This window comes from Macaca fascicularis, chromosome 6 (assembly GCF_037993035.2).
Source record: "Macaca fascicularis isolate 582-1 chromosome 6, T2T-MFA8v1.1".
In the NCBI taxonomy this organism is placed as follows: domain Eukaryota; kingdom Metazoa; phylum Chordata; class Mammalia; order Primates; family Cercopithecidae; genus Macaca; species Macaca fascicularis.
The window spans coordinates 18,137,934-18,208,226 of NC_088380.1; the positions used below are offsets into that span (position 1 = coordinate 18,137,934).

The 70,293-nt window shown below is 42.3% G+C and overlaps 9 protein-coding genes across 9 annotated transcripts; 1 reads left to right on the forward strand and 8 right to left on the reverse strand.

The window, feature by feature from the left end:
• Window positions 1-12,443: 12,443 nt before the first annotated feature.
• Window positions 12,444-13,209, reverse strand: LOC141407120 (histone H3.X). The gene has a single exon (XM_073995077.1). The coding sequence runs from the start codon at window positions 13,207-13,209 to the stop codon at window positions 12,799-12,801; it is 411 nt and encodes a 136-aa protein (XP_073851178.1). The 3' UTR covers window positions 12,444-12,798.
• A 6,358-nt stretch (window positions 13,210-19,567) lies between these two features.
• On the reverse strand, window positions 19,568-21,269 carry LOC135971239 (TATA-box-binding protein-associated factor 11-like protein 12). Its single transcript, XM_065546120.1, has 2 exons — window positions 20,999-21,269; window positions 19,568-20,771 (listed from the first exon to the last, which is right to left on the reverse strand). The coding sequence occupies exon 2, from the start codon at window positions 20,667-20,669 to the stop codon at window positions 20,106-20,108; it is 564 nt and encodes a 187-aa protein (XP_065402192.1). The 5' UTR covers window positions 20,670-20,771; window positions 20,999-21,269; the 3' UTR covers window positions 19,568-20,105.
• A 1,910-nt stretch (window positions 21,270-23,179) lies between these two features.
• Window positions 23,180-23,846, reverse strand: LOC141407121 (TATA-box-binding protein-associated factor 11-like protein 12). Its single transcript, XM_073995078.1, has one exon. It carries the CDS (start codon window positions 23,741-23,743, stop codon window positions 23,180-23,182), a length of 564 nt encoding a protein of 187 aa, XP_073851179.1. The 5' UTR covers window positions 23,744-23,846.
• A 1,610-nt stretch (window positions 23,847-25,456) lies between these two features.
• LOC141407122 (histone H3.X-like) lies at window positions 25,457-26,284 on the reverse strand. Its single transcript, XM_073995079.1, has one exon. It carries the CDS (start codon window positions 26,282-26,284, stop codon window positions 25,874-25,876), a length of 411 nt encoding a protein of 136 aa, XP_073851180.1. The 3' UTR covers window positions 25,457-25,873.
• A 6,565-nt stretch (window positions 26,285-32,849) lies between these two features.
• LOC135971505 (TATA-box-binding protein-associated factor 11-like protein 12) lies at window positions 32,850-33,170 on the reverse strand. Its single transcript, XM_065547193.2, has one exon. It carries the CDS (start codon window positions 33,168-33,170, stop codon window positions 32,850-32,852), a length of 321 nt encoding a protein of 106 aa, XP_065403265.2.
• A 2,333-nt stretch (window positions 33,171-35,503) lies between these two features.
• On the reverse strand, window positions 35,504-37,119 carry LOC135971092 (TATA-box-binding protein-associated factor 11-like protein 12). Its single transcript, XM_065545964.1, has 2 exons — window positions 36,916-37,119; window positions 35,504-36,597 (listed from the first exon to the last, which is right to left on the reverse strand). The coding sequence occupies exon 2, from the start codon at window positions 36,521-36,523 to the stop codon at window positions 35,924-35,926; it is 600 nt and encodes a 199-aa protein (XP_065402036.1). The 5' UTR covers window positions 36,524-36,597; window positions 36,916-37,119; the 3' UTR covers window positions 35,504-35,923.
• Window positions 37,120-39,510: 2,391 nt separating this feature from the next.
• Window positions 39,511-40,068, reverse strand: LOC135971241 (histone H3.3). Its single transcript, XM_065546122.1, is given in 3 exon segments — window positions 39,511-39,626; window positions 39,629-39,771; window positions 39,773-40,068. Coding segments are annotated over 3 exon segments (555 nt in total).
• A 4,008-nt stretch (window positions 40,069-44,076) lies between these two features.
• LOC135971240 (TATA-box binding protein associated factor 11 like protein 2-like) lies at window positions 44,077-44,543 on the forward strand. Its single transcript, XM_065546121.2, has one exon. It carries the CDS (start codon window positions 44,082-44,084, stop codon window positions 44,526-44,528), a length of 447 nt encoding a protein of 148 aa, XP_065402193.2. The 5' UTR covers window positions 44,077-44,081; the 3' UTR covers window positions 44,529-44,543.
• A 5,446-nt stretch (window positions 44,544-49,989) lies between these two features.
• LOC102119619 (histone H3.Y) lies at window positions 49,990-51,020 on the reverse strand. The gene has a single exon (XM_005556865.3). It carries the CDS (start codon window positions 50,707-50,709, stop codon window positions 50,299-50,301), a length of 411 nt encoding a protein of 136 aa, XP_005556922.3. The 5' UTR covers window positions 50,710-51,020; the 3' UTR covers window positions 49,990-50,298.
• Window positions 51,021-70,293: the final 19,273 nt, after the last annotated feature.

Consider the following 70,293-nt stretch of genomic DNA (forward strand, 5'->3'; position numbering starts at 1 on the left):
AGCACAAAACCCAAAGCTGTCACCTCCTCAAAGCTGATTCAGAGATCCATGTTTTCAGGAGTGGAAGGTTTTTGTGGTATGCTCCTTTCTCTGCAATTTTTATAGTGAACCTTAAAGATGTCTGCCCTAAATGTTCTACATTATTCTAGTTTGTTCACTGGTTCAAAGGCTGTAGCATAAATTTTGCACAAATGGTTAATCTCAATTCTCTTGACCCTTGGAAAGGGCTCAGTACACAGTCAGCTCTGGTTAAATTTCATATTTAATACATGGGTCTACATGCTGTCATTTTCAGCAATACCTTGGTGTAAGAAACTAGGAAACATGAAAAGTCACTTAGTTTCTCTAGTCTCATTGAAAGGTGGTGGGATTAGGTTAATTTTTGGTTCAATTCCTTTGAACTTAGAATTCTGTGAGTATTTTGTAAAGTAGCATGTGAGCACTATGAGGGTAGAAATTAAAAAGAAACTTTTTATTATGGAAAACTTAAACACATGCTAGATAATGTATCCCTATGCACTCATTACCCAGATTCAACATTTAATAATTCAGTTCAAAGTTAACATCATCTAACCCCCCTTGTCGTATTACTAAACATGTAATAAGCAGTTTGTTGACAATTTAATCTCCAGTTTAAAAACAAATACTGTGCATTGAATTTTGCTTTTATCAAGACCTTCTCAACCAAAGCCTGTAATGCAACGTTTAGATGCATAAATGCTACAAAGTTTTGGGGAAATAAAACAACTTCAAAGTTGGCGCCAGACCTATGGTGTAAGGAATAAATGTTTTAATTCCTCTTTCCATTGTGTTTCTTCAATTTTTGAAATTCTATAAGCTGAAAATGAAGAGAGAAAATGGGAGGTGCATTCATTAGCATAGAGATGGTTGTAAGAGGCAAGAATGGATGAGGTTGTCAGGAGAACCAGAGAAAGGAGGAAAGCAAGAGACTGAGAGAGTGACCCTGATAATTGATGACCATTCAGGCAACTAGGAAAAGATGAGCTCAGTAGGAGACTTAGAAGTATGTCGGCCCATGCCTGTAATCCCAGCACTTTGGGAGGCTGAGGTGGGTGGATCACAAGGTCAGGAGTTCGATACCAACATGATGAAACCCCGTCTCTACTAAAAATACAAAAAATTAGCTGGGCATGGTGGTGTGAGCCTGTAATCCCAGCTACTCAGGAGACTGAGGCGGGAGAATCACTTGAACCCAGGACGTGGAGGTTACAGTGAGCCAAGATCGCACTATTGCACTCCATCCAGCCTGGGCAAGACTCTATCTCAAAAAAAAAAAAAAAAAAAAAAAAAAAGAAAAGAAGAAGTATGTCAACACTGGGAAATCAACCTAGAATAGCTTGGGGACCTGATCCAGAAGCCACAGGAAGAGGATTTTTTTTTTTAAAGGAAGTGAGTGGTGAACATTGTCAAATCCTGCATTTGACATGTGAGAGGAGTGTCAGTGGCATGATGAAGGCAGAAGCCAGACTTGAGAAGTCAACAGAAGTTGACCAAGAGGAGACAGGACGGATTAACAGCTCTCAGAAGGAGCCCACTTCTTACGTGGGAGGAGAATAGCCAATAGCTAGTGGGTAGATGAGGAGAGCGAAGTTAATTATTTTCAAGACAGGAAACATTTGACAGTATTTAACTGCTTCTGGGATAAAGGTAGTAGAGAGGAAAGACAGAAATAAATCAATAAGGGACTTTTCAGAGAGGCTACTGTGGGACTTAGACCACAGGCAGAGAATAATTTATAGGTGGGGGAGGAATCATCATTGTGATGAAAGGGAAGGGAGAAATCTGAAAAATCTGATCTGGATACAGATATAGGTACCTTTAAGGGTAGGAACTGATGGGTTTCCATCTGATATATATGTGCTTTTATATATCTGATTTTACATATTCCATCTGATATATATGTACTTTTACACACACACACATATATAGGTGTGTATATATCTATATAGGAGTATAGATATACATACCAATATATAAAAATTATATATAAGTGTAATATATAAAGATATAAATACCATATATATTATACATATATACAATTTTTTGAGGGAGGTGACAATGTGGTCTGCTGAGAAGCAGGAGACTATTGCTATAATTTCAGTGAACACTATATACTTACAGAATAAATGTTAATAAGCAATGTTAAAAAAACAGACGTATTCTGAACAATTTGTTGGTAATCATCTTTTTCTCCCTTTTATTTTCTTTTTAGCTTGCATTTTTTCCCTTTTTTTTTTTTTTTTTTTTGAGACGGAGTCTCGCTCTGTCGCCCAGGCTGGAGTGCAGTGGCGCGATCTCAGCTCACTGCAAGCTCCGCCTCCCGGGTTCACGCCATTCTCCTGCCTCAGCCTCCCGAGTAGCTGGGACTACAGGCGCTGCCACCACGCCCGGCTAGTTTTTTGTATTTTTAGTAGAGACGGGGTTTCACCGTGTTAGCCAGGATGGTCTGGATCTCCTGACCTCGTGATCCGCCCACCTCGGCCTCCCAAAGTGCTGGGATTACAGGCGTGAGCCACCGCGCCCGGCCATTTTTTCCCTTTTTAATAACACTCAGTGATGGTACCTAAACAGAAATTATAAAATAAAACAATCATTTATTTTTATGGAGAAAAAATAATAAAATCAACCAACTAACTGAAGTGTTAAATCTATATTGGCCTTACTATATTCCGGAGAGTGTTAGTGGTAATACAATTCTTACACAACACATACATGCTCACACGCACACACACCCCCCAGAAATCAAATCATTCAAGATAAATGCACACTACAGTCAACCTGAAAGTCTTTAGGAATAAATACGTGTTTCTTACTATGCTCTGAGACTGTCACCCCCTTGGATCTCATGCCCAATTCTAAAAACAAGTGAAGCATATAAATCTCTAAGACCCAGAGTTTGTCAGCTGATTCTCATTATTCAAGGATGGGAGGAGAGCTGTTAGAGGAACAAGGCAGGGGAAAGTTAGCACAGCATTGTTAGAGATCTCAGTACAGTGGTTCAGAGGAGCCAGCTTGCTTCGATAGGGAAGGGTTAGGGGACGGAGGGGCATAGTTGGGTTTGAATTTTCTTGTTCCACTTCTAAGGAAATGCCAGTTCCTATAGAGCATACCTCTCTTTCTTTTCTGTTCCCTTGCCCCTTTTTTTCTTCTTTTATTTTCTTCTGTCTTGATCTTTCCATACCCCGAAGTTAAAGGATGGGGGTGCTCACGGGAGAGCAGAGTCGATTCAGGTCTGGTAGGATGAAGAGTTGGAATGAATCTTCCCAGTCCATGTAGCTTCTGTGTTCCACCATGCAGGGAACTCATCTTTCTTTTCCAGTTCCTTTTTATATTGTTCAGCTAAAAAAGGAAGCATCAAAATAGCTTGTAAGCACCGTGCTGGTTTTTGTAAACTTCAGATTCATTTTAGAGTCCTCAGAGACCTAACTTCTGCTTGTACCTATTTGATACCCAACAAGAAATTTTGCGACAATAAAATGAAACACTTATGCTCTCTGAATATCATAAACATTGTCAATTATGTGTTTAAATTCAGTATCTGTGTAATAATTAAAGAAGTTACAACAGGATAAACCAAGTAGGAAATAAACGCCTGGAACTATACTTGGTAGATTTAGGGCATCTAAAGCATTGACTGGTTTGCTGAAAGACCGTGACAGTTAAGAAATTCCCCTGCCAGGGTAAAATTAAAAAAATAAAAATAAAAAACTTTAAAATACCAGATCTTTCATGTCTAGGATGGAAAAGTTTAAATTTTGTACATATTCACACCATTTCCTCCACGATACACAGCATGTAGAAAAATGTGCAATAGATATTTGTTGAAAATATTTTTTTGAGTATGTATTCAAAAAAGAGGATACGTCTAAAAAGAACCTGTCAAGGATCTGAAAAACAGCCACCTAATTGGTATGTTTCTTTCTTATTTTTAATTTGAAAACCAGAGGCACGTCACTGTTTTGGGGGAATAACAGTTTCACCAGTTTCCTCTGCCAGCACCTTTATAGATGTATCCAGAAAGGCTCTGATTGTCATGAATGCTTTTGCAAACATTCTGCAAAATAACAATGGCAGTTCTGACATAATTTTTTAAAAATTTAATTGGCCATAGAATAGAAATGGCAGAAATGCTTTAAAAACATTACAAGGGATTTCAGAGTAAGAATAATGCTCTGAAATAAGCATAATGGGATGAAGAATGATGAGACTTTTTAGTGGAAAAAATTTTAAGTGCTTTTATCTTTTTAAAAAGCAATTCAAAAATTATCCTGACACTGATGCTTAGAAAGTGTCTGTAATTTTTCTCTGGAGCACTATAAAATATGAGCTGGTTCTCCCCGATCTGTGATAGTTTACATGGAAGGTTATCTAATCTGTGCAGAAGATCATGTACTTTTTTTTTTTTTTTTCTTTGAGACTGAGTCTTGCTCTGTCACGCAGGCTGGAGTGCAGTGGCGTGATCTCCGCTCACTGCAACCTTTGCCTCCTAGGCTCAAGCCATCTTCCCACCTCAGCCTCCCAAGTATCTGGTACCACAGGCACGGACCACCACGCCTGGATAATTTTAGTATTTTTTGTATTAGCTTGGTGCAAAAACAATTGAGGTTTTTGCAGTAAATACAGGTTTTCACTATCTTGCCTAGGTTGGTCTCCAAATCCTGGGCTCAAGTGATCTGCCCTCCTTGGCCTCCCAAAGTGCTGGGATTATAGGTGTGAGCCAGTAAAATATTTTTGAATAACCCAGCATATATCTTGTTATTTATAAACTTTATGTGCTATATTTTGTCTATTAAATATTAGAAATTTAATTCTTGCTTTTTAGATAAAAATAAGCATAAATGGACATTAATTTTTTCTTTATGCCTCAATTATCTTGCATATTTCTTGGGGTATATAGCCTTTTCATCCCCACTTCATTTTAAAAATCATAAATACAGGCCTTTCTCTAGCCTGTAGGTAAAGAACCACATAGTCTTTAAGAGAGAAATGGGGGATATAAAAAGCTTAGATACATTCAGTCTCTCCTTAGAGTATAATGAGAGATAACTGTATACAGTAGTTGATTTTTATTAACAGATTATGTATCTGTGTTTGTTTCATTTCAGGGGTTAATTTTCAAGTATTGGATGGTTCTCCCTCTTTGAGTTACCATTTGTTTCTGCTTATAACCTACTGATCATGCCTTTAGTACTAGTAAATATTGAAAACGGAAAGCCTTGGGTGGCTTGGAAAGGCTTTGATGTAAATACGTGTTGCTGAGATGGGGAAGTGAAGGTGTCGGATTACGCATGACTTTCACAGGTGTTCTTGTACCACATTCATGCCTCCTCAGATGAGTTAAGTGAAACTGGCTATTCAGTATCAAGGTATAATAAGGTCTCAGAACTTTGAGTCACTCTTTTCATTGACTGTCATAGACTCCAGTTTAAGCTCTATTTATTGAAGACTATCACTATGTTAGTTTTATTCCTGAAGCACCAGTAATCCAAGTGATTAGATTATTCTTAATGTTACAGCAAGGAAAAACTTTCAACAATGTTAATATTAAATGAACTTGTATTCAGTATCATTGTCACATGAGTTCCAGGTATTGCTATCATGTTCTGCATTCAATAAAATACCAGAAGACAAGTCAAAGAAGCCCATATCAAATGTGGGCCAATTTTTACTTTGAAGTATTAAAATCTAGTTTCTTTAATACTTAGTATGATGTTAATTAGAGGCTAATTAACAGTCAATGTTAATTAATTAATGAAATTAGTTAATTAAAAATAAATTTATTTTAATTTTCTCAATAAAAAATAAAGAAAACCCATCAAAAGAATGCTTCAAGTATTTGATTCAAGTACAGACTCATATCTTCATATGCAGTGAAGTGCTGCCAAGTTCTCAGATTCTTTTAGGACCTTTGATTTTGTACCAGCAAAATCAGAATTAGGAAAGAAATGTTGAGAAGGCAAATTGCTTAGAATTTGAGTAATTCTAAGTTTAATATTTATATTAATTTATTGAACTGAGAAGTTGAGTAATTCTCAGTTTAATAATTAATGGCATAAATAAAGTATGGGGGTATTGGTCTTCAATCTTTAAAAGGTTTTAAATTTTTATGTTTCTCATTTATGTTTATGTAGACATCTAAGTTTTCATTACAAGTTTAAATAGTTGCAAAAGATGTTTGACATACTGCAAATTTTGTTATTTAAAAATAAAATAACTAGATCATTATTTTAAATATGTTCAACATAATGGCAATAATGTAGTAATTTAATATCTTCTACCAAATATTTAAAAATACATGAAAGCTCTTTAAAAGTCAGGTATTTTAGTGTCTACTTTATCTTCTAAACTAATTTTATGCCTTTTACCCAACATAGTTTTCTCCAAATGTGATACATATTTTTGTGCTTGAAAAATTTTATCTCTTCTGTGCTTCTCTGCAACCTATGTATACATAGATGTATATAATGAAAAAATTGAAATAAATATTTCCATATTCTCCTTACCAGCCCAGTTTACCCTCAGAGTACCTGATAAATGACTCGTTGCCAAATCAGTTGGGGATTTTTCCTCAGACATTTAAATTGTCTAACACGCAGCTTCATAAAATGTCAAATTTGCACAGAAAATACGCTTTTTATTATTGTGAAATGCAAACATTCAGAATATCTGAGGCAGACAGAATTCTGAAATGTCCCACGCATTTCCTGTCCCTCAGAGGCACACCCCGCATCTGCCCCTCCCTGAGTGTGGGTGACACCATGAAATTAACAGGCCCACAAATCCCTGATGAGGTTAGGAATGCCCTGCAGCAATGGACATTAAGTACTGGGTCTAATTCAATCATCTGAGCTATCATAATGACAGAGAACTGTATATAGGAGTTGATTTTTATTAACAGATTATGTATCTCCGTTTGTTTCATTTCAGGGGTTAATCTTCCAGTTTTGGATGGTTTCCCCTCTTTGAGTTGCCATTTGTTTCTGCTTATAACCCCTGAAATGACAGGGCTCTCCAGCCTGAGGGAGATTTGCCTCCTTTCCCCCATGCGGGAGATTCTCCTGTGCGGGCTCTGCAGATCCGGGGAGTCCCACGACCAGACCTGGGAGAAACTTTGGGAGCTGAGAGCATCCTCACAGCAGCAGGCAGACAGACAAGCGGGCCTGGGTCTCACAGCCCTAAGGCATCGAATTCTACCAACCAACCTGAATCAGATCACAGCCAGACCTTTCCCAGGTCAAGGCAATGTCCACACAGCCAGGCCCACCCTAGAGGTTCACTGTGAGCAGGAGGCAGTCACTCGGCCTAGCGGGACTTCTGATCTGTGAGCTGGGGTTTGTTTTAAAGACCCCAAATTTGTGAGAATTTATTAGGCATTGATCTAAAACTAATATACTTTCCATACACAAGTTTCTTCACATTGTGGAAGTCAGAAAAACCAGTGTGTGTGTTTACGTGTGGGAGCAGGAGGCAGGGACACACTTTCTGTGTCCAGCTGTGGCTAAACTATGGCTCAGCAGAAACACCGCAGCCAAAATCTTTGAAAGGTTCTCATTGCAGATCCATAATCAAACCACCCCAGCCGGAACTTCCGCCTCTACAGCGCTGTCAGAGAGCAGACCTGAATCCCACCCATGGAGACGGGCAGGCAAGCAGGTGTGTCTGCTGAGATGTTCGCCCTGCCCCGAGGTCTGAAGGGCAGCAACATGGATGGAATCCCTGAGGACCTAGATGGGAACTTGGAAGAACCCAGGGATCAGGAAGGTAAGCTCAGGAGTCAGGATGTCATGGGCCTCACGGAAGGCGATAATGAAGCCTCAGCCTCAGCTCCTCCTGCAGCCAAAAGACTGAAAACAGACACCAAAGGAAAGAAGGAGAGGAAGCCCACCGTGGATGCAGAGGAGGCTCAGAGGATGAGCACCCTGCTGTCCGCCATGTCTGAGGAGCAGCTGGCCCGCTATGAAGTGTGTCGTGGGTCAGCTTTCCCAAAAGCACGCGTTGCACGTCTGATGCGGTCTATCAGTTGCAGCTCGGAGTCTGAGAACACGGCCATTGCCATGGCTGGAATAGCCAAGGTCTTGGTTGGAGAGGTGGTGGAAGAGGCCCTGGACGTGTGTGAGATGTGGGGAGAAACGCCCCCGCTTCAGCCCAAGCATTTAAGGGAGGCTGTTCGCAGGTTAAAGCCCAAGGGCCTCTTCCCTAACAGCAACTACAAAAAAAATCAGGTTCTTCTAGGCCGAAGGCCAGAGGGACAGGTCTGTTTGTGCAGGAATAAGTACTGCATCCAGTCTTGGTATGATAGGACTATGTTTGCTGGAGTTTCTGCATGTCAGTCTACCCTGGATTTGCCACAATCTTAACGTCTTTTTCAAACTGTGACACTGTTTCATAATCGCCTTGAGTAAATAATTGGGTCGCCTAGGACATATTGAGTCATCTTTATGTGTCTTCCTAGTTGGAAGAAGAAAGGTCTATGGGTCTTGATCATTCTGTGGACAGATAGCTGCTTTCAGAGAGGGAAATTCCTTCCAAGAGTCTTGTATGGTTTCATACTGAAGCCTGGAGTTGCTGTGTTTTAGCTTTTATGCTTATGTCTGGGTTTCAATAAGTGAAGCCTCCAAAAACTTTTCTCTTGTGATATTCTGCCCTGAAGGCTGTGCCTGAGCAGGGGCACTGGAATTGTTGTCCTTGTATGTATTTTAAATTCTGGTATGGATTTTGATGAGTCATCACAAAAACAGTTAAACTGTTAAACTGTTTTCCAGCCTGCAGAAATAAAGATAAAATCACAAAGCATTTTTTTCTCTCATTTGACTGTTCTCATATTCCTACCTACTGTGCTTTATGTCAGCTAGTGATCCTTTACTTTATTATAAAGTAACATAATATAAGAGCATCTTATAAGACTAGAGTGACAGAAACAGAATTGAAAAACCACCTTTCTGCAAACAGCCATTTGTAATGATCATCTAAGCTGTTTAAAAGACACAGAAAGAGCACATTGATAGCTCAGGTATGCTGTGGTGCTTCTATAGGTACCCAAATTTAGTTCAAAACATTGCTTTAGAGTATTCTTTTTTTTGTTTTGTTTTTGAGATGGAGTATCGCTCTGTCGCCCAGGCTGGAGTGCAGTGGCACGATCTCGGCTCACTGCAAGCTCTGCCTCCGGGGTTCACACCATTCTCCTGCCTCAGACTCCTGAGTTCCTGGGACTACAGGTGCCTGCCACTATGCCCGGCTAATTTTTTGTATTTTTTAGTAGAGAAGGGGTTATACTGTGTTAGCCAGGATGGTCTCGATCTCCTGACCTCATGATTCGCCCGCCTTGGCCTCCCAAAGTGCTGGGATTACAGGTGTGAGCCACAGTACCCAGCCTAGAGTATTCTTGATTTTATTCATTCTACCAGTGATCCGTTCAGAAAATCAAACCCGAGTACAGCAACAGAGGAAAAGAAGTTATTAAAATATCAGAAAAAGTAGGTTCATCAGGAGTTACAAAGTTATTCCACACTCCACTTGTTCATCCTTTACTTTACCTTTACTTTTTCATCATAGAATAAAGACCTGAGATTTATTATGGAATCACTGTGAACCTTCCCAGCACAGCTCCCAGATATCCACGGTGCTATTTCAGGATCTGTTTACCTTTGCCATGTGCCCCCTGAATCACAGAGTATAAGCAAAAAGGATCTAAAAGCCCCCACAGTTCAGTTCTCATATCGAGTAGAGAATAACATCTATTCTTTCTTCTTGAAGCCAAAGATACCTCCACAAAATGTTTTATTTCCTCATACACTCTGCTTTTGCTCTTAAAATAGAACTTATTGTACATAGGATCTATCTTTGGCTGAGCATTACATAAATTTCTAAACTTTACCAAGCATGGGGAAATTCTGTTTCATATTCTGACATATTCTGACCTCCATATTCTGACATTGTTTAGCTTTCCTTTTATTTTACCAACTTCCCTGTAGAGGCGTATAACAAGTTAGACCAGTGTGTCTTAGAGAGACACAGGAGGGTACAGGTCCTTGGAAGAACTGATGGAGATAGGAGGGCTCTCTCAGGAATTAAAGTGCTTGAGCAACCAAAAGAAGTAAGATCCAAGAGACTCAATATCTCCCAGTCTTTAGATGGCTGTCAGCTCATCCCTTTCCCATGGCATTGAGGAATCTTGGGAGCTGTGTTCTGGCAGACGTGGCAGGCCGAGCAGTCTCTTAACACCAGAGTAAAGAAAACCTGGCCCAAGCAGCCTGAAGTGGGAATGAGCCACTGCAGAGAGCAGTGACAGTGGTGACTGGACACATGCGCTCAGAACGTTTTTCCGGCCCCCCATAGAACTCCATGCTTCGAGTGGGGTCTGAGTAAAGCTGAACTGCTGAAGACAGAAACAAGTTCCCATCAATATCTCAGAGGTCAGCTCAGGAGCAGGAACACAGTGTGTTTCTCAAAGAGGAAAAATGGATTAGCTGGGAAGTTTCAGTTTCCCTACACATTCAAAATCTTCTCAATATATAATATCATACAGCCACAGCTCTCAAGAAAGGAGTCTGTTGAACGTGGTATCTTTCCAGGAGAAATCTTTGATATCTTTCATGGCTGGTTGTATTACATGTTAATGACAATGACATTTTTCATGGAGCTTCATTACCATCCTTAATGTCTATCTCATAATGTGCCTTTGGAGACTGCCTAGAAAAATGTGGTGTCTGATTGGTGCTGGTAAGGTGGTGATGAAATTTCTAACAAGTAAAGTGACTGTACTTGACTATTTTCAATAATTTAGTATTGTGGGATAAGTTTAGCATCCTCATTGCCTGCCTTTGCCCTACAAAAATACTTACCATATGTCCAAATAAAGCTTAAGCAATCTAGCTCCACTATTCTGAAGCACATATGATCTAGGGTCTAGTCTTTAAAAGTACAAAGTAAAAAGTTTAAAAGTATAACTCACAGAAAGTTGTAACCAAACTAAAAAAGCTGAAATGATAAATTGATGGATTTGTGTTTTCTACGGAAGACAGTACAACGCAGAGTGCTAACATACATATGTAGGTGAGAAGAGGGCAGGGCTCTTATAAAATGAATGTAGTCAAATATTTTATAATAGTTTCTTGAGTAACATGAATATTAGAGAGACGATTCATGAAATTTTAAGTCAGTGCCATGTCTAGGAATATCAAGACATAGTAAGACATTGTAAAGAGTATCTTTTTTTCTGAACGAATCTATAAAAGAGATATATAAGGTGTTTCTTTTTTTCCCCCTAATTACTTAGTTTTTCTTAGTCACATATTCAAGGGAACATACTAATGTTTGGTAAAATGGTGTTTGTCAAATTCTACTTCTCACTTTCACCTACCATGCCATGTTCAACTATTGTATATGTAAGTATCGGAAATTCGAGTATTGTTAATTTTAATATACTTTCACCAAAGTAGTATTTTTAATGAGAAAGTCATAATCTCATCAGTAAGCCCTTTCTAAAAATTCCAACAGAAAATATCAACTAGTAATTGATTACGATAAGAAAAGAAAACCCAGAAATAATCCTAAGGCAGAACAACTTCAGGCTTCAATGTGAAACCATCACAGTCCCTTGGGAGGTGTTTCCCTCTCAAAGCAGCTGTCTGTTCCAAAGGTTCTCAGGGACCATGCACTTTTCTTCTTCCAACGGAGAAGACGTAGAAAAATGATTCAATTCACTCAAGGAGGAACAAATATTTAGTCAAAGTGATTATGAAAAAGGCTGCTTCCATGATCTAGGTGAGACCATGTCAGAGTTTGAGGAAGGTGTTAAAAATCTAGGGTGGGTCCAGGATAGACTGAGATGCGGAAGCTCCAGCATACAGTCTTCTGTCATTGGAAGACGGAGCCAGTACTTCTTCCCTCAGGAACAGGATTACTTTTCTCGTCTTGGGCTGAAAATCACATAATTTTTTGTACTTGATAAAAATGTGGCCCTTAAACTTAAATGTGCAGGCAAGCTTTCTCAGGGGCATCTCTTTTTCAAATCTCACACATGTCCAGAGCCTCTTCTACAACCTGCGTGACCAAGGCCTTGACCATTCCAACCAAGACAATGACCACACTCCGGGATATAGGCCACCAGAGATGGACTGCATCAGACTCCCAATGGGTGCCTCTGACTCCCTTCAACATACAGATTTACTCCACTGGATTCTACTCACACTGCTTCCACAATGTGCAGTAATTTGTAAATACAGAGTTTATTCAAATTGTAGACAATGAAGTTTAACGTATTTTCATAGCAAACTAGTGGAAACATCACAGAAGACAGGGAACATTGAAAACACAGTTGCATACATAAAACCTCCAAGTATACCTGGAATCTACTGTTTCATAAAATGCAATAAACACCTTTTAGCTCTCATTAATAAGAAATTTATTTTGTTTACGGAACCCATATGCAGACATAGTAAAGAAAGAAACAGATTTCTTTATAATTTTACAGAGTTGAACTGAAACTCGCTCACAGACACATTTCCACTTGACACTAGTGCCTTGGGAGCCTCAAGGTAGATGAGACGTTTCCTAACAGAAGCACACACAGACACAACCGCCACCTGATTTCTGCCTACGTTTCCACTGGCAATCCTATGCTTAGCTACCTTTGGACCCCAGGAGGGAAAAGAAACCAAAACAGAACAAAACTTCTCACATCAGAACTACCAGTTACAGGGGGAAGAGAAAAAAGAAAACACAACCAAATAGAAAAGAAGTCCTCTAGAGTGCAACGTTTCCCAGGAGCGTGGGCTCTTAAGCACCCTCTCCGCGGATGCGGCGGGCCAGCTGCATGTCTCTGGGCATAATTGTGACACGTCTGGCATGGATGGCACACAGGTTGGTGTCTTCAAAGAGGTTCACCAGGTAGGCCTCGCTGGCCTCCTGCAGGGCGCCAATGGCCGCGCTCTGGAAGCGCAGGTCCAGGCTGATGACCTGAGCGATCTCGCGCACCAGGCACTGGAAAGGCAGCTTGCGCAGGAGCAGCTGCGTGGACTTCTGGTACTTTCTGATTTCCCGCAGCGCCTGGGTGCCAGGCTTGTAGCGGTGAGGCTTCTTGATCCCTCCTCTAGGCGGCGCCCTTTTGGCGGCTGCTTTGGTGGCCAGGGGCTTCCTGGGGGCCTGCCAGTTGGTGGCTTTCCGGGCGGTCTGCTTGGTGCGAGCCATGTTTCGGGGTCTTAGCCTCTCCGATCTCCTTAGGCTGAGCCTGGCCTGCTGCAGGCGGTGCTGGCGTCTGAAAACGAGGGCAGTGGTGCTGTGGACAGGATTCAGAGAGTCTGTGAGTTGAGGTCCATGCGCACGACTCTCCCACACACTTAGTCCCTGCAAACCCAGCCCCAGACTTACCAGCTCTCAGGTCTGTGGGTCGGAGGCCGGGCTTCTAGTCTTCCTGGAGTGTCGTGGGTTTCCTTGGTCTACACAGCAGCAGCCAGGAATCTCCCTCGCAGGCAGTCTCTTTCTGACTGGAGATCTCTGTGGTCTCGGTAAAGCCCTGCCTCTTATAAGGAGCTCAGATGATTGCATTAGGCCCTCCCTGCTACCTTCCATTGCACTCCCTGCTTCACTAGATCCTCAATCTCACCAGGGCTGTGAAAACCCAATCAAGTCCCCGGATTCTGCACACACCCCCAGGGAGGGAGGAACCTCTGCTGTGTGCATCATGGGAGGGATGGTAGGTGCGAGTTAGATAAAATTCTGGGTTCCAAGGAGATTCTGAAAGTTTACATGGAAGTCATTACAATGAAAAAGACATATGAGTAAAGTTGCATGTTACACGACATTGGTGACTGCTGCAAAACACCAAAAGTGCGATCATGAGGTGTCTCTCAGGTTCCCGGAGGATGAGGTGAAACGGGGAGGGAAAGATAGAAAACCTCTAACAGGGATGCTCTTGGGGGCATTTTTCTCTCCCAAAGTGACATTCATGGGAATCTGCAGGTAGCCTTCAGGCGAAGGTGTGGCTTTTTGATCAACTGGTCCTATGGGCCTGTCACTGAGGCCGCCTGTTTTTTTTCTTACCTTGGTACTGGGGCTGAGCTTTGTTTCCATTTGCCAACTTTGGAAATGCCATGAGGCCCAGTGAAGACCCTGAGTTTACTGAGTTGCTGCTGAACCGAGGCCACAGCTGCTACCTTCATACCTTTGGCTCCATGAGAAAAGGCAAAGCAGAAGAAACAACACACAAACAAAAGGCCCCTATTTCAATACACGGTTAACAGGCTTCTCTGATACTTGTAGTAGAAATTTAATGCCCATGTATGCAATGCATATATCACGCACCAAACAGGAAATTCCAGGATAATCAACACTCACAAAATAAGTTTACATTACTGTTTTAAAAATAGAGCTCATTTCATAGAAAACCTTTAGGTTCATGCCAAAATGGGGCAAAAGGAACAGAGGTTACAGATATCCTCTCCCCCAACATATTCATAGGCCCCCTTATTATCAACTTTCTCTCCTAGACTGGGACTTTAGCTACAATCATTTAGCCTACACTGACACGTCACTCTGACTCCAAGACCATAGCTCTTCTTAGGATTCACTTGGCTGTTGTATATTCCATGGATCCGAGCAAAGGCATAATTACACGTGTCCACCGTTATTGTATTCTATGGACTAGTTTCACTTCCGTACAAATGCACTGTGTCCACTCTCTGCACTTTTCCTTCCCCGTTGGTCCCTTGCAACCACTCAACTACTGATTTATTTATTCATATTTAAAATAGATACATCTCATTGTCTATATTTCCTCTTTTTTTTTTTTTTTTTTTTCAGACGGAGTCTAGTTCTGTTGTCCAGTCTGGAGTGCAATGGCGCGGTCTCGGCTCACTGCAAGCTCCGCCTACCGGGTTCACGCCATTCTCGTGCCTCAGCCTCCTGAGTAGCTGGGACTATAGGCGACAGAGAGCATTTTGGGAGAGCGGGGTTGGCGGATCACTTGAACTCAGGCGTTCCAGACCATCCTGGGCAACATGATGGAACTTCCTCTCTACAATTAAAGTGGAAAAAAAAAAAGCTAAATGTGGTGGTTGGTGCCTGCTCTTTCAGCTACTCCAGAGGCTGAGGTAGGAGGATCTCTTGAGCTCTGGAGGTGGAGATCCCAGTGAGCTGAGATGGAGCTACTGCTCTCCTACCTGGCTGGCAGAGGGAGACCCTGGCTCAAGAAAATAACAATCACCATCATCGTCATCATCATCATCATATTTGGGTCCCTGAGGTCCATGTATGAGCAGGCATTGTTCTAGGGCTTCCTAGTTGGAAGAACAAAGGTACATGGACCTTGAGCCTCCTGTGGACAGGGAACTGTTTTCAGAGAGAAGAAAGAAACCCTTTTAGGAGACTATGGTGGATTCACACCGAATCCTGAAGTGGATATAACTTAGGATTTTTGCTCATATGTGATTTTAAGGAGATACAACAAAGTCCTCCCTTACAATACTCTATCCTGAAGGTCCTGGGCTTTCTAAGAGTACTGGAGTAGTTGCCCTTGTAAACATTTAGCACTTTTCCGTAGCTTTTCCTGGGGAGTCGAGCACCTCTTTTCCAGCTTGTAAAAATAAAAGTGAAATTAAAAAACAGTTTTCTTCTTGAAAATGACTCTTTTTACTTTCCTACCAAGACTGTTTCATGTCAGGGAGTGATATGTGATGATGTTAGAATGGTAACACACTCTAGGAGCCGCATGGAAAACTGAGAGAAGCACAGACCCCAGATACCCCGTCTAATCTGGGCACTCCTTTCCATGCCTTCACCTCCAAGGAATTGGCCCCTAGTGTAAACTAGGTTTATGGCCGAAATAACATGTTTGTTTCTGTTTTGTGCTTCTCTAAAACAGATATACATATGATGGCAATACATTTTCATACAAGATAAAATTCAATTGTTACTTTATTTTCCAAATTATTCTATAAGAACACAAAAATTAAAAATAAAATTCCCTCTCAGAGTAGGATTTGACCATTAAATATTTTGTGTATTTGAACATTATTTGTAATTATAGCGATGTGTAATTGATCCAATACCATGAATATAAGATAAACGGTAACAAATGTATAACCACAATAAAATGGAGTTCCAGTATCAGGGTGGCTCCTAAGGAGATTCAATATCATCACCTTGTCTTCAAATCAGTAAACACTAGAAAAGTGAAGTATCAACATCTCTCTGAGTGGTAATGTCACAAAGCAAACTATAGAGAAAATAAAAAGATTCATGCTTTCCTATCTTCAAACTAAGTAATATATGTATATTAGCACTGTGCTTTGTTCCCTCTTCCATAGGAAACACAAATCCATCAATTTATCATTTAAACCTTTCTAGTTTGGATACATCTTTTTATGTAGTTGTACATTTTTTTTTTTTTTAGACAGAGTGTGACTCTGTCGCCCAGTCTGGAGTGCAGTGGCACAATCTCGGCTCACTGCAAACTCCACCTCCCAGGTTCACGCCATTCTCCTGCCTCAGCCTCCCGAGTAGCTGGGACTACAGGCCCCCGCCACCATGCCCAGCTATTTTTTTTGTATTTTTTTAGTAGAAACGGGGTTTCACCGTGTTAGGTAGAATGGTCTCCATCTCCTGACCTCGTGATCTGCCTGCCTTGGCCTCCCAAAGTGCCGGGATTACAGACGTGAGCCACCACACCTGGCCAGTTGTACTTTGAAGCTTTGTACTTTATACTTCTAAAGACTAGACCCTAGATAATATGTGCTTGTGAATAGTGGAGCTAGCTTGCTTAAACTTTATTTAGGCATACGCTAATTACTTGTGAGGGGCAAAGGCAGGCACTGAGGATGTTAAGCTTATCCCAAAATAGTAAATGATGGAAAATAGTCAAGTATACTCACTTTGTTAGGTATCTTGCCACCACTTTACCAGCATCCAATCAGAGACCACATTTTTCTAGGCAGTCTCCAAATGTACATTATGAGATAGTCTTAAGAATAGTAATGAAGTTCCAGGAAAAACTTTATTGTCATTAACATGTAATATAATCAGCCATGAAAGCTGTCAAAGATTTCTCCTGGAAAGAAACCACTTTCTACAGATTTCTTTCTTGAGAGCTGTGGCCATATGATATTATATATTGAGAAGATTTAGTATGTAATTATTACAAAGTCAGGAAACAACAGATGTTGGCAAGGCTGTGGAGACATAGAAACACATTTACAGGCCGGGCGCGGTGGCTCAAGCCTGTAATCCCAGCACTTTGGGAGGCCGAGATGGGCGGATCATGAGGTCAGGAGATCGGGACCATCCTGGCTAATACGGTGAAACCCCGTCTCTACTAAAAAATACAAAAAACTAGCCGGGCGAAGTTGCGGGCGCCTGTAGTCCCAGCTACTCGGGAGGCTGAGGCAGGAGAATGGCGTGAACCCGAGAGGAGGAGCTTGCAGTGAGCTGAGATCCGGCCACTGCACTCCAGCCTGGGTGACAGAGCGAGACTCCGTCTCAAAAAAAAAAAAAAAAAAAAAAAAAAAAAAGAAACACTTTTACAATGTCTGTGAGAGTATAAATTAGTTCAACCATTATGGAAGACAGTGTGGCAATTCCTCAAGGATCTAGAACCGGAAATACCATTGAACCCTGCAATCTCATTACTGGGTGTATATCCAAGGATTACAAATCATTCTACTATAAAGACACATACACATGTATGTTTATTGCAGCCCAGTTTACAATAGCAAAGACTTGGAACCAACTCAAATGCCCATCAATGATAGACTGGATAAAGGAAATGTGGCATATATACACCATGGAATACTACGCAGCCATAAAAAAGAATGAGTTCGTGTTCTTTATGGTGACATGGATGACACTGGAAACCATCATTCTCAGCAAACTAGCACAGGTACAGAAAACCAAACACCACATGTTCTCACTCATAAGTGGGAGTTGATCAATGAGAACACATGGACACAGAGAGGGGAGTATCATACACCGTGGCCTGTCAGGGGGAGGGAGGCAAGGGAAGGGAGAGCATTAGGACAAATATCCAAAGCATGTGGGGTTTCAAGCCTAGATAATGGGTTGATAGGTGCAGCAAACCACTACGGCACATGTATACCTTTGTAACAAACCTGCACGTTCTACAGATGACTCCCAAAACTTAAAGTGAAAAAAAAAAAAAAAAAAAAAAGCCAGGTGTAATTACACTGAACCTTCTCAGCTAATCCAGTTTTCCTCTCTGCGAAAACAATGCTGTGTTCCTGCTCCTGAGCTGACCTCTGAGACCTTGATGGGAATTTCAGGTCAGCTTTACTCAGACCCCACTCAAAGTATTGAGTTCTATGAGGGGCCAGAAAAATGTTCGAAGCTTGTGTGTGCAATGACTGGTACTGTTCTCTGCAGATGCTTGTCTCCAAATCAGGCTGCTTGGGCCAGGTTCTCTTTTCCTCTAGTGTTCAGAAAGTGCTAGACCTGCCACGTCTGCCAGAATACAGCTTCCAAGATTGCTCAATGCCATGGGAAAGGAATGAGGTGACAGCAATCTAAAGACTGGGAGATATGAAGTCTCTTGGATCTTACTTCTTTTGGTTGCTCAAGCACTTTAATTCCTGAGAGAGCCCTCCCATCTCCATCAGTTCTTCCAAGAACCTGTACCCTCCTTGTGTCTCTCTAAGACACACTGGTCTAACTTGTTATACGCCTTTACACGGAAGTTGGTAAAATAAAAGGAAAGCTAAACAATGTCAGAATATGGAGGTATGAAACAGAATTTCCCATACTTGGTAAAGTTTAGAAATTTGTGTAATACCCAAAGACATATTCTATGTACAATACGTATTAGTTTAAGAGCAAAAGCTGAGTGTCTGAGGAAATAAAACTATATTTTATGGGGGTATCTTTGGCTGCAGGAAGAAAGAGTACATGTTACTCTCCATTCAATATTACAGCTGAACCTGGGGGATTTTACATCCTTTTTGCTTATACTCTGTGATTCAGGGGGCACATGGCAAAGGTAAAAAGACTGAAATAGCACCGTGGATATCTGGGAGCTGTGCTGGGAAGGTTCACAGTGATTCCATAATAAATCTCAGGTCTTTATTGTATAATGAAAAATTACTCTTTTCCATAATAAATGGAAAGCAGAGTATGTACAAGTAGAGGATGGAAGAGCTTTGTAACTCGTGATGAACCTATTTGTCTGATATTTTAATAACTTCTCCAATGTCTCTGTACTCAGGTTTGATTTTCTGAGTGGATCATCAGTAGAAGGAATAATAGAATCAAGAATACTCTAAAGCAATGTTTTGAACTAAATTTCAGTGTCTCTGGAAGTACTGGTAATATCACCATGTGTAGCAAACGTGAAGTATCCATAGGCTTTCCCTGTGTCTTTTGAACCGCACATACGACCATTACAAATGACTGGTTGAGGAAAGGTGTTTTGGAATTGGTTTCCGTCTCTCTAGACTTCCATGAAGCATTGATACTATATTACATATTAAAAAAGTAAAGCATCACTTGCTGACAGAAAGCACAGTAGGCAGGAATAGGAGAAGAGTCAACTTAGAGAAAAAAATGCTTTGTGATTTTATTTTTATTTCTGCAGTTTGGAAAACAGTTTAACAGTTTAACTGTTCTTGTGATGAGTCACGAAAATACATATGAGCATTGAAAATACGCAGAAGGACAACAATTGGGAAATATTTCTGGAAGCTTCACTTACGGAAACCCAGACATAAGCATACAAGCTAAGACACAGCAACACCAGGCTTCCGAATGAAACCATACAAATCTCTTGGAAAGGCCTTGCCTCTCTGAAGGCAGCTACCTGTCCACAGGATGCTCAAGGCCCAGGCACCTTTTTTCCTCCAACTAGAAAGACGTAGAAAAATGCTTCAATATGCCCTTGGAGGCCCAAACATTTAGCCAAGGCTACTATGAAAATCTGTTCTCTTCATCTAGGTAAGGCCAACTTCACATTGTAAGACATCAAGATTGAGGGTAAATCCAGGGTAGACTGACATGCAGAAGCTCCAGCAAACACGGTCCCGTCATGGGAAGATGGATACGGTACTTCTTCCTTCACGAACAGACCTGTCCCTCTGGCCGTGGGCCTAAAAGAACATGGTTTTTCCGTCGTTGCTGTTGGGGAAGAGGCCCTTGCGCTTTAACCTGCGAACAGCCTCCCTTAAATGCTTGGGCTGAAGCGGGGGCGTTTCTCCCCACATCTCACACACGTCCAGGGCCTCTTCCACCACCTCTCCAACCAAGACCTTGGCTATTCCAGCCATGGCAATGGCCGTGTTCTCAGACACCGAGCTGCCACTGATAGACCGCATCAGATGTGCAACGCGTGCTTTTGGGAAAGCTGACCCACGACACACTTCATAGCGGGCCAGCTGCTCCTCAGACATGGCGGACAGCAGGGTGCTCATCCTCCGAGCCTCCTCTGCATCCACGGTGGGCTTCCTCTCCTTCTTTCCTTTGGTGTCTGTTTTCAGTCTTTTGGCTGCAGGAGGAGCTGAGGCTGAGGCTTCATTGTCACCTTCCGTGAGGCCCATGACATCCTGACTCCTGAGCTCACTTTCCTGAAACCTGGGTTCTTCCAAGTTCCCATCTAGGACCTCAGGGATTCCATCCATGTTGCTGCCCTTCAGACCTCGGGGCACGGCGAACATCTCAGCAGACACACCTGCTTGCCTGCCCGGGTGGGATTCAGGTCTGCTCTCTGACAGCGCTGTAGAGGCGGAAGTTCCGGCTGGGGTGGTTTGATTATGGATCTGCAACGAGAACCTTCCAAAGATTTTGGCTGCTGTGTTTCTCTGAGGCACAGTTTAGCCACAACTGGACACAGCTCCCTGCCTCCCGCTCCCACACACAAACACACACACTGGTTTTCTCACTTCCGCAATGTGAAGAAATTTGTGTATGGAGAGTATATGAGTTTTAGATCAATGTATAATAAATTCTCACAAATTTGGGGTCTTTAAAACAAACCCCAACTCACAGGTCAGAAGTTCTACTGAGCCAAGTGACTGCCTCCTGCTCAGAGTCACACGAGGGACCTCCAGGATGGGTCTGACTGTGTGGTCGTTGCCTTCACCTGAGAAGAGTCTGGCTTCGATCTGATTCGAGTTGGTGGCAGAATTCAGGCCCACTTGTTTGTTCTGCCTGCTGCTGGGAGGATGCTCTCGGCTCCTACAGGTGTTGACCGGGTCTGCGCTGTGGGGCTCCCTGGGTCTGCACAGCCAGTGCTGAGGAATCTCCCTCAGGGAATGGAATCTCAGGGAGGTTCAGTCCCTTATAAAGAGTTCAGATGATTGAATTAGACCCAGCCCTTAACAGCTATTGGTTCAGGGTATCCTTAATCTAATCAGGGATTTGGGCGGCTCCTCAATTCATGGCTCCGCCCACACTCAAGGTAGGGGCAGATGGAGGGCGAGTCTCTGAGGGGCAGGAAATGCAGGGGGCATTTCAGAATTCTGTCTTCCTCACAGAATCGTAAAGTTCACGTCTCACAACAACAACCACAACAAAACATTTACAGTAAAAATGAGACATTTTATGAAGTGGCACATTAGAACATTTAAATGTCTGAGAAAAAAATGTCTAACTCATAGGGAAACGAGTGGTTTATGAGATACTCTGAAAGGAAACTGGGCTGGGTGAGGGGAATTTGAAAATATCATTTCAATTTTATTTTATTTGTTTATGTATTTAGTTACTTATTTATCTTTCAGACAGAGTCTCGCTCTGCGCCCCAGGATGGATTGCAGTGGTCTGATCTCAACGCACTGCAACCTCCACCTTCTGGTCTCAAGCGATTCTCCTGCCTCAGCCTCCAGAGTAGCTAGGAATCAATGTGCACACCACCACGCCGGGTTAATCTTTGTGTTTTTTAAAGTAGAGGCAAGGTTTCACCATGTTGGCCAGGATGGTCTTGAACTGCTGACTTCAAGTGATCTGTCCCCCTTGGATTCCCAAAGTGAATGGGAATGTTCACAATGATTTGATAATAAATCTCAGATCTTTATTTTAAGATGGAAAAGTCTTCTTTGCCATAATAAAGGTAAAGGAGAGTATGTATAAACAGACGTTGGGATAACTTTATAACTCCTGATGAACCTACTTTGTTCCATATAATAAAGGTAATCTGGAACACAATAAAGGTAAAGTAGAGTATATACAAGGAGACTGTGGGATGACTTTATACCTTCTGATGAACCTACTTTGTTCCATATGTCAATAATTTCTTTTCTACGTTGCTGTACTCAGTTTCGATTTTCTGCGCAGATGGCCTATAGAAAGCGTAAAATCAAGATGCTCTGTGACAGTGTTTTAAACTAAATTTGGGTGCCTATAGAAGCACTGGTAATATGACCACATGAAGCAAACCTGAAGGATCAATAAGCTCTCTCTATTTGTGTCTTTTAAAGTGCAGATATGATCATTACAAATGGGTGTTCACAGACAGGTGGTTTTCGTACTCTGTTCCTCGCTCTCTAGTCTTATAAAATTCTCCTACGCTATGTTAATTGCCAATAATGTAGATGACCACTTGCCGACATAAAGCAAAGGAGGGAGGAATGTATATGAGAAGAGTCAAATAAGAGAAAATAACGCTTTGTAATTTTGTTTTTATTTCTTCAGTTTGGAAACAGTTCAATGATGAATCAAAAAAATCCATACAAGAATGTAAACGACATACAAGGACAACAATTGCAGGGCTCCTGCTCAGGCACAGCCTCCAGGGCAGAATAACACAAGAGAAAAGTCTCCGCAGGCTGCATTGATTGAAACCAGACCTAATCGTCAAAGTTAAGACACAGCAACTCCAGGCTTCAGCATAAAACCATACAAGTCCCCTGGAAGACGTGTCCCCCTCTGAAAGCATCTCCCTGCCCACAAACAACTGAAGGCCCGTGCACCCATCTTCTTCCAACTAGGCAGACACAGAAAGATGCCTCTCTATGCCCTAGGAAGCAGAAATATTTAGTCAAAGTGATTATGAAACAAGTCACTGTCCTCATCTGGGGAAGACAAATGTCAGTTTGTGAAAGATGTTAAAGTTCTACGTAAACGCAGGGTGGACTGAGATGCAGAAGCTCCAGCAAACACGGTCCCGTCATGGGAAGATGGATGCAGTACTTCTCCCTTCAGGACCACACCTGTCCCTCTGGCCGTGGGCCTAAAAGAACATGGTTTTTCCGTCGTTGCTGTTGGGGAAGAGGCCCTTGCGCTTTAACCTGCGAACAGCCTCCCTTAAATGCTTGGGCTGAAGCGGGGGCGTTTCTCCCCACATCTCACACACGTCCAGGGCCTCTTCCACCACCTCTCCAACCAAGACCTTGGCTATTCCAGCCATGGCAATGGCCGTGTTCTCAGACACCGAGCTGCCACTGATAGACCGCATCAGATGTGCAACGCGTGCTTTTGGGAAAGCTGACCCGCGACACACTTCATAGCGGGCCAGCTGCTCCTCAGACATGGCGGACAGCAGGGTGCTCATCCTCCGAGCCTCCTCTGCATCCACGGTGGGCTTCCTCTCCTTCTTTCCTTTGGTGTCTGTTTTCAGTCTTTTGGCTGCAGGAGGAGCTGAGGCTGAGGCTTCATTGTCACCTTCCGTGAGGTCCATGACATCCTGACTCCTGAGCTCACCTTTCTGAAACCTGGGTTCTTCCAAGTTCCCATCTAGGTCCTCAGGGATTCCATCCATGTTGCTGCCCTTCAGACCTCGGGGCATGGCGAACATCTCAGCAGACACACCTGCTTGCCTGCCCGGGTGGGATTCAGGTCTGCTCTCTGACAGCGCTGTAGAGGCGGAAGTTCCGGCTGGGGTGGTTTGATTATGGATCTGCAACGAGAACCTTCCAAAGATTTTGGCTGCTGTGTTTCTCTGAGGCACAGTTTAGCCACAACTGGACACAGCTCCCTGCCTCCCGCTCCCACACACAAACACACACACTGGTTTTCTCACTTCCGCAATGTGAAGAAATTTGTGTATGGAGAGTATATGAGTTTTAGATCAATGTATAATAAATTCTCACAAATTTGGGGTCTTTAAAACAAACCCCAACTCACAGGTCAGAAGTTCTACTGAGCCAAGTGACTGCCTCCTGCTCAGAGTCACACGAGGGACCTCCAGGATGGGTCTGACTGTGTGGTCGTTGCCTTCACCTGAGAAGAGTCTGGCTTCGATCTGATTCGAGTTGGTGGCAGAATTCAGGCCCACTTGTTTGTTCTGCCTGCTGCTGGGAGGATGCTCTCGGCTCCTACAGGTGTTGACCGGGTCTGCGCTGTGGGGCTCCCTGGGTCTGCACAGCCAGTGCTGAGGAATCTCCCTCAGGGAATGGAATCTCAGGGAGGTTCAGTCCCTTATAAAGAGTTCAGATGATTGAATTAGACCCAGCCCTTAACAGCTATTGGTTCAGGGTATCCTTAATCTAATCAGGGATTTGGGCGGCTCCTCAATTCATGGCTCCGCCCACACTCAAGGTAGGGGCAGATGGAGGGCGAGTCTCTGAGGGGCAGGAAATGCAGGGGGCATTTCAGAATTCTGTCTTCCTCACAGAATCGTAAAGTTCACGTCTCACAACAACAACCACAACAAAACATTTACAGTAAAAATGAGACATTTTATGAAGTGGCACATTAGAACATTTAAATGTCTGAGAAAAAAATGTCTAACTCATAGGGAAACGAGTGGTTTATGAGATGCTCTGAAAGGAAACTGGGCTGGGTGAGGAGAATTTGAAAATATTATTTCAATTTTATTTTATTTGTTTATGTATTTAGTTACTTATTTATCTTTCAGACAGAGTCTCGCTCTGCGCCCCAGGATGGATTGCAGTGGTCTGATCTCAACGCACTGCAACCTCCACCTTCTGGTCTCAAGCGATTCTCCTGCCTCAGCCTCCAGAGTAGCTAGGAACCAATGTGCACACCACCACGCCGGGTTAAGCTTTGGGAAGACGGAGCCAGTACTTCTTCCCTCAGGAACAGGATTACTTTTCTCGTCTTGGGCTGAAAATCACATAATTTTTTGTACTTGATAAAAATGTGGCCCTTAAACTTAAATGTGCAGGCAAGCTTTCTCAGGGGCATCTCTTTTTCAAATCTCACACATGTCCAGAGCCTCTTCTACAACCTGCGTGACCAAGGCCTTGACCATTCCAACCAAGACAATGACCACACTCCGGGATATAGGCCACCAGAGATGGACTGCATCAGACTCCCAATGGGTGCCTCTGACTCCCTTCAACATACAGATTTACTCCACTGGATTCTACTCACACTGCTTCCACAATGTGCAGTAATTTGTAAATACAGAGTTTATTCAAATTGTAGACAATGAAGTTTAACGTATTTTCATAGCAAACTAGTGGAAACATCACAGGAGACAGGGAACATTGAAAACACAGTTGCATACATAAAACCTCCAAGTATACCTGGAATCTACTGTTTCATAAAATGCAATAAACATCTTTTAGCTCTCATTAATAAGAAATTTACTTTGTTTACGGAACCCATATGCAGACATAGTAAAGAAAGAAACAGATTTCTTTATAATTTTACAGAGTTGAACTGAAACTTGCTCACAGACACATTTCCACTTGACACTAGTGCCTTGGGAGCCTCAAGGTAGATGAGACGTTTCCTAACAGAAGCACACACAGACACAACCGCCACCTGATTTCTGCCTACGTTTCCACTGGCAATCCTATGCTTAGCTACCTTTGGACCCCAGGAGGGAAAAGAAACCAAAACAGAACAAAACTTCTCACATCAGAACTACCAGTTACAGGGGGAAGAGAAAAAAGAAAACACAACCAAATAGAAAAGAAGTCCTCTAGAGTGCAACGTTTCCCAGGAGCGTGGGCTCTTAAGCACCCTCTCCGCGGATGCGGCGGGCCAGCTGCATGTCTCTGGGCATAATTGTGACACGTCTGGCATGGATGGCACACAGGTTGGTGTCTTCAAAGAGGTTCACCAGGTAGGCCTCGCTGGCCTCCTGCAGGGCGCCAATGGCCGCGCTCTGGAAGCGCAGGTCCAGGCTGATGACCTGAGCGATCTCGCGCACCAGGCACTGGAAAGGCAGCTTGCGCAGGAGCAGCTGCGTGGACTTCTGGTACTTTCTGATTTCCCGCAGCGCCTGGGTGCCAGGCTTGTAGCGGTGAGGCTTCTTGATCCCTCCTCTAGGCGGCGCCCTTTTGGCGGCTGCTTGGGTGGCCAGGGGCTTCCTGGGGGCCTGCCAGTTGGTGGCTTTCCGGGCGGTCTGCTTGGTGCGAGCCATGTTTCGGGGTCTTAGCCTCTCCGCTCTCCTTGGGCTGAGCCTGGCCTGCTGCAGGCGGTGCTGGCGTCTGAAAACGAGGGCAGTGGTGCTGTGGACAGGATTCAGAGAGCCTGTGAGTTGAGGTCCATGCGCACGACTCTCCCACACACTTAGTCCCTGCAAACCCAGCCCCAGACTTACCAGCTCTCAGGTCTGTGGGTCGGAGGCCGGGCTTCTAGTCTTCCTGGAGTGTCGTGGGTTTCCTTGGTCTACACAGCAGCAGCCAGGAATCTCCCTCGCAGGCAGTCTCTTTCTGACTGGAGATCTCTGTGGTCTCGGTAAAGCCCTGCCTCTTATAAGGAGCTCAGATGATTGCATTAGGCCCTCCCTGCTACCTTCCATTGTATTCCTTGCTTCACTAGATCCTCAATCTCACCAGGGCTGTGAAAACCCAATCAAGTCCCCGGATTCTGCACACACCCCCAGGGAGGGAGGAACCTCTGCTGTGTGCATCATGGGAGGGATGGTAGGTGCGAGTTAGATAAAATTCTGGGTTCCAAGGAGATTCTGAAAGTTTACATGGAAGTCATTACAATGAAAAAGACATATGAGTAAAGTTGCATGTTACACGACATTGGTGACTGCTGCAAAACACCAAAAGTGCGATCATGAGGTGTCTCTCAGGTTCCCGGAAGATGAGGTGAAACGGGGAGGGAAAGATAGAAAACCTCTAACAGGGATGCTCTTGGGGGCATTTTTCTCTCCCAAAGTGACATTCATGGGAATCTGCGGGTAGCCTTCAGGCGAAGGTGTGGCTTTTTGATCAACTGGTCCTATGGGCCTGTCACTGAGGCCGCCTGTTTTTTTTCTTACCTTGGTACTGGGGCTGAGCTTTGTTTCCATTTTCCAACATTGGAAATGCCATGAGGCCCAGTGAAGACCCTGAGTTTACTGAGCTGCTGCTGAACCGAGGCCACAGCTGCTACCTTCATACCTTTGGCTCCATGAGAAAAGGCAAAGCAGAAGAGACAACACACAAACAAAAGGCCCCTATTTCAATACACGGTTAACAGGCTTCTCTGATACTTGTAGTAGAAATTTAATGCCCATGTATGCAATGCATATATCACGCACCAAACAGGAAATTCCAGGATAATCAACACTCACAAAATAAGTTTACATTACTGTTTTAAAAATAGAGCTCATTTCATAGAAAACCTTTAGGTTCATGCCAAAATGGGGCAAAAGGAACAGAGGTTACAGATATCCTCTCCCCCAACATATTCATAGGCCCCCTTATTATCAACTTTCTCTCCTAGATTGGGACTTTGGCTACAATCATTTAGCCTACACTGACACGTCACTCTGACTCCAAGACCATAGCTCTTCTTGGGATTCACTTGGCTGTTGTATATTCCATGGATCCGAGCAAAGGCATAATTACACGTGTCCACCGTTATTGTATTCTATGGACTAGTTTCACTTCCGTACAAATGCACTGTATCCACTCTCTGCACTTTTCCTTCCCCGTTGGTCCCTTGCAACCACTCAACTACTGATTTATTTATTCATATTTAAAATAGATACATCTCATTGTCTATATTTCCTCTTTTTTTTTTTTTTTTTCAGACGGAGTCTAGTTCTGTTGTCCAGTCTGGAGTGCAATGGCGCGGTCTCGGCTCACTGCAAGCTCCGCCTACCGGGTTCACGCCATTCTCGTGCCTCAGCCTCCTGAGTAGCTGGGACTATAGGCGACAGAGAGCATTTTGGGAGAGCGGGGTTGGCGGATCACTTAAACTCAGGCGTTCCAGACCATCCTGGGCAACATGATGGAACTTCCTCTCTACAATTAAAGTGGGAAAAAAAAAAAGCTAAATGTGGTGGTTGGTGCCTGCTCTTTCAGCTACTCCAGAGGCTGAGGTAGGAGGATCTCTTGAGCTATGGAGGTGGAGATCCCAGTGAGCTGAGATGGAGCCACTGCTCTCCTACCTGGCTGGCAGAGGGAGACCCTGGCTCAAGAAAATAACAATCACCGTCAGCGTCATCATCATCATATTTGGGTCCCTGAGGTCCATGTATGAGCAGGCATTGTTCTAGGGCTTCCTAGTTGGAAGAACAAAGGTACATGGACCTTGAGCCTCCTGTGGACAGGGAACTGTTTTTAGAGAGAAGAAAGAAACCCTTTTAGGAGACTATGGTGGATTCACACGGAATCTTGAAGTGGATATAACTTAGGATTTTTGCTCATATGTGATTTTAAGGAGATACAACAAAGTCCTCCCTTACAATACTCTATCCTTAAGGTCCTGGGCTTTCTAAGAGTACTGGAGTAGTTGCCCTTGTAAACATTTAGCACGTTTCCGTAGCTTTTCCTGGGGAATCAAGCACCTCTTTTCCAGCTTGTAAAAATAAAAGTGAAGTTGAAAAACAGTTTTCTTCTTGAAAATGACTCTTTTTACTTTCCTACCAAGACTGTTTCATGTCAGGGAGTGATATGTGATGATGTTAGAATGGTAACACACTCTAGGAGCCGCATGGAAAACTGAGAGAAGCACAGACCCCAGATACCCCGTCTAATCTGGGCACTCCTTTCCACGCCTTCACCTCCAAGGAATTGGCCCCATTGTAAACTAGGTTTATGGCCGAAATAACATGTTTGTTTCTGTTTTGTGCTTCTCTAAAACAGATATACATATGATGGCAATACATTTTCATACAAGATAAAATTCAATTGTTACTTTATTTTCCAAATTATTCTATAATAAGAACACAAAAATTAAAAATAAAATTCCCTCTCAGTGTAGGATTTGACCATTAAGTATTTTGTGTATTTGAACATTATTTGTAATTATACCGATGTGTAATTGATCCAATACCATGAATATAAGATAAACGGTAACAAATGTATAACCACAATAAAATGGAGTTCCAGTATCAGGGTGGCTCCTAAGGAGATTCAATATCATCACCTTGTCTTGAAATCAGTAAACACTAGAAAAGTGAAGTATCAACATCTCTCTGAGTGGTAATGTCACAAGGCAAACTACAGAGAAAATAAAAAGATTCATGCTTTCCTATCTTTAAACTAAGTAATATATGTATATTAGCACTGTGCTTTGTTCCCTCTTCCATAGGAAACACAAATCCATCAATTTATCATTTAAACCTTTCTAGTTTGGATATATCTTTTTATGTAGTTGTACATTTTTTTTTTTTTAGACAGAGTGTGACTCTGTCGCCCAGTCTGGAGTGCAGTGGCACAATCTCGGCTCACTGCAAACTCCACCCCCCAGGTTCACGCCATTCTCCTGCCTCAGCCTCCCGAGTAGCTGGGACTACAGGCCCCCGCCACCATGCCCAGCTATTTTTTTTGTATTTTTTTAGTAGAAACGGGGTTTCACCGTGTTAGGTAGAATGGTCTCCATCTCCTGACCTCGTGATCTGCCTGCCTTGGCCTCCCAAAGTGCCGGGATTACAGACGTGAGCCACCACACCTGGCCGGTTGTACTTTGAAGCTTTGAACTTTATACTTCTAAAGACTAGACCCTAGATAATATGTGCTTGTGAATAGTGGAGCTAGCTTGCTTAAACTTTATTTAGGCATACGCTAATTACTTGTGAGGGGCAAAGGCAGGCACTGAGGATGTTAAGCTTATTCCAAAATAGAAAATGATGGAAAACAGTCAAGTATACTCACTTTGTTAGGTGTCTTGTCACCACTTTACCAGCATCCAATCAGAGACCACATTTTTCTAGGCAGTCTCCAAATGTACATTATGAGATAGTCTTTAAGAATAGTAATGAAGCTCCAGGAAAAACTTTATTGTCATTAACATGTAATATAATCAGCCATGAAAGCTGTCAAAGATTTCTCCTGGAAAGAAACCACTTTCTACAGATTTCTTTCTTGAGAGCTGTGGCCATATGATATTATATATTGAGAAGATTTAGTATGTAATTATTACAAAGTCAGGAAACAACAGATGTTGGCAAGGCTGTGGAGACATAGAAACACTTTTACAATGTCTGTGAGAGTATAAATTAGTTCAACCATTATGGAAGACAGTGTGGCAATTCCTCAAGGATCTAGAACCGGAAATACCATTGAACCCCGCAATCTCATTACTGGGTATATATCCAAGGATTACAAATCATTCTACTATAAAGACACATACACATGTATGTTTATTGCAGCACAGTTTACAATAGCAAAGACTTGGAACCAACTCAAATGCCCATCAATGATAGACTGGATAAAGGAAATGTGGCATATATACACCATGGAATACTACGCAGCCATAAAAAAGAATGAGTTCCTGTTCTTTATGGTGACATGGATGACACTGGAAACCATCATTCTCAGCAAACTAGCACAGGTACAGAAAACCAAACACCACATGTTCTCACTCATAAGTGGGAGTTGATCAATGAGAACACATGGACACAGAGAGGGGAGTATCATACATCGTGGCCTGTCAGGGGGAGGGAGGCAAGGGAAGGGAGAGCATTAGGACAAATATCCAAAGCATGTGGGGTTTCAAGCCTAGATAATGGGTTGATAGGTGCAGCAAACCACTACGGCACATGTATACCTTTGTAACAAACCTGCACGTTCTACAGATGACTCCCAAAACTTAAAGTGAAAAAAAAAAAAAAAAAAAAGTCAGGTGTAATTACACTGAACCTTCTCAGCTAATCCAGTTTTCCTCTCTGCGAAAACAATGCTGTGTTCCTGCTCCTGAGCTGACCTCTGAGACCTTGATGGGAATTTCAGGTCAGCTTTACTCAGACCCCACTCAAAGTATTGAGTTCTATGAGGGGCCAGAAAAATGTTCGAAGCTTGTGTGTGCAATGACTGGTACTGTTCTCTGCAGATGCTTGTCTCCAAATCAGGCTGCTTGGGCCAGGTTCTCTTTTCCTCTAGTGTTCAGAAAGTGCTAGACCTGCCACGTCTGCCAGAATACAGCTTCCAAGATTGCTCAATGCCATGGGAAAGGAATGAGGTGACAGCAATCTAAAGACTGGGAGATATGAAGTCTCTTGGATCTTACTTCTTTTGGTTGCTCAAGCACTTTAATTCCTGAGAGAGCCCTCCCATCTCCATCAGTTCTTCCAAGAACCTGTACCCTCCTTGTGTCTCTCTAAGACACACTGGTCTAACTTGTTATACGCCTTTACACGGAAGTTGGTAAAATAAAAGGAAAGCTAAACAATGTCAGAATATGGAGGTATGAAACAGAATTTCCCATACTTGGTAAAGTTTAGAAATTTGTGTAGTACCCAAAGACATATTCTATGTACAATAAGTATTAGTTTAAGAGCAAAAGCTGAGTGTCTGAGGAAATAAAACTATATTTTATGGGGGTATCTTTGGCTGCAGGAAGAAAGAGTACATGTTACTCTCCATTCAATATTACAGCTGAACCTGGGGGATTTTACATCCTTTTTGCTTATACTCTGTGATTCAGGGGGCACATGGCAAAGGTAAAAAGACTGAAATAGCACCGTGGATATCTGGGAGCTGTGCTGGGAAGGTTCACAGTGATTCCATAATAAATCTCAGGTCTTTATTGTATAATGAAAAATTACTCTTTTCCATAATAAATGGAAAGCAGAGTATGTACAAGTAGAGGATGGAAGAGCTTTGTAACTCGTGATGAACCTATTTGTCTGATATTTTAATAACTTCTCCAATGTCTCTGTACTCAGGTTTGATTTTCTGAGTGGATCATCAGTAGAAGGAATAATAGAATCAAGAATACTCTAAAGCAATGTTTTGAACTAAATTTCAGTGTCTCTGGAAGTACTGGTAATATCACCATGTGTAGCAAACGTGAAGTATCCATAGGCTTTCCCTGTGTCTTTTGAACCGCACATACGACCATTACAAATGACTGGTTGAGGAAAGGTGTTTTGGAATTGGTTTCCGTCTCTCTAGACTTCCATGAAGCATTGATACTATATTACATATTAAAAAAGTAAAGCATCACTTGCTGACAGAAAGCACAGTAGGCAGGAATAGGAGAAGAGTCAACTTAGAGAAAAAAATGCTTTGTGATTTTATTTTTATTTCTGCAGTTTGGAAAACAGTTTAACAGTTTAACTGTTCTTGTGATGAGTCACGAAAATACATATGAGCATTGAAAATACGCAGAAGGACAACAATTGGGAAATATTTCTGGAAGCTTCACTTACGGAAACCCAGACATAAGCATACAAGCTAAGACACAGCAACACCAGGCTTCCGAATGAAACCATACAAATCTCTTGGAAAGGCCTTGCCTCTCTGAAGGCAGCTACCTGTCCACAGGATGCTCAAGGCCCAGGCACCTTTTTTCCTCCAACTAGAAAGACGTAGAAAAATGCTTCAATATGCCCTTGGAGGCCCAAACATTTAGCCAAGGCTACTATGAAAATCTGTTCTCTTCATCTAGGTAAGGCCAACTTCACATTGTAAGACATCAAGATTGAGGGTAAATCCAGGGTAGACTGACATGCAGAAGCTCCAGCAAACACGGTCCCGTCATGGGAAGATGGATACGGTACTTCTTCCTTCACGAACAGACCTGTCCCTCTGGCCGTGGGCCTAAAAGAACATGGTTTTTCCGTCGTTGCTGTTGGGGAAGAGGCCCTTGCGCTTTAACCTGCGAACAGCCTCCCTTAAATGCTTGGGCTGAAGCGGGGGCGTTTCTCCCCACATCTCACACACGTCCAGGGCCTCTTCCACCACCTCTCCAACCAAGACCTTGGCTATTCCAGCCATGGCAATGGCCGTGTTCTCAGACACCGAGCTGCCACTGATAGACCGCATCAGATGTGCAACGCGTGCTTTTGGGAAAGCTGACCCACGACACACTTCATAGCGGGCCAGCTGCTCCTCAGACATGGCGGACAGCAGGGTGCTCATCCTCCGAGCCTCCTCTGCATCCACGGTGGGCTTCCTCTCCTTCTTTCCTTTGGTGTCTGTTTTCAGTCTTTTGGCTGCAGGAGGAGCTGAGGCTGAGGCTTCATTGTCACCTTCCGTGAGGCCCATGACATCCTGACTCCTGAGCTCACTTTCCTGAAACCTGGGTTCTTCCAAGTTCCCATCTAGGACCTCAGGGATTCCATCCATGTTGCTGCCCTTCAGACCTCGGGGCACGGCGAACATCTCAGCAGACACACCTGCTTGCCTGCCCGGGTGGGATTCAGGTCTGCTCTCTGACAGCGCTGTAGAGGCGGAAGTTCCGGCTGGGGTGGTTTGATTATGGATCTGCAACGAGAACCTTCCAAAGATTTTGGCTGCTGTGTTTCTCTGAGGCACAGTTTAGCCACAACTGGACACAGCTCCCTGCCTCCCGCTCCCACACACAAACACACACACTGGTTTTCTCACTTCCGCAATGTGAAGAAATTTGTGTATGGAGAGTATATGAGTTTTAGATCAATGTATAATAAATTCTCACAAATTTGGGGTCTTTAAAACAAACCCCAACTCACAGGTCAGAAGTTCTACTGAGCCAAGTGACTGCCTCCTGCTCAGAGTCACACGAGGGACCTCCAGGATGGGTCTGACTGTGTGGTCGTTGCCTTCACCTGAGAAGAGTCTGGCTTCGATCTGATTCGAGTTGGTGGCAGAATTCAGGCCCACTTGTTTGTTCTGCCTGCTGCTGGGAGGATGCTCTCGGCTCCTACAGGTGTTGACCGGGTCTGCGCTGTGGGGCTCCCTGGGTCTGCACAGCCAGTGCTGAGGAATCTCCCTCAGGGAATGGAATCTCAGGGAGGTTCAGTCCCTTATAAAGAGTTCAGATGATTGAATTAGACCCAGCCCTTAACAGCTATTGGTTCAGGGTATCCTTAATCTAATCAGGGATTTGGGCGGCTCCTCAATTCATGGCTCCGCCCACACTCAAGGTAGGGGCAGATGGAGGGCGAGTCTCTGAGGGGCAGGAAATGCAGGGGGCATTTCAGAATTCTGTCTTCCTCACAGAATCGTAAAGTTCACGTCTCACAACAACAACCACAACAAAACATTTACAGTAAAAATGAGACATTTTATGAAGTGGCACATTAGAACATTTAAATGTCTGAGAAAAAAATGTCTAACTCATAGGGAAACGAGTGGTTTATGAGATACTCTGAAAGGAAACTGGGCTGGGTGAGGGGAATTTGAAAATATCATTTCAATTTTATTTTATTTGTTTATGTATTTAGTTACTTATTTATCTTTCAGACAGAGTCTCGCTCTGCGCCCCAGGATGGATTGCAGTGGTCTGATCTCAACGCACTGCAACCTCCACCTTCTGGTCTCAAGCGATTCTCCTGCCTCAGCCTCCAGAGTAGCTAGGAATCAATGTGCACACCACCACGCCGGGTTAATCTTTGTGTTTTTTAAAGTAGAGGCAAGGTTTCACCATGTTGGCCAGGATGGTCTTGAACTGCTGACTTCAAGTGATCTGTCCCCCTTGGATTCCCAAAGTGAATGGGAATGTTCACAATGATTTGATAATAAATCTCAGATCTTTATTTTAAGATGGAAAAGTCTTCTTTGCCATAATAAAGGTAAAGGAGAGTATGTATAAACAGACGTTGGGATAACTTTATAACTCCTGATGAACCTACTTTGTTCCATATAATAAAGGTAATCTGGAACACAATAAAGGTAAAGTAGAGTATATACAAGGAGACTGTGGGATGACTTTATACCTTCTGATGAACCTACTTTGTTCCATATGTCAATAATTTCTTTTCTACGTTGCTGTACTCAGTTTCGATTTTCTGCGCAGATGGCCTATAGAAAGCGTAAAATCAAGATGCTCTGTGACAGTGTTTTAAACTAAATTTGGGTGCCTATAGAAGCACTGGTAATATGACCACATGAAGCAAACCTGAAGGATCAATAAGCTCTCTCTATTTGTGTCTTTTAAAGTGCAGATATGATCATTACAAATGGGTGTTCACAGACAGGTGGTTTTCGTACTCTGTTCCTCGCTCTCTAGTCTTATAAAATTCTCCTACGCTATGTTAATTGCCAATAATGTAGATGACCACTTGCCGACATAAAGCAAAGGAGGGAGGAATGTATATGAGAAGAGTCAAATAAGAGAAAATAACGCTTTGTAATTTTGTTTTTATTTCTTCAGTTTGGAAACAGTTCAATGATGAATCAAAAAAATCCATACAAGAATGTAAACGACATACAAGGACAACAATTGCAGGGCTCCTGCTCAGGCACAGCCTCCAGGGCAGAATAACACAAGAGAAAAGTCTCCGCAGGCTGCATTGATTGAAACCAGACCTAATCGTCAAAGTTAAGACACAGCAACTCCAGGCTTCAGCATAAAACCATACAAGTCCCCTGGAAGACGTGTCCCCCTCTGAAAGCATCTCCCTGCCCACAAACAACTGAAGGCCCGTGCACCCATCTTCTTCCAACTAGGCAGACACAGAAAGATGCCTCTCTATGCCCTAGGAAGCAGAAATATTTAGTCAAAGTGATTATGAAACAAGTCACTGTCCTCATCTGGGGAAGACAAATGTCAGTTTGTGAAAGATGTTAAAGTTCTACGTAAACGCAGGGTGGACTGAGATGCAGAAGCTCCAGCAAACACGGTCCCGTCATGGGAAGATGGATGCAGTACTTCTCCCTTCAGGACCACACCTGTCCCTCTGGCCGTGGGCCTAAAAGAACATGGTTTTTCCGTCGTTGCTGTTGGGGAAGAGGCCCTTGCGCTTTAACCTGCGAACAGCCTCCCTTAAATGCTTGGGCTGAAGCGGGGGCGTTTCTCCCCACATCTCACACACGTCCAGGGCCTCTTCCACCACCTCTCCAACCAAGACCTTGGCTATTCCAGCCATGGCAATGGCCGTGTTCTCAGACACCGAGCTGCCACTGATAGACCGCATCAGATGTGCAACGCGTGCTTTTGGGAAAGCTGACCCGCGACACACTTCATAGCGGGCCAGCTGCTCCTCAGACATGGCGGACAGCAGGGTGCTCATCCTCTGAGCCTCCTCTGCATCCACGGTGGGCTTCCTCTCCTTCTTTCCTTTGGTGTCTGTTTTCAGTCTTTTGGCTGCAGGAGGAGCTGAGGCTGAGGCTTCATTGTCACCTTCCGTGAGGTCCATGACATCCTGACTCCTGAGCTCACTTTCCTGAAACCTGGGTTCTTCCAAGTTCCCATCTAGGTCCTCAGGGATCCCAACCTTGTTACTGCCCTTCAGACCTCGGGGCATGGCGAACATCTCAGCAGACACACCTGCTTGCCTGCCCGTCTCCATGGGTGGGATTCAGGTCTGCTCTCTGACAGCGCTGTAGAGGCGGAAGTTCCGGCTGGGGTGGTTTGATTATGGATCTGCAATGAGAACCATTCACAGATTTCAGCTGCTGGGTTTCTGCTGAGCCACAGTTTAACCACAACTGGACACAACTCCCTGCCTCCCGCTCCCACACACAAACACACACACTGGTTTTCCCACTTCCGCAATGTGAAGAAACTTGTGGATGGAGAGTATACCAGTTTCAGATCAATGCATAATAAATTCTCATAAATTTTGGGTCTTTAAAACAAACCCCAACTCACAGGTCAGAAGTTCTACTGAGCCAAGTGACTGCCTCCTGCTCAGAGTCACACGAGGGACTTCCAGGAAGGGTCTGACTGTGCAGTCGTTGCCTTCACCTGAGAAGGGTCTGGCTTCGATCTGATTCGAGTTGGTGGCAGAATTCAATGCCTCAGGGTTGTGAGACCCAGGCCCACTTGTTTGTTCTGCCTGCTGCTGGGAGGATGCTCTCAGCTCCTACATGTGTTGACTGGGTCTGGGCTGTGGGGCTCCCTGGGTCTGCACAGCCAGTGCTGAGGAATCTCCCTCAGGGAATGGAATCTCAGGGAGGTTCAGTCCCTTATAAAGAGTTCAGATGATTGAATTAGACCCAGCCCTTAACAGCTATTGGTTCAGGGTATCCTTAATCTAATCAGGGATTTGGGCGGCTCCTCAATTCATGGCTCTGCCCACACTCAAGGGAGGGGCAGATGTAGGGCAAGTCTCTGAGGGGCGGGAAATGCAGGGGGCATTTCAGAATTCTGTCTTCCTCACAGAATCGCAAAGTTCACATCTCACAACAACAACAACAACAAAAAATTTACAGTAAAAATGAGACATTTTATGAAGTTGAACCTTAGAAAACTTAAATGTCTGGGAAAAAATGTCTAATTCATAGGGAAACGAGTGATTTATGAGATACTCTGAAAAGAAACTGCGCTGTGTGAGGGGAATAGGAAAATATTATTTCAATTTTATTTTATTTTATTTTGTCTTATTTATTTATTTATTTTTGAGATAGCGTCTCGCTCTGTCCCCCAGACTGGATTACAGTGGCCTGATCTCAACTGACTGCAACCTCCGCCTCCTGGGCTCAAGCGATTCTCCTGCCTCAGCCTCCAGAGTAGCTGGGACTAAATGTGTGCACCACCACGCAGGGCTAATTTTTGTATTTTTTAAGTAGAGATGGGGTTTTGCCATTTTGGCCAGGCTGATCTTGAACTGCTGACTTCAAGTCATCTGCCTCCCCTTGGCTTCCCAAGTGAAGGGATTACAGGCATGAGTCTGTGCCCAGACTTCAATTTATATATTGCAGATATATATGCATACAAAGGTCACAGAGAAGCACCAAAGACACAGAAAATTATGTCATGCACAAAGATATAAATCATATTTAGGGAAAATTATGTTGTGAAATGGCATAAAAAGTACTTCAGAAGATAAAGCAGACACTCAAATATCTGACTTTTATATAGCTTTTGTTTATTCCAAAATAGTTGGTAGAAGATATGAAATTACTGGCCAGGCACTGTGGCTCATACCTGTAATCTCAGCATTTTGGGAGGTCGAGGTGGGTGGATCTCCTGAGGTCAGGAATTCGAGACCAGCCTGGACAACATGGTGAAATCCCTCTTTTCTAGCAACATATGTTTACATCAGAACCTTTGTAAGTCACACAGGGCCTTTGCTTTTCAATATTTACTAGTACTGAAGGCATGATGGGTAGGTTATAAGCAGAATCAAATGGCAACTCAAACAGGAAGAACCATCCAAAACTTGAAAATTAACCCCTGAAATAAAACAAACACAGATACGTAAACTTCTCATAAAAATTAATTACCACAAACAGTTATCTCTCACTATACTCTTAAAAGACACGGAATTTGTCTAAGCTTTATATACTCCTCATTTTTCTCTTAAACCCTAGTGGATCTTTATCTAGAGAGGTAGACACTCTAGAGAGAGGACTGAATTAATGACTTCTTAAATGAAAAGAGAAGGCGGCCATATACCCCCAAAATATGCAAGCTCATCGAGGCATAAGGAACAAAATTTGGCCGGGTGCGGTGGCTCACGCCTGCAATTCCAACACTTTGGGAGGCCGAGGTGGGCGGATCACAAGGTCAGGAGATCGAGACCGTCCTGGCCAACAGGGTGAAACCCCGTCCCTACTAAAAATAGAAAAAATTAGCCAGGTGTGGTGGAAGGTGCCTGTAGATCAGGCCTTTCTTTCTGGACTGGTGCCCAGAGGAAGATGAGTTTGTTTTGTAGTAGGTGTTTGGGAAGTGGCCACAGCGCTGTCCCGTGAGAAAGGTTTCCCTCCAATGCTTGGGCTGCAGTGGGGCACGTCTCCCCGCATCTCAAACACGCCCAGGACCTCGTCTACCACTCCCCCAACCAAGACCTGTATCATTCCAGCCCTGGCCACGGCTGGGACCACGTTCTAGGACACTGAGCTGCTGGTGATGGACTGCATCGGACTTCTGATGGGTGCCTCTCTCCCTTTCCCACCCACAAACAGACCCACACTGGTTTTTGCCTCCCGTAATGTGAAATGACTTGTGTATAGAGGTTCTATTCACATTTTAGAAAGTAGGATGTAATGTATGTTCACAGTAAAGATACATTCAGGAACAGCCCAGGAGACAGGGAACATTGAGAACACGGAGCTGCGTATAGGAAAAGTCAAAGTGTGGATCTCATGCGCTGTTTGATCAAATGCAGGAGACATTTTCTATTTGCCACCAATAAGAACTTTATTTGGTTTTCAAGAATATTAATGAACACATTTTTTCACTATTGTTCCTGATTTGAACTGTTGAAAGGCGTTCAGTGAGAAATTCCCCGTTGACATGAATGCATTAGACCCTCAGTGTAGATGGAAAGTTTACAGAGAAAAGAAAACAGAAACACAGTCGTACCGGTTATATCTGCCTCTGTTGTTACTCCTAATCATATGCAGGGCTACTTTTGGACCCAGTGAGGGACATAAAACCAAAAGTGAAGAGAACCACTAATATCAGAACTATGATTAACACAGAGAGGAAGAAAAACACAACCAAGGGAAGCGAAGCCGTCCACAGTGCAGCGTTTCCCAGGAGCGTGGGCTCTTCGGCACACTCTCCGAGAAGGCGGCGGGCCAGCTGTATGTCTCTGGGCGTAACTGTGTCGCGCCTGGCATGATTAACACATGGGTTGGTGTGTTTAAACCAGGTAGGCCTCGCTGTTCCCCTGAAATCGCCAATGGCCGCACTCTGGAAGCTCAGATCTGGCTGGATGGCGATCTCGCGCACCAGGCGGTGGAAGGGCAGCTTGCGCAGAAGCAGCTGCGTGGACTTCTGATACTTTCTGATTTTGCACAGGGCCAGGGTGCCAAGCCTGTGGCGGTGAGGCTTCTTGATCCCTCGGGTAGCCAGGACCCTCTTGCCGGCAGCTTTGGTGGCCAGGGGCTTCCTGGGGGCCTGCCAGGCGGAGGCTTTGCAGTCGGTCTGCTTGCTGTGAGCCATGGTGTAGGACTGTGGCCTCTCCCTTGTCCTTGGGCTGAGCCTGGTGAACTGGAGGCAGCGCTGGTAGCCGACAGCAATGGTATTGGGGATATGGGGCAGGATTCAGAGAGGCTCTGTGTTAGGATCTATGCAGAAGATGCTCCCATACACTTAGCCCCTTCCCACCCAGTCCCAGACTTACCAGCTCACTGATCAGTGGGTCCGAGGTCCCTGTATTCAGTCTCTTTGACTGGCCTTGGGATTCCTAGGTCTGCACACAACAGTGGAGAATGTTTCTCCCGGGCAGTCTTGCTCTGGCCGGAGATCTCTGTGATCTCAGCCAAATTCAGTCATTTATAGGAGGCTTGGATGATTGGATTAGACCCACCCAGCTACCTTCCACCGCATTCTGTGCTTCAGCAGATGCTTAACCTAATCAGGGCTGTGAAAGCTCATTAAGCCCCTGGGTTCTTCCTCCCCCACTAGAGGGAAACACCTCTGGATTGTGCATTGTGGGAGGGATGGTAAATTAAGGTTTTGGGTGCCAAATGGATTCTGAAAGTTTACATTTTATTTACATCAAGGAAATAGTTCCTTAAAGTTGCATGTTAGGCCAGGCGTGGGGGCTCACACCTCTAATCCCAGCACTTTGGGAGGCCGAGGCGGGCAGTTCATGAGGTGAAGAGATTGAAACCATCCTGGCTAACACGGTGAAACCCTGTCTCTATTAAAAATATAAAACATTAGCCAGGCGTGGTGGCGTGCGCCTGTAAGCACAGCTACTCGGGAGGCTGAGGCAGGAGAATCACTTGAACCTGGGGTGCGGAAGTTGCAGTGAGCCGAGATAACACCACTGTACTCCAGCCTGGTGACAAAGTGAGACTCTGTCTCAAAAACAAAAACGAAAACAAAAGATAAAGTTGCACGTTACACAACTTACATGTCTGCAGAAAAACACCAAGGCTTGAGATCATGAGGTCTTCATCAGGTCCCACGAGGATGAACTGAACAGGGAAGGGGAATGTAGAAACCTGAAATGGCCACTCCACTGTGAGGGATTCTCCTGGGGCATTTTTCTCTTCAAAAGTGATGCTCCCGCAAATCTGCTGGTAGCCTCCTGGGGAAGGCAAAGCTTTTCTAAGAAAACAGTGACATGTGAGTGTCACTGATGCTCCCCCTTGTCTTCTTTTCCACTTTGAACGTGGATTTGATGCCTGAACTGAGCTATCCTGTTGTTGCCCAGGATGAAAACACCATGAGGTCCTGAGAAGTCAGCCCCGACCTCACTGAACTGCTGAACTGAGGTCACAGCTTAGTGAAGTAAATATTGAAAACATTTCATTATTTGAATAGCTTTAGCAGTACCAAATTGTTTTAGGTACCATAAAATGAGATAGGTTGTTGCTGTATGACCTAGGCTGGAGTGTAGTAGTAAGATCTCTGCTCACTGCAACCTCTGCCTCCTGGGCTCAAGGGATCCTCCCACCTCAGCCTCCCAAGTAGCTGACACCACTGTCACGTACACCACCCCTGGCTAATTTATGTATTTTTTGTAGAGAAGAGGTGTCGCTCTGTTGTCCGGGCTCATCTTGAACTCCTGGGCTCAAGTCATCTGCCTGCCTCAACCTCCCAAAGTGCTGGGATTACAGGCATGAGCCACCATGCCCGGCCAGTAAAACATTTTTGAATAGCCCAACACATATATCTTGTTATTTACAAGCTTTATTTATGGAATATAGTCATTTTGTATATAAAATTAGTTAATTTAATTCTTTGTCCTTAGATAAAACTAAACATAAATCAACATCTAATTTTGTTCTTTATGCCTTGATTATCTTGCATATTTTGGAGGTATATGGCCTTCTTCTTCTCTATTCATTTAAGAAGTCATTAATTCAGACCTCTCTCTAGAGTGTCTACCTCTGTAGATAAAGACCCACTAGAACTTAAGAGAAAAATGAGGAGTATATAAAGTTTAGATAAATTCAGTGCCTTTTTAGAATATAGTGAGAGATACCTATATATGGTAATCAATTTTTATGAGAAGTTTATGTATCTGTGTTTGTTTTATTTCAGGGATTAATTTTCAAGTTTTGGATGGTTCTCCCTATTTGAGTTGCCATTTGTTTCTGCTTATAACCTACCAATCATGCCTTCGGTACTAGTAAATATTGAAAAGCAAAGGCCGTGTGTGACTTACAAAGGTTCCAGTGTAAATATGTGTTACTGGAAAGGAGGGGTTTCACCATGTTGTCCAGGCTGGTCTCGAACTCCTGACCTCAGGAGATCCACTCACCTCGGCCTCCCAAAATCCTGAGATTATAGGCATGAGCCACTGTGCCTGGCCAGTAATTTCATATCTTCTACCAACTATTATTGCATAAACAAAAGCTCTTCAAAAGTCAGATATTTGAGTGTTTGCTTTACCTTCTGAAGTACTTTTTATGCCATTTCACAACATAATTTTCCCTAAATGTGATTCATATCTTTGTGCATGACACAATTTTCTGTGTCTTTGGTGCTTCTCTGTGACCTATGTATACATATACATGTAATATATAAATTGCAGTCGGGGCGCAGTGGCTCATGCTTGTAATCCCTTCACTTTGGGAATCCAAGGGGGGCAGATCACACGAAGTCAGCAGTTCAAGACCAGCCTGGCCAAAATGGTGAAACCTTGTCTCTACTTTTAAAAATACAAAAATTAACCTGGCGCGGTGGTGCGCACATTGATTCCTAGCTACTCCGGAGGCTGAGGCAGGAGAATCGCTTGAGGCCAGGAGGTGGAGGTTGCAGTGAGCTGAGATCAGGCCACTGCAATTCATCCTGGGGCACAGAGCGAGACTCTGCCTCAAAGATAATAAGTAAATAAATAAATGAATAAATAAATAAATAAAATTGAAATAACATTTTCATATTCCCCTCACCCAGCCCAGTTTCTTTTCAGAGTATCTGATAAACCACTTGTTTCCCTATGAGTTAGACATTTTTTTCTCAGACACTTCAGTTCTTTAATGTGCAACTTCATAAAATGTCTCATTTTTACTGTAAATGTTTTTCTGTTGTTGTGAGATGTGAACTTTGCGATTCTGTGAGGAAGACAGAATTGTGAAAAGCCCCCTGCATTACCCGCCCCTCAGAGACTCGCCCTACATCTGCCCCTCCCTTGAGTGTGGGCGGAGCCATGAATTGAGGAGCCGCCCAAATCCCTGATTAGATTAAGGATACCCTGAACCAATAGCTGTTAAGGGCTGGGTCTAATTCAATCATCTGAACTCTTTATAAGGGACTGAACATCCCTGAGATTCCATTGACTGAGGGAGATTCCTCAGCACTGGCTGTGCAGACCCAGGGAGCCCCACAGCGCAGACCCAGTCAACACCTGTAGGAGCCGAGAGCATCCTCCCAGCAGCAGGCAGAACAAACAAGTGGGCCTGAAGTCTGCCACCAACTCGAATCAGATCGAAGCCAGACCCTTCTCAGGTGAAGGCAACGACCGCACAGTCAGACCCTTCCTGGAAATCCCTCGTGTGCCTCTGAGCAGGAGGCAGTCACTTGGCTCAGTAGAACTTCTGACCTGTGAGTTGGGGTTTGTTTTAAAGACTCAAACTTTATAAGAATTTATTATCCATTGATCTGAAACTGGTATACTCTCCATCCACAAGTTTCTTCACATTGCGGAAGTGAGAAAACCAGTGTGTGTGTTTGTGTGTGGGAGCGGGAGGCAGGGAGTTGTGTCCAGTTGTGGCTACACTGGGGCTCAGCAGAAACCCAGCAGCTGAAATCTTTGAATGGTTCTCATTGCAGATCCATAATCAAACCACCCCAGCCAGAACTTCCGCCTCTACAGCGCTGTCAGAGAGCAGACTTGAATCCCACCCATGGAGACGGGCAGGCAAGCAGGTGTGTCTGCTGAGATGTTCGCCCTGCTCCGAGGTCTGAAGGGCAGTAACAAGGTTGGGATCCCTGAGGACCTAGATGGGAACTTGGAAGAACCCAGGTTTCAGGAAAGTGAGCTCAGGAGTCAGGATGTCATGGACCTCACGGAAGGTGACAATGAAGCCTCAGCCTCAGCTCCTCCTGCAGCCAAAAGACTGAAAACAGACACCAAAGGAAAGAAGGAGAGGAAGCCCACCGTGGAGGCAGAGGAGGCTCAGAGGATGAGCACCCTGCTGTCCGCCATGTCTGAGGAGCAGCTGGCCCGCTATGAAGTGTGTCGCGGGTCAGCTTTCCCAAAAGCACGCGTTGCACATCTGATGCGGTCTATCAGTGGCAGCTCGGTGTCTGAGAACACGGCCATTGCCATGGCTGGAATAGCCAAGGTCTTGGTTGGAGAGGTGGTGGAAGAGGCCCTGGACGTGTGTGAGATGTGGGGAGAAACGCCCCCGCTTCAGCCCAAGCATTTAAGGGAGGCTGTTCGCAGGTTAAAGCGCAAGGGCCTCTTCCCCAACAGCAACGACGGAAAAACCATATTCTTTTAGGCCCACGGCCAGAGGGACAGGTGTGGTCCTGAAGGGAGAAGTACTGCATCCATCTTCCCGTGACGGGACCGTGTTTGCTGGAGCTTCTGCATCTCAGTCTACCCTGGGTTTACCTAGGACTTGAACATCTTTCTCAAACTGATATTTGTCTTCCCCAGATGAGGACAGTGACTTGTTTCATAATCACTTTGACCAAATATTTCTGCTTCCTAGGGCATAGAGAGGCATCTTTCCATGTCTGCCTAGTTGGAAGAAGATGGGTGCACGGGCCTTCAGTTGTTTGTGGGCAGGGAGATGCTTTCAGAGGGGGACACGTCTTCAAGGGGACTTGTATGGTTTTATGCTGAAGCCTGGAGTTGCTGTGTCTTAACTTTGACGATTAGGTCTGGTTTCAATCAATGCAGCCTGCGGAGACTTTTCTCTTGTGTTATTCTGCCCTGGAGGCTGTGCCTGAGCAGGAGCCCTGCAGTTGTTGTCCTTGTATGTCGTTTAAATTCTTGTATGGATTGTTTTGACTCATCATTGAACTGTTTCCAAACTGAGGAAATAAAAACAAAATTACAAAGCGTTATTTTCTCTTATTTGACTCTTCTCATACATATTCCTCCCTACTTTGCTTTATGTCGGCAAGTGGTCGTCTACATTACTGGCAATTAACATAGCATAGGAGAATTTTATAAGACTAGAGAGAGAGGAACAGAGTACGAAAACCACCTGTCTGTGAACACCCATTTGTAATGATCATCTGCACTTTAAAAGACACAAATAGAGAGAGCTTATTGAGCCTTCAGGTTTGCTTCTTATGGTCATATTACCGGTGCTTCCATAAGCACCCAAATTTTATTTAAAACACTGTCACAGAGCATTCTTGATTTTATGCCATCTGTGTAGAAAATCGAACCTGAGTACAGCAACATAGGAAAGAAATTATTGACATATGGACCAAAGTAGGTTCATCAGGGGTTATAAAGTCATCCCATAGTCTCCTTGTATATACTCTACTTTACCTTTATTGTGTTCCATATTACCTTTATTATATGGAACAAAGTAGTTTCATCAGGAATTATAAAGTTATCCCAACGTCTCCTTATACATACTCTACTTTACCTTTATTACGGCAAAGAAGACTTTTCCATCATAAAATAAAGATCTGGGATTTATTATGAAGTCATTGTGAACATTCCCAGCACAGCTCGCCAATACTGATCCTGCTAGTTCAGCATGTTTATCTCTGCCCTGTGCCCCCTCAATCACAGAGTAGCAGCAAATAGGGTCTAAAAGCCCCTTCCAGTTCAGTTCTAATATTGAACAGAGAGTACCACCAATTATTTTTTCCTGAAGCCAAATATACCCCCTCAAAACTGTTGCTTTATTTATTTTGAAACTTAAGCTTTTGCTCTTCAAATGGTACTTACGGTACATCGAAACTGTCTTTGACTGGGTCAGTGTTACAGAAACTTTTAAACTTTACCAAAAATGGGGACATTCTGTTTCACACCACCATATTTTGACATTACATAGCTTTCATTTTTTTTTTTTAAATCAATTTCCTTGCAAAGGCATATAACAAGTTAGACTCCTGGGTCTAAGGGAGGCAAGTGGAGGGTACAGATTCTTGGAAGAATTCATGGAGTTGGGAGGGCTGTCTCAGAAATTGAAGTACTTGAGCAACCAAAATAAGTAAGATCCAAGGGTCTCAATATCACCCAGTCTTTATACTGCTCTTAGGTTGTTCTTTTTTCCATCACACTTGGGAGTCTCAGAAGCTGTGTTCTGGCCGATGTGGCAGGCGTAGTGCTCTCTGAACACTAGAAGTAAAGAGAACCTTGCCCAAGCAACCTGAGGTGGGGCAAAAATCTACAGGTAGCAGTGAGGGTAGTGATTGGACACACAAGGTTAGAACATTTTTCTGGCCCCGGCATAGAACTCAATGCTTTTCGTGGAGTCTGAGTAAAGCTGAACTGCTGAAGACAGAAGCAAGATCCCATCGAGGTCTCAGAGGTCAGTTCAGGAGCAGAAACACAGTGTTGTTTTTTCAAAGAGGAAAACCGCATTAGCTGAGAAGGTTCAGTGTCCCCACAAATTCTAAATCTTCTCAATGTGTAATATCACATAGCCACAGTTGTCAAGAAGAAAATCTGTAGATAGTTATATCTTTCCAGGAAAAATCTTTGACAGCTTTCATGGCTGGTTGTATTACATGTTAATAACAATGTAAGTTTTCCTGGAGCTTCATTGCCATTATTAAAGTCTATCTCATAATGGACATTTGGAGACCGCCTAGAAAAATGTGGCCTCTGGTTGGAACTCGTGAGGTAGTGAGGAGATGACTAACAAATGAAGGGACTGCACTTCACAGCTTCTCTCTCTCTCTCTCTCTTTCTCTCTCCTTCCTTCCTTCCTTCCTTCCTTCCTTCCTTCCTTCCTTCCTTCCTTCCTTCCTTCCTTCCTTCCTTCCTTCCCTCCCTCCCTCCCTCCTTTCTTTTTCTTTTTTTTTTTTTTGTGGAGTCTTGCTGGGTTGCCCAGGCTGGCATACAGTGGCATTATCTTAGTTCACTGTATCCTCTGCCTTCCAGGTTCAAACAATTCTCCTGCCTCAGCCTCCAGAATAGCTGGGATTACAGACATGTGCCATCACACTGGCTAATTTTTGTATTTTTAGTAGAGATGGAGTTTCACCATGTTGGCTAAGCTGCTCTTGACCCGCTGACCTCAAGAGAGCCACCAAAGTGCTGGGATTACAGGTATGACCCACTGTCTATGGCCTACAATTTCACAGTTATTTTCAATAATTTAGGATCACTCTGGAATAACCTTAACATCTGCTCTGCCTGCCTTTGCCCCCTAAAAGTACTTAGCCTGTGTCCAAATAAAGTTTAAATAATCTAGCTGCACTGTTTCCAAGTGCAAACTATCTAGGGTTTGGTCTTCAAAAGTACAAGTAATCAAAAGGTTGTACCCCAATTAAACAAGTTTAAATAATAATTTGATGGAATTATGTTTTCTATGAAGAAGGATACAAAGTAGAGGGGTAACTTTCATATATAGCGGAGAAGGGTGCCATGCTCTCACAAAATGAATGGAGTCAGATTATTTTAATAGTTTAATAAGTATCACGAATATTGGAGAGACATGTCATATAATTTCAAGTTAGTGCCGAGTCTAGGCATATCTAGCAGTCTATTTGATAAGGAAATATTTTCTTTTATATGAACCCATTAATGAGATAGATGAAGTTGTTTTTAATTTTTAATTAGTTTTTCTTAGTCACATATTCAAGGGCGCATACTACTGTTTGGTAAAACAAGATGATTTGACATTAGGTTTTTGTTTTTAAAGATGAAAGAGCTGAAAAACCTTGTTTTGTCACAGCAATGCCATCTAATTATTCAAATTTTTTGAGATCATAATTCAAAAATTACATTGTGATTTAGCTTCAAAAATTTTTTTGTAATGACCTTTGAATTGACAACTCATTAAAACTTTCTGTAGTTTGGATAAAAACAAAAAATTTGAAATGATCTAAACTGAAAAAAATCATGTTTCTCAAAATCTACCTCCTACTCCTTCAGCTACCATGCCACGTTCAACTCTTGGACGTGAAAAGCATTGAAAAATTTAAGTTCTGTTAATTTCAATCCACTTTCACCAAAGAAGTATTGTTTGTGAGAAAGCCATAATCTCATTAATAATGGCTTTAAAAAAATTCAACAGAAAATATGAACTAGTAACTGATCATGATAAGAAAATAAAACCCAGAAAGAGCAGTCCTAAGGCAGAGCAACTTCTGTCTTCAGTGTGAAATCACCATCATCTCTTGGAAGGGGTTTCTCTTTCAAAGCAATTTGCTGTCCGGAGGGTGCTAAAGGCCCATACAAGTTTATTCTTCCAAATAGGAAGATGTAGAAAAAAAACTCAGATGTCAGAAACGATCCAAATATTTAGCCAAAATGATTATGACATAGGTTGCTTCCTTCATCCAGATGTGGCCAATTTAAGGGTTTGAAGAAGATATTAAAATTGTGGGTAAATTCAGGGTAGATGGAGACACTGAAGCTCTGGCCCACAAAGTCTTCTGTCATAGGGAACATGGAGCCAGTACTTTTCCTCCCAGGATTTCTTTTCTGGCCTTGAGTCTAAGATCACATAATTTTTTGGTACTTGTTAAAAATGTGGCCCTCTGTAATCCCAGTACTTTGGGAGGCCAAGGTGGGCAGATCATGAGGTCAGGAGATCAAGACCATCTTGGCCAACATGGTGAAACCCCGTCTCTACTAAAACTACAACAAATTAGCTGTATATGGTAGTACTTGCCTGTCATCCTAGCTACTTGGGTGGCTGAGGCAGGAGAATGACTTGAACCAGGGAGTCGGAGGTTGCAGTGGGCCGAGATCATGCCACTGCACTCCAACCTGGCTACAGAGCGAGACTACATCTCAAAAAAAAAAAAAAAAAAAAAAAAAAAAAGGAAAAATTGGGCCGGGTGTGGTGACTCTCGCCTGTAATCCCAGCACTTTGGGAGGCCGAGGTGGGCAGATCACGAGGTCAGGAGATTGAGACCATTTTGGCCAACATAGTGAAACTGTGCCTTTACTAAAAATACAAAAATTAGCTGTGCCTGGTGGCGCTTGCCTGTAATCCCAGCTACTCAGGAGGCTGAGACAAGAGAATCGCTTGAACCAGGGAGTTGGAGGTTGCAGTGAACCGAGACAGAGGGAGACTCCATCTCAAAACAAAAAGGAAAAAAAAAATAGACTGGGCGCAGTGCCTCCCGCCTGTAATCCCAGCACTTTGGGAGCCCAGGCGGGTGCATCACGAGGTCAGGAGATCTAGACCATCCTGGCTAACACGGTGAAACCCGTCCCTACTAAAAACACAAAAAAATTAGCCGGGAGTGGTGGCACTTGCCTGTAGTCCCAGCTACTCAGGAGGCTGAGGCAGGAGAATGGCATGAACCCGGGAGGCGGAGCTTGCAGTGAGCCAAGATCTTGCCACTGCACTCCAGCCTGGACGACAGAGCCAGACTGTGTCTCCAAAAAAAAAAAAAATAATAATAATAATAAATAAATAAAAGTGTTCCTTAAACTTGATCGTACGGTCTGCCTGCCTCAAATGGTTTGGCTGCAGTGGGGGTGTGTCTCCTTACATCTCATAGACTTCTAGGGCCTCTGCTACTACCTCCCCTACCGAGACCTGGGTCATTCCAATCATGGCCATGGATGTGACCACGTTCTAGGACGCTGAACTGCCAGAGATGGACAGCATCAGACTTCTAAAGGCTTCCTCTTTCCCTTTCCTACCCACAAACACAGTCACACTGCCTCCCATAATGTGAAGTGCCTTGTGGATAGAGAGTCTGTTCGTATTTTAGGAAGTGGAGTTGAATGTGTGTTCATAGCAAACTAGTAGGAACAGCCCAGGACACAGGGAACATTGCAAACACAGAGCTGCATACGGGAAAAGTCAAAGTGCGGATCTCATCTACTGATCAAGTTAAACAAACGTCACCGAGTTGCCATCAGGAAGAGATTTATTTGGTTTGAAGTAGTCTAAACACAGGCGTAGTCCAGTGAAAATGAACAGGTTTCTTGCAAATTGATGTAGAGTTGAAGTGCTGAAACTCGCTCACTGAAACTTCCCACTTGACACTACTAGTGCCTTATGACCCTCAAGGTAGATTAGACATTGACAAAAGCACACAGAAACACCACCAAGACCTGATATCTGCCTGTTTCCACTCCCAATCCTATGCTTAGCTACCTTTGGGCTCTTAAGCACCCTCTCTGCGGATGCGGCGGGCCAGCTGCATGTCTCTGGGCATAATTGTGACACGTCTGGCATGGATGGCACACAGGTTGGTATCTTCAAAGAGGCTCACCAGGTAGGCCTCGCTGGCCTCCTGCAGGGCGCCAATGGCCGCGCTCTGGAAGCGCAGGTCCGGGCTGATGGCCTGGGCGATCTCGCGCACCAGGCGCTGGAAAGGCAGCTTGCGCAGGAGCAGCTGCGTGGACTTCTGGTACTTTCTGATTTCGCGCAGCGCCTGGGTGCCAGGCCTATAGCGGTGAGGCTTCTTGATCCCTCCTCTAGGCGGCAACCTCTTGCCTGGGGCTTTGGTGGCCAGGGGCTTCCTGGGGGCCTGCCAGTTGGTGGCTTTGCGGGCGGTCTGCTTGGTGCGCGCCATGGCCTGGGCTGTAGCCTCTCCCCTCTCTTTGGGCGGAGCCTGGCCTGCTGCAGGCGGTGCTGGCGTCAGAGAGCGAGGGCAGTGGTGCTGTGGATTCAGGATTCAGAGAGCCTGTGAGTTGAGATCCATGGGCATGACCCTCCTACACACTTAGTCCCTGCAAACCCAGCCCCAGACTTACCAGCTCTCAGGTCTGTGGGGCAGAGGCTGGGCTGTTTAGTCTCCCCACAGGGTCCTGGGTTTTTTTGGTCTTCACAGCAGCGGCCAGGAATCTCCCTCGCAGGCAGTCTCTTTCTGACTGGAGATCTCTGGTCTCAGTAAAGCCCTGCCTCTTATAAGGGGCTCAGATGATTGCATTAAACCCACCCAGCTACCCTCCATTGTACTCCCTGCTTCACTAGATCCTCAAGCTCATCAGGGTTGTGAAAATCCAATCAAGTCCCCGCGTTCTGCACACACCCAAGGGAGGGGCAAACCTCTGGCATGTGCCTTGTGGGAGGAATGGTAGGTGGGTGGGTCACCCAAAGTTCTAGGTGTGAAAGATAATCTGAAAGTTTACATTTTTCCATCGTCATGGAAATATTGACAGTGGAAAAAATTTTTTAGCAGAGTCGAAAGTTAGCCAACATACACATCTGCTCCCAAACACCAAGGCCTGAGATCATGAGGTTTTATCAGTTCCTTTGAGAATGAAGTGTGTCGGGAGGGGGGTTCGAGGGGGTATGGAAATTGGTAAAATTTGAAATGGTCACTTCTCTGTCAGGGATTCTCCTGTGACATTTTCTCCCCAAAAGTGACACTCATGAAAATCTTCTTGTAGCCTCCAGCAGATTTGACTCCGGATAAGCCAAAACTTTCCTGAGAAAAGAATCACATGTGACTGTCACTGGTTTTCCCCTCAGCCCCCTCAAGCTCCTTTTCCCCTTTGAAGGGGGAAGGGAGCCTTAGCTGAGCTACCCTGCCATTGCCCATGATGGGAATGCCATGAGGTTCCTGAGAAGCCAGCCTTGACCTCACTGACCTGCTGACCCGAGGTCACAGCTGAGCTAAGAAAACATTGAATGTATTTTGTTATTTCAGTATTTGTAGGGGTACCTGTGGTTTTAGGTGCCATAGATAAATTGTGTAGTTGTGAATTCTCTTCAAATACACCATTAAAAGACTTTTGTGATACCTGTAGTAGAAATTAATGCCCAATTCCATGTAGGTACGGCACACAAAACAAGAGATTCCATGATATCAGTACTTACAAAATAAGTTCGTATGAGTGTTTTAAAATTCGAGCTGCTTCTTATTACTGTTTTGTTGTTAAATTTTTTTAAGTGTGTTTCAATAGCTTTAGGAGTACACGTTGTCTTTGGTTCCATAGATGAATTGTATAGTGTTGAAGTCTGGGATTTGAGTGCACTCATCACCCAGTTAGTTTACATTTTACTCAACGGGCAGTTTCTCCTCCGTCACCCTCCTCTCACCCTCCCCACTTCTGAGTCTCTGATGTTTAGTATACTACACTGCATGCCTTTGTGGACCCATAGCTTAGCTTTCACTTCTAGGTGAGATGGTGCACTATTCGCTTGTAGATTCCTGAGTTACTTTTCAGAGAATAATGACCTCCAGTTCCATCCAAGTTGCTGAAATGACATAGTTTCATTCCTGTTTATGGCTGAGTAGCAGTCCATGGTGTATATGTTCCTGTTTTCTTTTTGTTTGTTTATTATTAGTATTATTTCAGTAGTTTTTGGGGAGCAGGTAGTGTTTGGTTACATGGATAAGTTATTTAATGCACAGAATTTCGGAAATTTTGGTATGCCTGTCACCTGAGCAGTGTACACTGTACCCAATGTGTAGCCTTTTATTCCTCACCCCCTTCCACCCTTCCACCCAAGTCCACAAGTTTCATTGTAACATTCTTATGTTTTTGTGTTGTCATAGCTCAGCTCCCGTTTATAAGTGAGAACATATAATGTTTGATTTTCCATTCTTGAGTTACTTCACTTAAAATAGTGGTCTCCAATTCCATCCAGGTTGCTGGGAATACCATTATTTCTTTCCTATTTTTGGCTGAGTTGTATTTAGTGGTGTGTGTGTGTGTGTGTGTGTGTGTGTGTATACATATATATATTTTATATAAAACATTTTCTTTATCGACCCGATTGATGGGCATTGGCTGGTTTCTTTCTTTCCTTTTCTTTTTTTGAGAAGGAGTCTCACTCTGTCACCCAGGCTGGAGCGCAGTGGAGCGATCTCGGCTCACTGCAAGCTCCACCTCCCAGGTTCACGCTATTCTTCTGCTTCAGCCTCTGGAGTAGCTGGGACTACAGGTGCTTGCCACCATGTCAGCTAATTTGTTGTATCTTTAGTAGAGACGGGGTTTCACCATGTTAGCCAGGATGGTCTTGATCTCCTGACCTCATGATCCACCCACCTTGGCCTCCCAAAGTGCTGGGATTACAGGCATGAGCCACCGCGCCCAGTCTGGTTTCATGTTTTTGCAATTGTGAATTGTGCTGCTATAAACATGTGTGTGCAAGTGTTTTTTTCATATAATGACTTATTTTTCTCTGGGCCGATACCCAGTAGTGGAATTGGTGGATCAAATGGTAGATCTCCTTTTAGTTCTTTAGGGAATCTCCACACTGTTTTCCATAGTGGTTGTGCTAGTTTACATTCCCACCAGCAGTGTAAAAGTGTTCCTCACCTCATCCACCATAACATCTATTATTTTTTGATTTTTTAATTATGGCCATTCTTGCAGGAGTAAGGTGGCATTGCATTGTGCTTTTGATTTACATTTCCCTGATCATTATTGAACATTTTTTCATATGTTTGGTGGCTATTTGCGTATCTTCTTTTGAAAATTGCCTATTTATGTTTTAGCCCACTTTTTGACGGGATTATTTGTTCTTTTCCTTGCGGCTTTGTTTGAGTTCCTTGTAGATTCTCAACATTAGTCCTTTGTAAGATACATAGTATGTGAATATTTTCTCCCACTCTGTAGGTTGTTTGTTTACTCTGTTGATTATTATTAAGATTTTTGTTGTGCAGAAGCTTTTTAGTTTAATTAAGTCCCATCTATTTATCTTTGTTTTTCTTGCATTTGCTTTTGGGTTCTTGGTCATTAACTCTTTGCCTAAGCTAATGTCTAGAAGAGTTTTTCTGATGTTACCTTCTAGAACTTTTATGGTTTCAGGTCTCAGATTTAAAGTATTTGATCCATCTTGAGTTGATTTTTGTATAAGGTGAGAGTTGAGGATCCACTTTCATCCTTCTATATAAAGCTTGCCAATTATCCCGGCACTATTGGTTGAATAGGGTGTCCTTTCGCTCCTTTACGTTTTTGTTTGCTTTGTCGAAGATCAGTTGGCTGTAAGTATTTGGCTTTATTTCTGGGTTATGTATTTTGTTCCATTGGTCTATATGCCTATTTTTATACCAGTAGCATGCTGTTTTGGTACCTATAACCTTGCAGTATAATTTGAAGTTGGGTAATGTGATGCCTCCATATTCCTTCTTTGTACTCAGCCTTACTTTGGCTATGCAGGCTCTTTTATACTCCCATATAAATTTTAGAATAGCTTTTTTCTAGTTCTGTGAAGAATGATAATGGAATATTGATGGAAATTGCATTGAATTTGTAGATCGCTTTTGGCAGTATAGTCATTTTTACAATATTGATTCTACCCATCCATGAGCATGGGATGTTTTTATATTTGTTTCTTTCATCTATGATTTCCTTCAGCCGTATTTTGCACTCTTCCTTGTAGAGGTCTTTCACATCCTTGGATAGGTATATTCCTAAGTACTTTATTTTTTGCAGCTATTATAAAAGGGGTTGAGTTCTTGATTTGATTCTTAGCTTGGTCACTGTTGGTTTTTAGCAGTGCTACTGATTTGTATACATTGATTTTGTATCCTTAAACTTTACTGAATTCGTTTAACAGATCTAAGGGCTTTTTACATGAGTCTTTAAGATTTTCTAGGTATACAATCATACCATTGGAGACAGTGACAGTTTAACTTCCTCTTTAACAATTTGGATGCCCTTTATTTCTTTTGTATGATTACTCTGGCTAAGACTTCCAGTACTATGTTGAATAGGAGTGGTGAGAAAGGGCAACCTTGTTTTGTGCCAGTTTGCAAAGGAAATGCTTCCAGCCCTTGACCATTCAGTATGATATTGGCTGTGGATTTATCATATCTGACTCTTATTATTTTGAGGTATGTTCCTTCAATACCTAGTTTATTGAGAGTTTTTAACATGAAGTGTTTAATTTTATGAAAGGTCTTTTCTATATCTATTGAGATAATCATGTGGTTTTTGTCTTTAGTTCTGTTTATGTGATGAATCACATTTATTGATGTGTGTATGTTGAACAAGCCTTGCATCATGGGGATGAAGCCTACTTGATTGTGGTGGATAAGCTTTTTGATGTGCTGCTGGATTTGATTTGCCAGTATTTTGTTGAGGAATTTTGCATCAATGTTTATCAAGGATATTAGCCTCAGGTTTTCTTTTATTGTTGTTATCTCTGCCAGGTTTTGGTATCAGAATGATGCTGGCCTAGTATTTTGGAATAGTTTCAGTAGGAATGGTACCAGCTCCCTCTTTTTTTTTTTTTTAATTAACCTCTGATAGAATTCAGCTGTGAATCCTCTGGTCCTGGGCTTTTTTTGATTGGTAGGCTATTAATTACTGCTTCAATTTTAGAACTTATTATTGGTCTATTTGAGAATTTGATTTCTTCCTGGATCAGTCTTGGTAGGGTGTTCATGTCCAGGAATTTATGTATTTCTTCTAATTTTCTAGTTTGTGTGCATGGAGGTGTTGTTTATAGTCTCTGATGGTTGTGTGTATTTCCCTGGGGTTAGTGGTGATATCCCCCATGTTTCTGATTGTGGTTTTTTTTTTTTTTTTTTTTTTTTTTTTTTTTGAGACGGAGTCTCTATCACCATGCTGGAGTGCAGTGGCACTATCTCGGCTCACTGCAACCTTCACCTCCTGGGTTCAAGCGATTCTCCTGCCTCAGCCTCCTGAGTAGCTGGGACTACAGGCATGCGTCACCATGTCCAGCTAATTTTTGTATTTTTAGTAGAGATGGAGTTTCATCATTTTGATCAGGGTGGGCTTGATCTCTTGACCTTGTGATCGACCCCCCTCGGCCTCCCAAAGTGCTGGGATTACAGGCGTGAGTCACCACACCCACCTGATTGTGTTTATTTTAATCTCCTCTTTTTTCTTTTTTATTAGCCTGGATAGAAGTTTATCTATTTTATTAATTTTTTCAAAACACCCGCTACTGAATTCATTGATTTTTTGAAGGGTTTTTAAAAAATGTCTCTATCTCCTTAGTTCAGCTGTGATCTTGGTTATTTATAATCTTCTGTTAGCTTTGGCATTTGTTTGCTCCTGTCCTCTAGATTTTTAGTTGTGATGTTAGGTTTTTAACAAGTTCTTTCTAACTTTTTGATGTGGGTGTTTAGTGCAACAGATTTCCCTCTTAACACTGCTTTAGCTGCGTCCCAGAGATTCTGGTACATTTTATCTTCATTCTCATTAGTTTCAAAGAACTTCTTGATTTCTGCCTTAATTTCATTATTTACCCAAAAGTCATTCCAGTGCAGGTTGTTCAGTTTCCGTGTAGTTGTATGGTTTTGAGTGAATTTCTTAATCTTGAGTTCTAATTTGATTGTTCTGTGGTCCAAGAGACTGTTATAATTTCACTTCTTTTGCATTTGGTGAAAAGTGTTTTACTTCCAATTATGTGATCAATTTTAGAGTGACTGCTGTGTGGTGATGAGAAGAATGTATATTCTATTGTTTTTGGGTGGAGAGTTTTGTAGATATCTGTTAGGTCCATTTGATCCAGAACTGAGTTCAGGTCCTGAATATCTGTTAATTTTCTGTCTTGACGATCTGTCTAATATTGTCAGTGGGGTGTTAAAGTCTCTCATTATTATTGTGTCGGAGTCTAAGTCTGCATTGTTTTATCATGATTCTTAGCTTCTTTCCATTGGGTTACAACATGATCTTTTAGGTCAGTGAAGTTTATTTTTATCCACATCCTGTCATTTTAGCCATCTCATTCTCAGCCCACTTCTGAGCCCTTGGTGGAGAGATGTTGTGGTCATTTGGAGGAAAAGGGACCCTCTGGGTTTTTGAGTTTTCAGGGTTTTTATTGTGCTAATTCTTTCTTTCTTTCTTTCTTTTTTTAAGAATTAAAAGAGGCCCATGTTTTGATGGGGTTGTTTGATTTTTTTTCTTGTAAATTTGTTTAAGTTCTTTGTAGATCCTAGATATTAGCTCTTTGTCAGATAGGTGGATTGCAAAAATTTTCTCCCATTCTGTAGGTTGCCTGTTCACTCTGATGGTAGTTTCTTTTGCTGTGCAGAAGCTCTTTAGTTTAATTACATCCCATTTGTCAATTTTGGCTTTTGTCACCATTGCTTTTGGTGTTTTAAACATGAAGTCCTTACCCATGCCTATGTCCTGAATGGTATTGCCTAAGTTTTCTTTTGGGTTTTTATTGCTTTAGGTCTAACATTTAAGTCTTTAATCCATCTTGAATTAATTTTTGCATAAGGTGTAAGGAAGGGATCCAGTTTCAGCTTTCTACATATGGCTGTCCAGTTTTCCCAGCACCATTTATTGAATAGGGAATCCTTTCCCCATTTCTTGTTTTTGTCAGGTTTGTCAAAGATCAGATGGTTGTAGATGTGTGGTATTATTTCTGAGGGCTCTGTTCTGTTCTATTGGTCTATATCTCTGTTTTGGTACCAGTACCATGCTGTTTTGGTTACTGTAGCCTTGTAGTATAGTTTGAAGTCAGGTAGGGTGATGCCTCTAGCTTTGTTCTTTTGACTTAGGATTGTCTTGGCAATGCGGGCTCTTTTTTGGTTCCATACGAGTTAATGGGTGCAGCACACCAACATGGCACATGGATACATATGTAACAAACCTGCACATTGTGCACATGTACCCTAGAACTTAAAAGTATAATAATAATAATAAAAGATTTTAAGGGAAAAAAAAGAATTAAAAGAGGCAACATGAATTTCTTTTCTTTTTTTTTCAAAATTGAAACTGATGAATATCAATATCACTTAGTAAAGTTCAGGAGAAAAAATCAAGTTAGACATGCAAAAATGTGATATGAATGTGATAGGACATGTTATTCTGTGAATGTGAAGCTTAATTTCATCTGAAAGAAATATAAGAGAAAATAAAAAGCATTGTCGAATTCTTTCTTATCTTTGTGGATTTATCTGGCTTCAAGCTTTGAGGTTGCTGACCTTTAGATGGGGTTTTTAGTTTTGTTGTGGTGGTTGTTTGCTGGTTTTTTTTTTTTTTTCCACTCTGGCCATTCTTCTGTAGGGCTGCTGCAGTTTGCTGGGTGTCTGCTCCAGACTGTAGTCACCTGGGTTTTTCCCATACTTGGAATTATCACCCTTGAAGGCTGCAAAACAGCACAGATGGCATCTTGCTTCTTCCTCTGGAAGTACCCAGGAGGGTACTAAACTTGTTGCTGGCTTGAATGCATCTGTAGGAGGTTCCTGGTTACACTGCTTGGGAAAATCTCATGCAGTCGGGAGGAATGGGATCAGGAACATACTTAAGCAATCTAACTGCTTTTTGGTAGAGCGGCTGTGCTGTATTGGTGATTCCCTCAACCCCTGATCCATTAGGGCTTTCCAAGGCCCACAGATTGGACCAGCTGAGATGCCTGGACAGTCATGGTGGCAGCACGCCCTGCCCCATGGGCACTTAGACTCAGGGAGAAATTAGAACTCTGTCAGGCAGGTGTGACTGGAGGCCCTGGCTGGGAGTACCCACCCCAAAAGGAGCAGTGGGTTGGGGCCCTGCTTAAAGAAGCAGTCTGGCCACGTTCTGGGAAAGCAGCTGTGCTGTGCTGGAGGTACCCTACCTCATCCCGACCATTTGGACTCTCCAAAGCCCGCAGACCGAAACAGCTGAGCTGACCAAACAGCATAGATAGAGTGTGCCCCTTTCCTGGGGTCTTTGTCCTATCTCGGGCAGGCTCCACCTTGTTTCTTGTGGCTGGCTGGAATTCCAAGCCAGAGGGTCTTATCTTGTGAAGTGCCGTGGAAATGGCGCCTGCAGATTGATGCTGCTCAGCCCCCAGGATTTAACCCCTTCCTAGGGGTATGCACAGACCTTCTGCCTTGCCTGAGCTGCAGATGCCCTTGCCAGGGATCCCAAGGCCAGAGTTTGTAAAGCTCCTGGGTCTCTGTACATGTTCCAGCAGCTGCTCTGCGGAGACTCCACACAGCTAAATGTATCGGACCCAAGGCCCTGGAGTCATGGGCCTATAAGGGGACCTCCTGATCCACAGATCGCAAAGATCCACAGGAGAAGTGTGGTTTCCCGGGAGCATGCAATCACTCACTGCTTCCCTCGGCTGGGGGTACGGGTTCCCTTGGCTCTGTGTTGCTCCAGGTTGGGCTGTTTCTCCACCTTGCTTTTCTTCATTCTCAATGGGTCAGATTGATTTCCTACATAGTCTCAATGTGAGTACATGGATATTTCAGTTGAAGGTACTGCATTCACTCGCCCCTCTTCCTTTTTGTGAGTGCCACAGACCACAGCTGCTTCCGAATGGCCGTCTTGGGACCCACTCATCAGTGGATGGGCACTTAGGTGGTTTTTTTTTTTTTTTTTTTTTTTTTTTTGACAAAGTCTCGCTTTGTCGCCCAGGCTGCAGTGCAGTGGCGCGGTCTCGGCTCACTGCAAGCTCCGCCTCCCGGGTTCCCGCCATTCTCCTGCCTCAGCCTCCCGAGTAGCTGGGACTACAGGCGCCCGCCATCACGCCCGGCTAGTTTTTTGTATTTTTAGTAGAGACGGGATTTCACCGTGTTAGCCAGGATGGTCTCGAGCTCCTGACCTCGTGATCCTCCCGCCTCGGCCTCCCAAAGTGCTGGGATTACAGGCGTGAGCCACCGCGCCCGGCCAGGTTGATTTTATATCTTTGCAATTGTGAATTGTGCTGTGATAAAAATATGTGTGCAGGTTTCTTTGATATAATGACTTCTTGTTTTTAGGTGTGTACCCAGTAGTGGGATTGCTGGATGGAATGGTAGATCTACTTTGAGTTCGTTGTGAAATCTCGGCACTGTTTTCCACAGAGGATGTACTAATTGACATTCCACCAGCAATGCCTGAGCGTTTCCTTTTCACCACATTTACTCCAATACCTACTGTTTTTTGACTATTGAATAATTAGTCAGTAATTATTGACTATTGAATAATTAGCCATTCTGACTGGGGTAAGGTGGGTGAGAAACTCAGCTGTTTCTCATTGTGGGTTTAATTTGCATTTCCCTGATAATTAGAGATGTGGAGCATTTTCCCCTGTTTATTAGTTATTTGTGTATCTTCTTTTGAGAAACGTCTTTGCATGTCATTTGCTCACTTTTTAATGGGATTATTTGTGTTTTCTTTGATGATTCGTTTCAATTTCTTGTAGATTCTGTATCTATTAGTCCTTTGTCAGATACATAATTTGCAAATAGTTTCTCCTATTCTGTAGGTTTTTTGTTTACTCTGATGATTTATTTTGCTTTGGAGAAGCTTTTTCTTTCCATTAGCTCCCACTGATTTATTTTTGCTTTTGTTGAATTTGCTTTCGGGGTCTTTGTTATAAGTTTTTTGCCTAGGCTGATGTCTAGAAGAGTTTTCCCGGGTTTTCTTCTAGAGTTTTTATTATTTCAGGACCTAGATTTAAGTCTTGAATTCACCTTGAGTAAATTTTTGTGATGATGAACGATAGGGATCCAGTTTCCTTCTTCTGTGTGTGGCTATTGTGTTCCCATCACCATTTATTCAATAGGGTGTTCTTTCCCCAGTTGATGTTTCTGTATGCTTTGTTTGAGATCAGTTGGCTTTATTTTTGTTTTCTCTATTTCGTTTCATAGGTCTATGGATCTACTTTTATGCCAATACCACATTGTTTGGCATACTGTAGCCTTTTGGGATACTTTTGTAGCAGGACCAGCCACAGACAAAACTCATCAGACACGGGATTAAAGAAGGAAGAGGTTTTTTTATTCAGCCGGGAGTGTCAGCAGTCTCAAAAGCTGAGCTCCCCAAAGACAGATTTCCTGGCCCTTTTAAGGGCTTACAACTCTGAGGGGTTCCACGTGAAAGGGTCGTGATAGATTGAGAGCACATGTGGTTAGAGTGGGGCGGGGTTAATCTTTTAACGTCAGGCCTGGTCATCAGTGGCACCAGCTGGTCTTGCCATTGACTTCATTCGTGTTGTTTTTCAACTTTTCCTTCCTCCTCCTCTTCAGAGACAGGAGACAGTAAGAGAAATGACTTCTCTCCTCAATTTGAAGTCCGGTAATGTGATGCCTGCATATTTATTCCTTTTCCTTAGGATGGCTTGGCTATTCTAGCTGTTTTTGGCTCCTTATGAACTTTAGAATTTTTTTTCTAACTCTGCATAAAATGATGTTGGTATTTGGGGAGAAACTGCATCGAATCTGTAGTTTGCTTTGGGCTGCATGGTTGTTTTTTTAAACAATACTGGTTTTTCTAATCCATGGGCATGAAAAGTATTTCTGTTTGTTTATACCATCGATTATTTCTTTCAGCAGTGCTTTGTGGTTCTCTTTGTTGGGATCATTCACCTTCTTTTTAAAGTATATTCCCATATACATATGTAACTACTATAAAAGGGATTGAGTTTTTGATTTAATTCTCATCTTGGTTGTTGTTGGTTTATAGCATGCTATTAATTTGTGTGCAAGACTTTTGTAACCTGAGATTTTACTGAATTTACCTATAAGGTCTGGCTGTCTTTCGTAGGAGTGTTTAAGGTTTACTACGTATACCACCAGATCACTGGGCAACAGAGATAGTCTGACTTTCTCTTTTCCAGTGTTAATACCTTTTATTTCTTCCTCTTGCCTGGTGGCTGTAGCTAGGACTTTTGTGCTCATTTTATAGAAAAGTTTTAGTTTTATGCAAAATTGGGCAAAAATTAGAGAGTTCCCCTATATCCTTTCCCCCACATATACATCGCCTCCCTCCGGTATCAACTCCCTATCCCAGACTGTATGTGAGTTACAATCATTGAACCTACATTGACCTATTATTATCACTCAAAGTCTGTAGCTTATGTTAGGGTTCACTATGTTTTTGTTGTACATTCTGTGGGTTTGGACAGATGCATCATGACAGGCATCCACAACCATAGTGTCCTATGAAATAGTTTCACTTCTCTAAAAATCTTTTGTCTCTAGCTTCTCTATTCCTTCTCTCAACACCAACCCCTTCCAACCATGGATCTCTGTATTTACTGATAAATCTTGTCTACTTCATATTGTATATACTTCTTATGTACAACATGATGTATTATATACATTTTACGATGTCAAAATCTAGCTAATTTTTACATAGTTATTGTAGTTTTGTTAAGAACACTTCACATTCACTCTTAGCATTTTTCAAGAGCATGATATATTGTTAGGTGGAGTCACCACGCTGTAAAATAGATCTCTTGAACTTATTCCTCCTATGTGATTGAAATTTTGTATGTTTTGACTGTCTCTTCAAATACCCTGCCTCTGCAACCCCAGCCCATGGTAACTGCCATGCTACTGTCTACTTCTATAAGATCAACTTTTTTAGATTGTACATAAGATTGAGGTCAAGTAGTATTTGTCTTTCTCTGCCTTGTGTATTTCACATAGCATAATGATCTCCAGATTCATCTATGTGTCCTTATCTTTTTAGGCTATTCCTTAAGTAGCCTTAAAATATAAGAACACATAAATGAACCTGGAGATGTATTTTGTTGCGTATACATATCACATCTTCTTTATCCAATCATGTATTTTTGGACACTTACGTTGATTTTATATCTTAGCTATTGTAAATAGTGCTGCAGTAGACATGAGGGTACAGAGAGCTCTTCAGTATACTAATTTTATTTCCTCTGGATATATATTTAGCCGTGTGGCATTGGTGGAACATATTGTGGCTCTATTTCTAGTTTTTGGAGGAACTGCCGTACTAATTTTTGTAGTGGTTGTACTAATTTGTATTCTCACCAACAGGGCAAGGGGTTTCCCTTTCCTTCATATCTTCATCTACAATTGTTATCTCTTGATGTTTCCGTAACAGTTATTCTAATGGGTGTGAGGTAATGTTTTATTTTGGTTGTAATTTGCATTTCTGTGATGATTAGTGATGTGGAGCATTTTTCTATACACCTACTAGCCATACCTTTCTGTCTTTTTTCCATAAATGTCTCTTTAGTTCTTTTGGCCATTTTTATTTTGGATTTTTGTTTTCTTCCTATTGAGTTGTTTGAGTTTCTTACGTATTTTGGAAATTTATTCCTATCAGATGTATGGTGTGAGATCTATAGTAACAAAATAACACCATTACATTTTGTATGTGTATTATGTCTTTTAATAATGATTTGATTGAAAAGAATGTATTATTAAAAATAAATCCTATGTCATTACCTCCAAGTGCTTTGGTAGCTGAAGCTGTAATTTTTGATCAATACTTAATATCAAAAAAGGTTTAGATTTTTATAAATCTATAGAAAACTAATTGAATATGTTTATAGAGAGAGTGAGTATAAATTGTTAGAAATAAGAATAACTCAATATATATAGTGGTGTATGAGTGATAATGATTTGAGTATTAGACATAAGTTTGTGAGTATTAAATTGTGTAATCTAGAGGATTGAAATGTTATCACCAAGAAATAACTCTTGAAAATAACCCTGGAGAATCCAGAGAGATTAGATTCTGATTGTCCGTGAGTCAAAGGAAAGGCTGCCAATGACATACGCAATGGACACCATTACAAGGGCCATGGGGTGGAGTATTGAGTTTAAAAGACATTAATACATCACAGAACAATTATTTTTGTTACTTGTCGTCCAGAATTCTGCCAAAACAAACTGAAGGCACCAAATGGATATGAAAAACTCATTTAATACAGCAAAATATTTCTTACCTCTTTTTTCGCCCGTAAGTTGACTCAAGTACAAAATTAATGAGGTCAAGATTATATCTTATATCCCTGGATAGCCTAGTTAATTTGCACAAAGAAAATTACATTTTATGACTATGGACCCTATGACTAACTTTGTCAGGTCACTTATGAAAATATGTGTCACTGATCACAGGTACAATTAGGTAAAAGTGCACAGATGTTTTAGAGAAAAATCTGCATTGTTACTAAGAAACTGAACATCTGAAAATACAGGATGGCAGAATGTAAGTGTATGTTATTCATTTTAGAGCTTAGTGGTTTTGATAAATATTTCTAATTGCAGAATTCTTTATTCATATACTTGAATGCCCAGTGTGTAAAACAGAAAGTTGTACTGGTTGATGAGGGAAAAAATTGGGGTCTGTAAATCAACATTATAAGAATTCTTATGCCTTCCTACTTCACTAACCCATGTCCTTTCATCTACTACCGAAACTACCCTCTGAAATAATTTAAAAAATGTGAGAATTAGGGTTCTGTGAGACACTGTTGTCAAAGCACTGATGTGGCCAGACACTCTCATTTTAGGAATTAGGAAATGACAGCTTGTCTGAGATCACCCAGTCAGGCAGTGGCAAATACGGGACTTAAACTCAGGTAGTGACATTCTTTCTATATAGTGTAATTCAACAATTCACATTTATTTATCTCCTGCTTAACAGACTGAGTTGAGTATTCCAGGCTGATGAGTAGCTCTGCTCCACACTGTTATTTATTCAGGGATCTGGATTTGTTGCAATTCAATTATTCCATTGCTCTCTTGTCATCATTTTTGTGAGGAAAATTTGTCTGCAAAACACTCTAATTGACACTGAGGAGAAGAGAGTCTGGGAGGGGACTGCCCATGGAATGTTGAGCTAGGCCTGAGAGTGGAACTGGGCGTGAGAGTGGACACATGGCTGAAGTTAACACCAAATGAGGCTGGGCAGCCATGTGTCAAGAAGACAGGAAGACAGATTTTGATTAACATTTGGGAATACCTGTCACTGAACCCTATTAATTCCTACAATTTGTGGAAGCGTTATCTTCAGTTTTAATAATAAACTTACTAAATAGGTTCAGGAATTCTTTAGAGTTCTTTCACATCAGTTTTCTCCTGTGTCTTAGCCCCTTTGCAATGCTGTAACAAAATATCTTAGACTGCGTAATTTATAATGAACAGAAATGTATTTCTTACTGTTCTGGAGGCTGGGAGTTCAAGATCAAGGTGCCAACAGTGGTGTCTGGTGAGGGCTACTCTCAGGTTTCAAAATGTCACCTTAGGACTTTTTCCTCATGTGGCAGAAGGGGAAAGGGCAAGAGTGGCCTGTGACCCTTTTGTAAGAATGCTAATCTGCTCCTGAGGGTGGAGCTCTCATGGTCTAATCACCAACCTAAAGGCCCCATCTCTTAATACCAACACAATGGGAATTAAGTGTCAACATGAATTTTGGAGAGCACATAGTCAAATCACAGAATGAAAACCTAGTAAAGTTCAAAGAGCGGGAGTATCCTTACAATCTTAAAAGTGAGCTTTAGGAAGTACAGCAATAAAGACATTTTAAATCAAGTGTTTGTCAAGCCTCTAACAATGGCAGCTCATTAGTAGAAACTATCTCTTTGGCCAGGTTACAAAATCTTTCCTCTTCCTTTTCGTTTCTATTGCCTTACACATATTTTAGACACCGTAGATTTTCTGATTCCCTTGGTAGAGGAAAGTATAAGGTATTCTCTGTTTTAGTATTCATATGGTCCGTTCAGATCTCCTTATACATAGATATTGAGTAAATCTCATCTAAGTTTTAATATTGATTAAAGTGGTAATATCTAAGTGGTAATGATTGAACCAGAGTAATATTCTGTTGGGGTCTTAGTTGATTTATTTTTGGTGCTTTTTTATTACTTGAATGTGTTAAGTCTGGCCAACACTTTCAACATAGTGAAAGGGCATAAAATGGACATTAACATAAAAATAGCTTCAGACAGATTAGTTTTTGAATAATATGAAACTCACAGATGAAAATCAAATACTACGATACTATGGGTCAAGAACTGACTGATGTGAGTAAACCTCTTGCTTTCAAAAAGATAAATGAAACACATGGCTGAGCTCATATTTGCTTTTCTGGTATTAATATCTTATATGTGATAAAATATCAAATGTGAGAACATAACTTGGTGAACTGAAAACAATAAGCAAAACTTCTCTGTTTCTCTGTATTTATATCTCCCATTGCCTTGCTACAGAGGAACTTTATGGCAGTTTTGAAGGTTAAGAAAAGTTATATTGTAGGTAAGAGACTCCTAGATTCTGCTCTGTGAAATCATTTTTTTTTTCTTGCACAATGTTTAATAGGCATGGGAAAAATTTCTCTCATGTCAAAAAAAAATTGGAAAATGATGCATACTTTAGTTTCTTTTAGAGATTTGCAATAAACATCAACATAGTAAATTATATAAGGTGAACTGACTAAAAATATTCTGTTTAACTTTAATGCTGTGTCTTCTGCACTGGTTTGACTATGAAGCACTTTTCTCCTCTCAAAACATCTATTGTCATTGTACAGATTATGGATTAATATTTGCTGTTATTTTTTAACCATTGATAAGACTAATTTCAGACTTTTGAAAACAAGATTAAAGGCATATATAAAATGTCACAAATACTTAATTTTTATTTAATTGTTGAAATATACAAAATGAGTGCAATTATAGAAATCTATAATATTGCCTGAGAATTTCGAATTTCATTTTCAAAAATAGCACTACCAAAGTTTCAAAAAGCAAAAGTATAGTTATTCTTGGGAATAAATTTTTCATTGTTCTTTGCTTGAGTTTCAATGTTTCCTCTTACACATATGTGATATTACATAAATGCACAAATATGGCATGCCATTTATGCTTCTGGTTCTCTTCTTGTTTTCCCTGCTTCCCACCCTGCCTTTCTTTTTCCTTTCAGCCACATTGGCATTCCTGTCTCTACTCCAGTGAATGCACATCAGCCTGTTACATATTATTCCATATATTTCATCTGAACTCATATATAAAAAGACACACACACATGGGTGCACACACACACACATACACATTTAAGGACGAGCTTCTGGAGGTCAACTTCTTGGATTTGCACCTTGGCTCTGACACTTACTGTGTGACCTTGGAGAATCTTTCTAACCTCTCAGTTACTCAGCTGATTTGTTTGAAAAGTGGGCTAACAGGGATGTTGTGAAGATTAAGGGCGTTATTTCACGTTACGTGCTTAGAAAGCTACCTGGTGTGTAATGAGTGTTCAATAATGTCAGTGACTAGTATAATTTTTACTATATTATTTCATTTGTTGGTAGCTTGCTTTTCATAAGGTGATCATATATACACAATTTTCTTCATCTTACTTTATTAATTTATAACAGTTTTACTTTGTGGAAATTATTCCAGATCAACTAATTTATCTTAAGTAAATGTCTTCATATTATTAGATGGCAAATTATTCAGCCCTTTTCCTTGTCATGACATTCACTTATTTCTAGAGTTTATTGCAAATGATGCTGCATAACTACACCTAGCTATGTAAGTCCTTCTGCATCGGTTTATTTTTCCCTTTAAAATTAAAAAAAATTGGCCAGGCGCGGTGGCTCATACCTGTAATCCCAGCACTTTGGGACGCTGAGGCGGGTGGATCACCTGAGGTCAGGAGTTCCAGGGCAGCCTGACCAACATGGCAAAACCCTGTCTGTACTAAAAATACAAAACTTAGCCGGGTGTGGTGGTGCGCGCCTGTAGTTCCAGCTACTCAGGAGGCTGAGGCAGGAGAATTGCTTGAACCCGGGAGGGGGAAGTTCCCAGGAGGAACTCCAGCCTGGGTGACAGAGCCAGACGCTGTCTTAAAAAATAAAAAATAAAAAAATTAAAAAAAAAAATCCTGGTGAAATACACATAACATAAAGTTTTTATCACCTTAGCAGTTTGTAAGTGTACAGTTCAGTAGCGTTAACTACATACACGTTGTGCAACCAATATTCAAAACTTTCTTCATCTTGCAGTCCTGAAATTCTATATCCGTTAAATATCAACTCATTTTTTTCCTCTTCCCCACAGCCCCTGGAAACCACCCTTCTACTTTCTGTCTCTACCAGTATGACTAGTCTAGGTGCCTTGTGTGAGGGGAATTATATAGTATCTTTCTTCCTGTGATCGGTTTATTTTATTTAGAATGATGTTCTCAAGTTTCATCTGTGTTGTAGCAGATGACAGAATTTTCTTCCTTATAAAGCCGAATCATATTTTATTGCATGCATATATTACAATACCTCATCTTCTTTATCCATTCGTCCCTTGGTTGCTTGTTGTTAGACACTTGGGATGCTTTTATCTTTTGGCTGTTGTACATAATGCTGCTAAGACCATGGGTATGCAAATAACCTTTCCAAACTGCTTTCAGTTCTTTTGAGTACGTACTCCGAAGTGGAATTGCTAAATCATGTGGTAATTCTATTTTTTTTAGGCACGGCCATACTGTTTTCCATAGTGGCTGTGCCATTTTACTGTATTGTTTTTATTTCCGTTGGTTTTCTGTTAACATTTTGATCCTAGTGTAGATTAATATCTTTTAGAGATTATTTGGATAGAAATAAGAAAAAATGGTTTTAGTAGTGAAATCCACTGAAACCTATGGAATCATCTAGGAAGGAGTGTAGAAGGACCAGGTTTAGAATTGATGTAGTTACTGTCTAACACATCATAAAGAGTTTTTGATAATTATGTAATAACTGCTGTAGAAACTAAAAGGTTAATCTTTTGACATTTAAGTGTATAATAATTATATTGTCATATGTTCATGGGTGTCTTCAGGAGCTGAAAATTCACCTTTCTATCTGAAAATGTCAGCATCTTTGCTCTTAATAGAAGTAGTTTCTTATCAAGATCCAGAAATTAGTTTTGAAACAGATGTTTTATTTTTCCTGTTCATTGTCTTTCTATTCTCTAGGTTTTAAATGTACAAGTTATCTAATAAATGACCTTCATTAGCACCCATGGTCTACTTATTATATCTCAGTTCTATAGAAATTATGTGATTTTCATCATATTACTAAATTATGTTATGAAAATAATTTATATTCGTGGCTACCAGAAATCAATAATATGACAGATCCTAGTGTTACACATACTTGTTTTGAACTAGTAGGTGTGGAGTGGAGCCTAGGATTCCTCATTTCTTTTCTTTTTTTTTTTTTTTGAGACAGAGTCTTGCTTTGTCGCCCAGGCTGGAGTGGGAGTCCTCATTTCTAATGGGCTTTCATCTGAGGCTGGTGCTGCTGTGGGGCTGGTGTGGTTCACACCTTGTGTAACAGGGGACTAGAGGACCAACAAGAGTCTGGCTCCTATGGCACCAAACAAGCCAGTTTTGTAAAAGTGGCTTTTCATCTAAGGCATTACCTTTGTTGAGAATGCGTTTTTTCTAAGGTCAAAAAATTTATTCAGTTTTAAGTTGCTGAATTGATTCTTTTGATTTTGTATCTCTTCGCTCACACCATAATCACTGCATTCGTTTAACTACAGTCAACAATTTTCCTTCTTTGCATCTTTTAATGTTTCCTCTTTGGCACTGAAGCACTGTGGTTTTCTGAGCCCCTAGATTGAAAATATCCAGTTACCAAATCTTTAACTTTTAACAGACTTGACATATTGAACTAATATATACCTATACATACTATAATTATATGTAGACTATTTAGTATTATAATATAAAGTATTATGGTAATTAGAACTCTTCTATGTCTAAACACAGGAGACCATGTAGAAATGATGAGAAAGTAATGACTATTGCATTATCATTTATCTTATGGAAATACTGTATTCCATCAAACATACATGTGGTATGTGTCCAACATATAATTATTGCATTTAGAGAAGTATTGCGTCACCACTGATACATATGAAAACAAATACAGTCTTCTTTTAGCTAAAATGAGATGCCTTGAAGGGAAGGAGCATAGTTTACTAGAGCATGGAGCTGGCTATCAGGAATCAGAATTTTACGACCTACACCAGGGTCCCCAATTTCCAGGCCATGGACCTGTACTAGTCCGTGGCCTGTTAATAATCAGGCTGTACAGCAGGAGGTGAGCAGCAGGCAAGTGAGCAAAACTTCATCTGTATTTATAGCTGCTCCCCATCACTCACATTAATGCCTGAGCTCTGCCTCCTGTCAGATCAGCAGCAGCATTCGATTCTCATAAGAGCGCAAACCTTATTGTGAACTATGCATGCGAGGATCTAGGCTGAGTGCTCCTTCTGAGACTCTACTGCTTGATCACCTGAGGTGGAGCCGAGGCAGTGATGCTAGTGCTGGGGAGCAGCTGCATCAAAGGTGAACACTAGCAGAGAGGTCTGATTGCACAGAGAGCATAATAAATCAATTATTTACAGATTCATATCAAAGCCCTATCAGTGAGTGGCAAGTGACAATTAAGTTGCATCTGTTGGCAGGCTTTAAGTCAGAAGGTGACACTTATTTTAGTCCACATGTGGCCCTCTCATTATTTTATTTACCACTTCTGCCCACGCCACTTTC

Excerpts from the sequence above, each read along its gene's own strand:
- LOC141407120 (XM_073995077.1), bottom strand. The coding sequence starts at position 13,209 with ATGGCTCGCACCAAGCAGACCGCCCGGAAAGCCACCAACTGGCAGGCC.
- LOC141407122 (XM_073995079.1), bottom strand. The coding sequence starts at position 26,284 with ATGGCTCGCACCAAGCAGACCGCCCGGAAAGCCACCAACTGGCAGGCC.
- LOC135971092 (XM_065545964.1), bottom strand. The coding sequence starts at position 36,523 with ATGGAGACGGGCAGGCAAGCAGGTGTGTCTGCTGAGATGTTCGCCATG.
- LOC135971240 (XM_065546121.2), top strand. The coding sequence starts at position 44,082 with ATGGACCTCACGGAAGGTGACAATGAAGCCTCAGCCTCAGCTCCTCCT.
- LOC135971505 (XM_065547193.2), bottom strand. The coding sequence starts at position 33,170 with ATGAGCACCCTGCTGTCCGCCATGTCTGAGGAGCAGCTGGCCCGCTAT.
- LOC135971239 (XM_065546120.1), bottom strand. The coding sequence starts at position 20,669 with ATGTTCGCCGTGCCCCGAGGTCTGAAGGGCAGCAACATGGATGGAATC.
- LOC141407121 (XM_073995078.1), bottom strand. The coding sequence starts at position 23,743 with ATGTTCGCCATGCCCCGAGGTCTGAAGGGCAGCAACATGGATGGAATC.
- LOC102119619 (XM_005556865.3), bottom strand. The coding sequence starts at position 50,709 with ATGGCGCGCACCAAGCAGACCGCCCGCAAAGCCACCAACTGGCAGGCC.